Raw genomic sequence first — 72089 nt, 5'->3', positions numbered from 1 at the left:
TTATCGAACTAATTGAATTCGATTTAGCATTGACTTCATATAGATATAATTGTTGGTGTATTAAAATAATTGCATGGATTAGATTTATGCTATAGAATTCACGTTCAACTAATATTTATAATTTTTTTTATATTTTTATAGTATATTTTTTTATATTATATAATGTTTTTTTCTAATATTTTTTTAAATATTTTTGGTAAATATTCCATAATTCGAATCAGCATGCTTCGAATTACTATGAGCCAATATACCGGGTACTAGTTCGAATCAGTCTAATTCGAACTAGTATGTGAGTTTGTGTGTAGTTCGAATCACTCTTATTCGAATTAGTGTGTGTAATTTGAATGAGGTTGATTCGAATTAGTGCTTGTGTGCGTGTGTAATTCGAATTAGGATGAAAATGTGCTTATGGTTGATTCGTGTATCGATTTTATTTATGAAATTTTATTTTGGCTTTGGCTTATTAACGTGTTTTACCCTATTTATTATAGCAATCACTCAAAATATTAACTCAAGTGAGTAAGATCAACCTAGGTCTATTGTTAGGATCCTAAATCATAATTGAGTTCATTATCTTAAAATCCAATGCAGATAGAATTCACGTGTCCTATGGGCACGACGGATCCCTTTTTCCGTCTTTCACTCCTATTTAAAAAAAATATCTCCCGTTCAAACTCTCCATCCTTGTCGCCTGTCCCCCTATTTAATTATTCACTTGGCGAATACATATACACACGATTATCTATGGATATTCTTTGAAAATTTTTAAAAAAATAACAAAAAAACTATAATATAATAATCAATTCAATATAATTTAACACAACTCATAATATATTCATTATAAAAAATAACATTTCAAAAAAATATAAAAACAACTTCCAACATAATAACATAATATAATATTTTAGGACAAGACTGAGCAACATAATGACGAACTTAAGAGGCAGAGAAAGTGAGTAATCAAGGCTAAGGATGAGTCTAAAAGAAAAAAAAAGTTTAAATTAAAGACAGGAATTAGGATTACTAAATTTAAAAAATGAATATATATATATATATATATATATATATATATAAAAAGATAAATCAGTAATTTTATATTTGCATGGATTTAACAGATCCCTTGAAGAAAATATCTATGTCCTCATCCAAGTCTATTTCACATGGACATGTCTCCACCCGTAAAAATTTCACAGATCCCCAATTAGTCCCAAATTGCAAGTAATCCGGCGAATATCCATTTGGCTAGTCTTTTTTATCATTCTTATTGCTAGCAATTGTTGGTTCATGACGTAAAACTACTCTAGCCACTTATTAAATTCCTAGATAACCAAAGTTCAAGCTATATCATTCTCAAAGTTACATGTATCTTTATTATAACAATATTAATCGAAAATAAGTGGTTAAACACTAAATAATTTACATTTTTCATATATAAAACAATGGCTAATATCACATATTATAACTTATGAAATCATATTATAAAATATTGATAAGTTTGGACAATTTTTAAAAAAATAAAAAATATTAAAAAATTACTGATTGATTCGTAAGATTTTATTTTTAGAAATTTGTCTATAGTTTATGATTAATAATGGAATTACATATATGTTATTTATCTTATACGTATTTTATTTTACTTGTGTTTTACTCAAATTTTTGTTCCATTGTTAACAACAAATAAATCAACAATTTTCGAGTTTTGTTTCACAATCTTAATTCAAGGAGCGGAAACGACTCCTTTTGTGGGTGTCTCAAAGTCTCAATTGTAGTTTCGAAAGTAAAATTAAAGATAAAAAAGAAAACATACAAGGTGCCGGAGGCAAAGTAAAATGTAGAAATTAAAACAAACAGGAAATTAAAAAGAAGATGAAAGAAGAAACATGAACGTAAAAGAGAAAAAGACGTAAAAGTAAAGAAATTTTATTAATAAAAACTGAAAGAAAGTAAAGTACAAGTGTTTGAGTTCAGAGGAATTATTTAAGATTCCCAATTTTACTCTGTGATGCCAAGGGGCTGAGAGCGTTTTTTGGGTCTCTAAGCGTTTTCTAAGAAGAACTGAACTGATTACAACGTGTTCCTAAAGCTCTATTTATAGACTAGCCTAATCTCAATGGGCAGTTACTCTTTGTACACTACTTGCAGGAAATTTGAATTTCTTGTAGCTGTTCCCGCACTTCTTGCTTGCTGTTAATTTCAAAATTTAAATAAATAACCAACTATCAAATGATCTAATTTAATTTAAAATAGATATAAATATTATATATAGGAACATTTCCAAATAACTAATTATTTCTTTTTATAATTTTCTTATAAAAATTATATTTTATCTAACAACTTGATAGAAACTTATACTCCTTTTTGGTATCGACGATGTTAGTGACTATAGAGAGATTTTTACCATTAAATAAAACTATAGAAAACTTAAAAACAAAATTTGTTGCTATTTTTTAGATAATTCATTTAATTTTTAATTTAAATTAGAATTAAATTATATATTCAATTTATATTTGTTTGTTTATTGTAATAATTGTTTGTAATAAATAATATATTTAAGTATTTTTAAAAGAAATGGCTCAATTTTACACTATTGAAAGATAACCATGAAATTGAATTTAAGACGAAGTAAAATATAATAAACACATTAGGAATAAAAATTAAATAAATAATTAAAAATAAGATTAAAAAAAGCAACTAAAAAAAGTTGAAATGGACAAAAAAGACTGTACATGTAGTCGATAAAAAATACACTGCAAAAAAAAATTAGTATAAATTAATGACTATAAAATATGAAAGACAAAATTTAAGATATGTTCCTATTAAAAAATTTTTAAAAAAAATATTATGAAAAAGAACTTATTAATAAAGTTCAAAAATAATATTATAAAAAATTTAAAACATTAATAAATAAAATAATAACATCCTTAAAAATTATTAATCAAAATACATAAAAAAATATATAAAACAAAATTATAGAAAATTTTAACAAATAAAAAAATTATTAAAATTATAACGGAAATAAAAAAAAAAGAGAGAAAGAAAGTATAATTTTCATCCGAATTTGAATCGGATTTTTACAAATATTACTAATCTGCACGTACATAGGATTTAATATCAAATTCTATACATGTATTTGCGTACCTAATTTGCGGATCCTGATATCCGAATAAATAATTAAAATGATTAAAAATAAATCATAATATATATTAAAATTTAGTTTAATTTTCTATTTGTGTTGCATTCTTGGAAGGTTGGTATGTTAAAACTTGTATTATTATTTGTTTCTTTAAATTTAAAACCAGCTTCTAAATGGCTATAGTTTTATTATCGAATGCAGCTCAGATGTAGGAATCTGCTGTATCGAATTATGTAATTGACATTCTTGACATGTTTTTGGATAATCAATGCAATTTTTTATCATAAATGGTTAGTACACGTAATTGCGATATAATACCTATTTCATTTTCTTTCTAGTCTGATGGGCACCGCATATCCCCTTATGGACTTCGTCCAAAGCATTATTTTGATCATCTTGGCTTAAACATCTCAACAAATTCTATCGATTCCTTTCTTATACAACTCATCAGCCATTAAGACAAAATTTATTGCTTGCAATTTCATCTTTCTATTGACTAGAATATTAAGATCCTTCAAATACTGAGCAATAGACTTCCTCTAATCAGTATCTTCGCATTCGTCTATGCACAAAACTTCTTTTTCACTTGCAGGTACTAAAATTTGATGAACATTGGCCAATTTCTTAAGAGTTTCTGGACCGATTTTATATCTCGAAGCAATTTGAGCTAATTCATTAGCAATTTCGTTATGAATTCTTGGAATGTGAACCAAAGAAACTTTTCAAAAGGATGTTAACAACTCCCAAGCAGTTGTTAAATACTTTTGCAATCTCTCATTATTGCATTTAAACTCCTTCGATAATTGCTTCAAAACCAACTGGGAATCCTCCAATGTCTGGACTTCCAAAACCCCTTTACTAATTAATATTTCGAGACCCAAAATCAAAGCTTTGTACTCTGCCACATTATTCGAGTAAGGATATTTTAATTCGAATAGAAATTCTGATGGAATCCCTTCTGGTGAAATAATAAGGATTCCAACCCCTGCACCATCTTTGTGCTTCGATCCATCAAAATATAACTTCCAGTAATCGACTTCAACATCGATTACATTTGCCCCCTGGTCATTCAGGTCTTTCGAATTGTCTACCAAAAAATCTGCAATGACCTGTCCTTTCACAACTTTGGCCGGGTCATACTGCAAATCAAACTCCGTCAAGGCTAACATCCATTTACCCAAACGTCCTCATAACATTGGGAAACTTAACATATATTTGACGAGATTAATTTGTGCTATAACTTTCACCGATTTAGCCACCATATAACATTTCAACTTCATACAGGCATAGTATAAAGACAGACATAATTTTTCTATCGAGGAATACCTTGTCTCGATATCAATTATAACTCGACTAAGGTAATAAACGGTCCGTTCTTGCCCGTTTTCATCATCTTGGGCTAACATAAACCCAATCGTGTTCTTAGAAGCTGCAATGTATAATTTTAAGGGCTCATGTGGATGAACATTCGCCATAATTGGAGCCTTCGATAAATAAACCTTAATCGAATCGAATGCTAATTAATGTTCATTCGTCCATTCGAACTGTGAATCATTCTTTAGCTTTACTAAAGGAGCAAACACTCGAGTTCGATCAGAGAGATTCGAAATGAACCTCCTAAGATAATTTACCTTACCTAAAAATGATTGCACTTCTTTCTTCGATTTAGGTACAGATAATGCTAATATTGCATCTGCCTTATTTTTATCGATTGCAATCCCCTTTTTGTGAACAACAAAACCCAGGAAATTACTAGCAGATACCCTAAAAGCACATTTTAATGGATTCATTTTTAATCCTTTCTTCCTCATGGTGGTAAATGTTTTTATTAAGTGATCAATGTGTTGATTCACTGAAATCGATTTGACCATAACATCATCGATATAAATCTCCATAAATTTTCCAATAAACTCATGGAAGATGGCATTCATTGCTCGCTGATACGTTGCACCAGTATTTTTCAAGCCGAAGGGCATAACCACCCATTCATAAGTGCCTAATGCCCCAGAACAATGAAAAGTAGTTTTAGACACGTCATCTTCTGCAATGAAGATTTGGTTATATCTTAAATAACCGTCCATAAAACTAAGGATTTTATTTCCCGCTGCAGAATCAATTAACATATCTGCAATAGGCATAAAATATTCATCTTTCGGAGTAGTATTATTCAGATCTCGAAAATCAATACATACTCTTAACTTCCCATTTTTCTTCATTACAGGGACAATATTCGAAACCCACTCAACATAGCGTGCAGTTCGAATAAATTTTGCTTTAATTAAGCGTTCTATTTCCTCTTTGATTTTTTCATTGATTTTCGGAGCAAAACATCTTGGGGTTTGCTTCACGGGTCTAACATTCGGTTTTAATTCCAATCGATGTTCCACAAGGGAACGATCAAGACCAGGCATCTCATGATAATCCCAAGCAAAACAGTCTTTAAACTCATGTAAAAGATTAAAGAGTTCAGTCCGAAAAGGATCAACAAGATCTTTACAAATATATGTAATTCGAACATCTTCAAGAGTCCCTAGATTGATTTCTTCTAAGGGATCTTGAGATTCAAACCCTTTATAATGATCATCATCTTTTACAGAATGTTTCTCAAAACCCAAAAGTTCTAAATCATAGATGCAGTCAAAGGTAAAATCAACAACTTCATTAGAAATAGAATAAACTGAATTAGCCACTTTATTGATATTACTTCGATTTTCAACACAATGTGCTGCTGCTATTAAATCAGCCATCGAATTCGAAGCATCACTTTCATTACATATAGGAGAAATATTTAAATTATGACAAAACTCGACTGCAGACATCGAGCTGATACTATTACTATTATTAAAAGGACTCCTAAACCTACATGATTCCACTTCATCAGAAGAATCATTTTTATTCTTTACAGGAATAAAATTATTTAAATAATTATGCAAGGTTACCAGGTAATCGGAAATTTCCTTGACCTAGTCCATGGAGTAACTTCAGAAAATCTTCAAGACAGACAATCCCAACCAGTTGGAGCAAATCCTAACTTTGGGTAACGCAACTTCACCGAAAGACCTTCAGAAGATAGGTAGCACCCTTCACAATTGTATGAATTCAGTGTTCGATCAACATTCAAAGGTTTCAATTTAGGATTATACATCCTGAAATCAACATGCATTTGTTCGACATAGAGGTTCGAATCTGCCTTGATGACTTCAGGTTTGCCATCCTTTGTCCAAAGAAGAACACTCTGATGCACAGTGGAGGGTACTGCACCCATACCATAGATCCAATCTCGCCCTAACAAAGTATTATAGCTCGCTCTCGATGGAACCACCACAAACACAGTGTTGCGCTCAGATGAGCCAACCTTCACAGTGAGAGTAACCAGCCCTTTTGCTAGAGTTGAAGTCCCACTAAAATCTATCACAGCAATATTTGTGGGCACTAAGTCATCAGGATGCTTTCCCACTTTTATTAACATCCTCTCGGACAACAGACTGATTACCGCTCCACCATCGATCAAGACTTTGTTTACTTTGATTCTACTCAAAGTAGTAGTTATATGAAGCGGGCAGAGATGAGATATTTGTTTTTCGGTAGGCTGAAGGAAATATCCCAGCTCATCCTCAATTTGGATGAAAGAAATGGCTTCCTTATCCTCCATATCATAATCTTCATCTGGGTTACCTTCATATTCCCCTAGATATTCAGTTGGAATGATAGAAATCATTCCAATCATGTCATCATCCCCTTCATCAAAATACTCTTCATCGACATCAACTTCTTTGTTCTTGTCGACCCCTGAGGATTGAGCTATTGCTTTCCCTTTTTCCATCTTTGCAGGAGATGGAATTCCTTTCGGACAAGTCTCTCCATCAGACGGAAAGACAATTCGAGAATGCATAGAGGGCGTTGCCCCCTTGCTTACTTCCACCTGGGGCTTCTTATTCTGATTGAAATTTCTTTTTCCCTCTCGACCTCTTGGATAACCTCTGGCTCTACCACAAAAGTAATGGTATTGATTTTGGGGAGGTCCCCGATGTCCCCATTGTGGATTCCATCGATAGAGAACGTCTCGCTTCTGGAACTCCTGACAGTTCCGAATCCACTGGACACCTATAGCCTGAGATCGGCTTAAGGGTGTAGCCATATTCTGATGAGGTGTCTTAGAACTCTAACCCTCTATGCACCGAATTGGTTGCCTATGGTGCACTTGTTCTTCCCTATGAGCCAGCTCTTTCTTCATTCTCTCTTTTTCGAAGATCGCCGCTGTTTCAGCATCAAAAATGGCATTACACCGCAGACACAGAGATATGTCCCGGTCTTTAATCTTTTGTTGAACTAGAAAGTCCAACAAACCATCTCCCACTCGGGGATACACTGATCGAACCTGTGACTCAAAATCATCAAGAGCCACATCAAAATCATAGGACATTCCAACCATGTTCACTCTGAAACATGGCTCAACAAAGCTGGCATCCGCCTCGAAGGGATCAACATCAACCTTCATCTTCTTCTTGCCATCATCAAATTTCAACCGTCCCTCCGTTATTGCTTCCTGAATTAAGTCCCTGAAACGAACGCAACTATTAGTCGAATGACTTGTTGCTTGGTGAAACTTACAATAAGGCTTTCCTTTCAAATCTTTCACCGAAAGTAAAGTTCTACCCTCAGGCAGAATTAATTGTTTATCTTTAAGCAACACATCAAAAATCTGATCAGATTTTGAAATATCAAAACTATATTTCTTTTCACTTTTCAGTTTTGAATCATTCGACTTTTCATTACTAGGAAGATTTTTGAGTAAAGAACAAACATATGGAGGGCTTTCTTAAGTTCGGCCAAATCGACCTCTGTTTCGAGATCGATTTCTTCCTCTGAGGACTCCACGGTCACGTAAGCAACTTTTTTTTTCGAGTAAAAGGTTTACTCTTCGATTGTTGCTCACTCCTATACTTCTCTTTCTCCTTTTCTATAAGTTCGGTCTGACGAACCTTTTCGGCCAAATGGGCTAAATCAGGGATATGCACATTAAGCAACTTCCTGCGCATATAGAATCCTAACCCCATAGTTGCTATTTTCACCACTTCACTCTCAGGTAATGAAACATAACATCTGCTCCTAGCATTCTTGAAACATATCATGTAATCATCAATGGTTTCACCATCTTCGCATTTCAAGGCTACTAGATCAGTAACTGCCACATTCATTTCCCCTCGATAGAACTGAGCGTGAAAAGCAGTTTCTAACTGATTCCATGTTGTTACCGAATTTGGTATAAGATTCGAAAACTAAGTAAATGCATTATTCGTTAACAAAGAAGGAAAAAACTTCATTTTCAAACTTTCATCATTGGCTAAATTTCCAATCTCAACCAAATATCGAGCAACATATTCAGTAGTTAATTCTCCGACTTCCCCAGCAAATTTTGTGATTATCTTTGGATTTTTCACCCCTCTTGACACTTCAGCCATTTGAACAATTTGGGAGAAAGCAGAAACAAAGTGGGGTCGATTCATAAAACCATCATTCATACCAACTCAATTCAGTACTTCTTCCACAATTCTGGTAACTTGATAACGTTCACCGCCATGATTATTACGTGATCTGGCTAGAAAGTCATCATAATTTTGACCTCGGGAAACTACATGAGGATTTTCTCTACTAACAACATCATTTTTATTTTGAAATATATTTTCGAATCCCTCATTATTTTCCCTGGCATTATGCCTTTCACCATCCTCATAATCTACGATTTGAGTAATCCATTTGACTTGTCTAGCAAGACGTTCGAATTTTGATTCGTGATCAGCCATCATTGGATTTAAGATTGTGGTCATTTATTGAGTCAATAAATTGACTAAGTCATGATGACTTTCCTCTACTTGTTGTCGATATACTGCCATTGAATTTGCAGCATTCGAAGTAGAGCCCACATTATGATCACGAGAATACTCGGAATGTTGTTGTGGGTTTTGAGAGTTATTCTCTCTATTTACACTCCCGAATCGGACAGGAGGAACAAAATTACCCACTGGTGGGGTATAACCAGGAGGAAGACCATAAAGAGGCCAACCAGCGGTTAATGGAGGTTGGAATGGTGACAAGGTACCACGTGGACGAATATTACGTCTAACATTCCTAGTATGAACAGTTGTAACTGCTATACTCTCACTTGCAATTGCACCTTCCGAATGTGAAGTCACGTCCGCTTGTTGCACAATTACTGGTAGGCTATCACTAGTGGATGAACCACCATTCACATTTGACATTTCATCTGCCATATAAATGATTTTTTTCACTTCATAATCACATGCACCAAGTGACACGAAAAATTTATTTGACACACTTCAAATTTTTGAAACTGTCCCACCGGGCATGCCAATTTGTTTTGTCGATTTTTAGCAAATCGATGGTGGTTCGATATCTAGCGGTCTGGGAGTGAAACCTACTCCTCTGTGTAGGTACCAATTTTCTAAAAGTGCATCAAAGTGTCTTCGATTAGACGAATATTGGGAATAAAAATAAATTGGAATTTATAAATTAATGAAAGAAACAAAAAGTAAAGTTTTTGAAAAGAAAATATGCTGAAAACGGAAAGATTGCGTTGAAATTGAAAGAAAGCGATAAAATGCCTTTGACAAGGGCTTTGACATGAAAATCTAAAGTGCAGAAATGTAAATTGGATGACGAAGATAAAGGATACTTGAAAGATAAATTTGCTTGAAAAATAAAGTTTGCAAGAAAATAAATTAAAAGAAAGAAAACATGGAAGGAACCCTACAGAAAAGTTACTCGATCGCAGACTCAGAAATTTACTGGGATGTGAGTGTGCTTGAGTATTTTTTGAGTTAAAGTTCCAACCTTTATTCCCTAAAACTTCTTAGTATTTATAATCTACTTTTAGTAACTGACAACTAATTATAATTAATTACAAAATCACAATCTTGAATGCATACTCCTTGATAATCGTTCCCGCCTTTTGCCTGTACACATTTCCCATGATTTTCTCGCGTGATGAAAGCTACTAACTTCTCCACTACCATAACTGCTCAATCTACTTATTCGAACATCTTGTTCGATTACTTGTCTCGAAAATCTTGTTCAATTTGGCCTATCTGATTTAATAAGGTAAATGTAATCGAATCTGCGTCGATAACCTTTAGCCCACGCTTACGCGTGTATCTTTTCAAAAACCGTATGAACTCTTCGATTTCTTCATCACTTCGAACTACCTTGCCTTAATCGAAAAATAATTTTTCGATCAACACATTCAGATAGGAAAGTGTTCCTTGCTAATTCGTTAAAGTGAAAATATAGATATTGAGCGCCTAGAACCTCAGTAGCAAAAAATTTGCGACCCTTTAACAACTAACACACTTCGTTCGCTAATTTCAAGTCGCTAATTAGCGGGAAAAATACATTTATCGCTAAGTTGTCGCAATTTTAATTTAGCGAGTGACTTCGCAATTGCAATCTTTTCGCAAAGCAAAAATTATATCCTACTCATTTTTGTAGCAAATTACTCACTAATCTCGTTGAAAATCGGTTGTAGAGTTATAACAAATACAAAGTTAATCGTAAAAATTTTAGAAGTAACTTGTCGCAATTGAGTCACTAATCAAAAGCTTATTTAGTGAGGAATTAGTGAACGCTTAACAATTGATAGACTTTTCTTACTTATTTCATGTTGCTAATAATTTGTGAAAAAAATCGTTAGTACTTATTTCGTCCTTATTTCATGTTGCTACTAATCGCTAACCTGTATATAAATTCATGAAAAATTCAGGAAAAGTTTGAAGCAAATTTGGCGAACAAGCTAATGTAATTTGTCACAATTTTATCACTAATCTAAAGTTAAATAAGAGAATAATTAAAGTCTCAAAGTTGTGACTAATTAGCTAGCTAATTTTTAATAAATAATAACTTGTAATATTCTAGCAAGATGTCGATTATCAAAAATCTCACAAACAACTCAAATCAAAAGCTTTTCTTTAAAAAAGCTTTTTGCCGCAATTAGATCTCAAATTTGTTGTTATTTTTAATGGGAAGTTTGTTGTTAAGTTGAATTGAAGTTTAAAATTAATATAATTTAAAGATAAATTTAAAAATTCAATATTTTTAAGAAATGAGAGCATAATGATAATTTTCAATCACAAAATATAATAAAAAATATATATAATAAAAAAGATAATTAAATTATTATATATGAGAATTTATTTGCATATGATCATACGAATTTTATTATTAATTAAAATCATTTAAGAATTCATTCAATAAAGATTAAACTAAGCTAGCTCTTGAATTAATTAGGATAGTCAAAATGGGCTAAATCCGTCGAACTAACTTATTTACCTGACTTAAATAGATGGATATTTCACTTTAAAATCAAACTTGTAAAAATACAAGCCTAAACGACTTAGCTCGATTAACCAGAAAAAATAGCAAATTAAGCAGGTCAATTTTTGGGCCAAATGAATGCCTCTTTTTTCTTTTTCAAAATAAGCTAGTACATTTTTTCTTTTTTTGTGGACCCAATCTAAAATCGAATGTTTTTTTTTAACTGATTTTTTTTTTAAATTGCTTATCCTAAAAAGATTGGAATTCTTTTTAATATTTAATAAAAGACAAAAAAAATTCGATTGGACTCTGACCATAAAATGTTTGGGATAGTTAGAAAATTGAAATTCATAAATTAAGAAATTTCAATAGATTCAGGAATATATATATAATGATTGTATTTACATTTACAATTAAATTTAATAAATAATACTTACAAATATATTAGAGTATACGGGTCAAATATATATGAGCTATTAAATATTTTACATGAATAATTAAAATTAAACTAAAAAGTTATAAAATATTTTAAAGTGATCGTTCATTCATTATATATACAAACTCACTTTTTGTTGGCAAAATAACATATCTCATATATATATTGTTATTATTTTTTATTTTTTATGATATTTTTAACCCAACAAGTCAAGAATCAATTCACTACGAATTAGAGTTCTATTTAACAATTTGTTACTAGCCAATAAATTATTACATACACGATATAAGATTCGAATGCCAAATATTTGTTTACTATTTGTTTATATGATATATATAGTTATATAACTTATACTTTAAATAAATTTTATTGTATACAAAGTATCTAATAATTTATATTTAATTAAACTGATTTGTGAGATTTTAGTTATAGAAACATAAATTATAAAATATAAAAATATTCTTAAATTAAAACAATAATACAAATTATTTTAGTTTATTTATTTTAATATAAGATCATTGACATCTACCCTAAATCTTTTCGTATTTATTTAAAAAAAAAATTATCTATCTTATAAAAGTTTTTTAAAACTTAAATTCTTTTCCAAAATAATCAAAATAAAAACTCAAAAACAAAAGAAAAAAATAATAACTCAAAAAATAAAATAAGTTATATTAATTTAAAAAAGCATTTAATTCTAAAAATTGAAAACACGTATAAGCACCATTTCCAATACTTTAAATAAAAAATTAAAAACCCTTTTGTCTTTAGTAATTTCTTGATCAACGCCTCCCAATCGTGCCTAGCCGCATTACTGCACTACTGTAAGAACTTGATTTTTCTACCTCAAAAATTTTATCTGTTTTCTAAAAATAATAATTTTCATAAATTGATATAAGTATGTGTGATTGAGAAATATTAAGATAGAGGAATATAATTTAATTTATATCGCCAAGTTTAATATTATTTTATTCTGTTTTAATTAACGGCAAAATTCAGTAATTTCAAAAGTTACCATTCCTATTCAATTATTCTGTGGAATAATTATTTCTATAAGATTTTAATCATCTCTTTAATTGTTCTTGAAAAGAATTGATAAGTGAATCATTGAACCATATTATTTTGATGAACCAAGCTTTAAATTGGATTGGTTTCTTTTTCTTTGGTCCAACTAAACCACTTCCCACCCAATTAAACTAAACCTTGATTACTTCTTCTATATGCATAGTTAGGAACTCAGCCACAAACCATGGTTCCACCTCTCTATCAATGTGTTATTGCCATGTTGAAGAGAGGAGAAGCCACGAAGCCTTGTTCAACACCTCAGTCCTTTTTCTCTTCAGTACATGTATAGGTGAGTAATATCATTTGTTCATCATCACATATACCCGAACGAAGAAGAGGAAGGGAGGATCAGTGACGGGAATAGAAAAGAGAGCAAGGAGGAGGACGATCGAAGCTAAGGCAAGAGTTGCAACTTACCCACCCAGCTAATCCGTCAAGTTTTCTGCTAGGTAAGGACAACAGCTTCATCTTCTTCTCTTTTTCTCCAATTCAAATTTCTGACCAATCCCTTGCTCCATTCTTTTAGCTTGTTCGAATTCTGAATAGCCACCACCACAAGCAAAGAAGGGTAAGTGATTTTTCCTGGCTTGTACTTGATTCGGCCAAATGGCCTTATGTGTGACAGAAAAATTCTGGTTATTATTGTTGTTGGGAATAAGGAGTATGACTACAATCCAATCAATCATGTGTCAAATAAATTGTTATTGTTATTATATTAAAATGTCAATATAATAAGGCCCTTGATTAAATTTAGAGATTTATCATTATGATAGTGATCATAATATTAAGAGATAAATCTTTTATAATTTAATCGAAATTGTTCTTGGTCATAGGATTATTAAAAAGGACATTAATAATCTGGAAAGACCAATATATATATAATGGTCTTCATTGGATGAAGATTAATAGATCTCATTTATTAAATTATATATATAGATGGTGCATATAGAGATATGACCATTGAACTGACTCACTTTGAGAATTCCTAATGGTTATAATTACTGTATATTTGTCAATAGGATATTCTCAAGATGAACATGGTAATAGAGTTTCCTTTGACCTGCGACTATCATAGTAATTAACAATGTATTTATTATACTTTGATTCCGAACACCTAATACCCTAGGGTGCTAGTTGAATGGATATTGGGTATGATTTAAATACTTGTAGAATTAATGATTAGTCAATAAGGAACCCGTCAACTCTCGGTAAAAAGTTTGAGCTCTATGATTATAATGACTGAGATGAATAAAACATTGGCCAAGAGGATTGAATGAATGAAGAAATGAGTTTCTTAAGTCATTCACAGTTCATTATAATAATGGTAACAAGTTAGAGTTTGACAATTAAACCATACTCTAAGAGTTAACCAAGAGCTGGAAAGATGGAAGGAATTATACTTTGTTCTTCTGAGGTTCTTAGTAAAAATATATTATTTCATACTATCGGGTCGTTGAGGAGTGTTGCTAGACGCCAACCTTGATTAGTAAATTTAGTATGACTAATTTACTACCCGCTTAGTATTAAACCTATGGGGTTACACACTAACGAGTGTTCTAATCTTTGCTATAGAATTATTTAATTATTATTTTGATTTGATCAAATAAATAATTATATTAATTCAAATGGAATATTATTATATTCTTTGCTAGCACCAAGAATATAATAATAGTATGATGATTGAGAATATTAAATGAGATTTGAGAATAATTAGTTATTCTATTTCTATATTTAGATGAGATCCTAACTAATTATGTTTTCAAATTGAGTTATGATATGATTCATAAATTTGAAGGATTAAGATTTAGAATTTCAAGATATGATTTAAATTTGAATTAAGATTCAAATTTAAAATCAGGAATAAATCCCATACTATATATATGTATGCCAAGAGTAAAGGAATGACGGAGATGAGAATAATAAGAGTTTTATTCCTTTACCTCTACACACATAAACGTATGTGAACCTAATTCTTGGAGAAGAATTTTATGGCGTGCAAAGAATTGCAAGAGGTTTCTCAATTTAGATCAGATGCCCATTGGTCAAGGAGTTGACAGCAAATGTTGGTCTCGGTGTGGATACGCATAGCGCCTTTGTACAATCGAAGGAGAAAAAGATTTTTACTAGCGTACTCAGGTATTTAGATCTGATCTACTATATATTTATTATTGGAATAAAGTTTAAGCACAAAATAGATCTTTAGGATTACTTTCTTTTCTTCCGCTGCGTGTTATGAACACATGGTAATCCTACAATTGTTATTAGGGATCGGGTTCAAGAAGGCAATAGTGACAAGTTCTTATGCTTAATCAACAACAAAAATAAAGGTTAGGATAGTTAGGTATTGATTTGTGGCTGTGTTTGAAGATGTTTGAGGATGCTGATTTCTGTTAGTTATGCAATTTGATGATGACGAGGTATGCTTGAAAATTCTGTTGGAAGTTGATGAACTATTATGAATATGTATGTATAAATTTGTGAATTATTGATTTCAAGTTCTTGGGGATAGCGGATGTACTACTGATTCTAACAACTTTGCTTAATTAAATATAAGTTGGAATTGTGACTTTGGATGAGTCCTAAGCTTAGATACAAAATTTGGGGTGTAAGGTTGTTAAATTGTTTAACGTAGAATTTTTGCATGTTTGGCAGCAACTTGTAATAGATATGGGAACAATTTAGATCACCACTTTGGATGAAACTTTTTTTTTCATGAAACCTTGGTGTGTCTTGAATGTCACATAAAAATTTCAGAATTTATTGTTGATTAGGTTGAGAGAAATGAAGTTTTGAAAATTGTTGGATTCTACAAAAAGTTATGTTATCTTGTTGCAGAAGCATCAACTTTCAACCTACTTAACTTTTAATTATGATAAGTAATTAAGTTGGGACTAGTGAAAATTTAAAGTTTTGTACGTCTATTATACTTAGTTTAAATTTCAAATCTATTCCATGTTTAACAAAATAGTTAAACATGTGGAAAGGTAACTAGTTCACAGCCTTCTACAAACAACTTCTAAAATAGGGTCATATTTCCAGCTACATAACTTTTTGGTGTGATATGGTATTGAACTAAAATTTGATTTGTTTGAAAGCTAGGCGAGTCTTATTTAAGGTCACCAATTTTAAAGGACAATTGGGTATAAATGATTTTTTTACGAATTTACTAAAACTACTACTCTCTGTTGTTTTCTATATGTTCTCAAAGTAATGATAGAATTTTGAAATTTCTTATAAAATTCAATTCTTATTAGAATATCTCAAAATCATTTTTACATTAAAGCTTTGAATCTGCAAAATTACCTTATATAAGTAAAGATTTTGTACTTAAGCTTTTCACAACATATATGTACTTTAGAAGGTCAATAGTTGCTGAGTCAAAAATCTGTATATAGCAGTCACCATTATTTTTTTGAATACTCTTGGGTTCGAGAATTAAAACCATGCTTAAATGGCATTATCATAAACTTCAGCCCGTTGCGGATGCGTGAATATATAATTTGTGTGAATTTGAGTTCATTTGTTATATTAATTATTTAAATAGAAAACTGGTCGCCAAGGAGGTATTAGGCTAAAACAAATTAAGGAAATGAATAACAGTGTAAGTTGTTAGTGAAGTAATTATATTAAAGTACTGGAAGTAAAGATTAACCCCGTGAGGTTAAGGAAGCCTAAGATGCCTTATACCCTAGTAAAAAGAAACGTATTAACCGGACAGAGACCCCAGTTAGAAAAAACGTACTATTTGGACAGAGTTGCTAATTAGGGACACTCACTGGCAAGTGGTATCTGACTGATATGGGTTCACCCATATGGTATCCTGTTTCTCACTGAACGCACATATGCTATAACAATTATATGATGATGATTTTAGCTTGACTGACATGGGTAAGCCTGTGTGGCTTTAGTATCTGACTGACATGGGGACACCCATGTGATACTCGTGCTGACTGATTCAGTGAAAAAACCACATTCAGAATCTGTTCTGGGTAACGTCGGGCTGTAGATAGACAACCGATGCGTGAGTTCATGATCTGTGCTAAGAACAGGCATGCATCATGTTGTTTGCGCATGTGAATTTCTTGTGATTGTTTACTGCAATTTTCTAACTATCTATGACTAATTCTGTTTACCTACTATATATTTATATTCTGTTATTTCTATGTGGCGAGTTTTTATTTAACGAGAATTTAGAGACAAAGATCCTAGAATCCCTTTTTTTTCCTTCCATTTTACCATGCTAGAAACCTTAGGTTCTTACCCCCTTCTTCCCACATCCGCAGATGGAGACAGACTTGGCAGCTAATGACCTAAGTTCAGAGGTTCCCGAAGGAGTTACTGAGGAATCTTCAGAGGATCACTTTTGACTTGATGATAGGCACCTTTTATCTAAATCTATACGACCTTGTTCTTTAGAAATACATTTTCCTCTCTTTTGATAATGTTTTGAGGGATAGATTCTTTTAGTAAGTCGATTTGATTCTAGTTTAGGGACCCGTGTGAAGGTTAGGACTGTTTTCATATCTTGTTATGTATATATTAGATGTAAATACTCTCGACTTATGTATTTGACTTTATCCTTTTATGTCTATCTTGTGATATTACTATAACTTTTATTATGTGTTTGTGAAAAATCTAGTTCTATGCTTTATCTCATCGTAAATATTAAAGGTTTTATTAATCATGCTAATCCGACAAAGGATTTTAGTAATACCTGATAATGAAATTCTGAGTCTAGAGTCAATTAGGTCCGTACGACAAGTAACACCTAAATGTTTGACATTAGTCATTGTTGGAGATAAGTGTGTATGTCTAATAAAATATTATCATGAATTATTATTATTATTATTATTATTATTATTATTATTATTATTATAAGAATAAACTTTTATAATTTATGATAGTATCCTTAATTAAAATTAGAAACAAATAATTATGATAGGGATCGTAATAATGAGATATATGTTTTTTGAGAACTTTTAATTTAAATTGTTCTTAATCGTAGAATCACTAATATATATATATATATATAAAATAGTCTTCATTGGATGAAGATTAATAGATCTCATTTATTAAATTATATATATAAATGTTATATATAGAGATACGACCATTGAATTGACTCACTTTGAAAATTCTTAATTGTTATAGTTAGCGTATATTTGTCAATAGGATATTCTTATGATGAACATAATATTATAAGTTTTCTTTGACCTGTGACTATTATAGTAATTCACAATGTATTTATTATACTTTGATTCCAGACACTTAATACCCTACGGTGCTAGTTGAATGGACATTGTGTATAATTTAAATACTTGTAGAATTAATGATTAGTCAATCTGGAATCCATCAACTATAGTAATGAGTTTGAACTCTACGTTTATAATGAATGAAATAAACAATACCTTGACCAAAGGGTTTGAATGAATTAAGAAATGAGTTTCTTAAGTCATTCATAATTCATTATAATAATGGTAACAAGTTAGAGTTTGACAATCATACCGTATTCTAAAAGTTAGTAAGAGTTGAAAAGATGGAATGAGTTATATTTTTTGTTCATACTGGGTTCTTAGTAAAAATATTATTATTTCATACTATCGGGTCGTCAAGGAGTGTTGCTAGACGCCAACCTTGATTAGTAAATTTAGTATGACTAATTTACTACCTGCTTAGTATTGAATCTATGGGGTCACACACTAACGAGTGTTCTAATCCTTGGTAAATAATTATTTAATTATTATTTTGATTTGATTAAATAAATAATTATATTAATTCAAATAGAATATTATTATATTATTTGTTAGTACTATGAATATAATAATATGATAATTGAGAATATTAAATAATTAATTATTTATTCTATGATGAGTTTTAAATATGGATAAGATCCTAACTGATTCTGTTTCAAATTAAGTTGTAACTTGATTAATAAGATTTGATCCTAAAATCAGTTATTAATCTCATAATATATATAGATGTATGTGATAAAAGAAAAACACACAACTTTTTTCTTCTACCTCCACATACACAAATATAAGAAATTTCTCAGTTAAATCCATTGGTGAAGGAGTTGACAACAAGAATACATATAATATCTTCGTACCATTGAAGGAGACATTATTCACTAGGGTACTCGGGTATTGACATTTAACCTATTTTATTTCAGTCATGACGTATCAAAAGTTGGGTCGTTATTGTTACAATTTACAACTACCCTCACTAAAACCTAACCCTGACACACACACATCACACTCTCCAGCCTCTAAATTTTTCACACTCCTTACGCTCCTACCAGAGGCTCACCACTTTTTGCCGGCTCCCATCAGAGGCTCACCATTTTCTGCCGGCACGCGGATTCCATAATAGTCGCACCTCCATCCAGTCCACAACGCCGTCGTGCATTTTGTTCTGCGTCTCTCCTTTTCTAGTGTCGTCGTAGTCTCCATCTAACATCTTCGCCATCTCTCTAATTTCAGCCTTGTTATTTATGGCATTTTACCGTCTAGCATCTCTCACCTCAACGGCTCAACCAAAAAAATATCATTAATTAGTTTAGAATTTTCTTTAGTAATATTTTTTAATCACTATTACGGGGATTTTTTTTTACCATGTATTTACCAACCCTCTCGAATTATAACATTATGTTCAAAATAAAAATGTATGAACTGAAAACACTCCCGGGGAAAAAAGAAAAATGTATGCGAACATAAAAAACAAAAACTACATATATTAATAATTTTTAATTTGGAGAAATAGCAATCAAAATTATTAGACCATTGTTCTGATATGCTACGTGTACAAAAACATATCTATATAAAAATTATGTTAAAATATAAATAATATATTTATATTTATATATATAATATAATATGATTGATTTTTTATTTGTGGATATATAGTATTTTGAGTAGATAGCTATTTATGATATTTAAATATTTAATTATTAACAAAACTAATTATAAAAAAAATAAATTGACATTATATTCATATAAAATTAATACATTTGACAAAAATATTCAATCATTAAATTTAAAATTAACTCCGTTATAAATTTTGTAAAATTTCTAAAATCACTCATTTGAATTAACTCAAATATACACTTATAAAGCAACTCACCATTTCGCGTCAAACCAATGCCACAACTTTTCATATTCTCCTTTCTATCAAAAAAGTAAATATCTAACTTGATATCCATGAATTTGACTCCATTCTCTCTCGCATCAAAGGCAATAACAGATAGAACGAAGAAGTCCATTGGAATTGGAAGTAATGACTTTTTCTCGTATTCGCAATTAAATAAGACCGTAAAGCAAATAGAAAATAAAATATAAAATAAGATTGGAAAAGAAAAATAAAACTTAAATACTGATACATGAATAACTGCCAAACTTAAAACAATGCTCATAGAGGGACAACTTTCGACCCTAATGAAAGTAGGGTTTTTTTGGTTACAAATGGCGCGAAAAGGTGATAAATTTCCGCAGTAATGGAGACAGACCTCAAGAAACTGGTTGCAAATGGCGTCGGCCATGTCCTTGTCATGTTTCCTCTGCTGGCCTACAATAATAGTGAGATCGGTAATGATGAGGTTCACATTGGAGGTGAGTATGATAACAATAGCCCATACGTCCGAATAATTTCTTTGGTAGAAAAAGCCTTGAGGTAACCTTGATGCGGTTCGTGCGTGATACCATTCGCCATTTGTATTGTAGCTAACGCGTGCAGCAATAGAATTTTAGGTAGCGTTTGGTGGAGAGACAGAGATAGAAAGATTGAGACTGAGAGACTGAGACCGAGAGAAAGAGACTAAGAGACAGAAATTGAAATAAATTTTAGTATTCTGTTTGATACAAAGTGGGAGACAGAAATTAAAACAAGAATGAAACTCTAATTTAATTTGAACAAAGGGTAAAATTGAAATTAATTAATTGAAATGAGGGTATTTTAGGTATAAAATGTTATTAAAGTTTCAGTCTCCACTTTTTGGAGGTACTGAAATACTGAAATTTTGGGGACAGAGACAGAAATTTTAGTACTAGTCTCTGAACTAACATACATGATACTGAGTCTCAGTCTTTCAGTCCCTGTCTCAGTACCTCAAAACAAACGCTACTTTAGAGAACTTTTAACTTTGACAAAAGAGAACTGAAGTTATATCGAATTGAGAGAAGATGAGATGTAAATGTGATTGTGGCTTCTAAATAATTATTTATAGAATTTTAAGTCTTTGTCATTCAATACTCTATGTTGTTGCTGTGCGCGTCAAGTCAGCTTACCTTCGAATCTCCATAAACATTTTCTAAAATAAAAAAAAAAATGAATCCTAAAAAATGAAAATAGATTAATTTTTTTGTAGAGCTAAATTTTTTATTTTATTAAAAAAAAATTAGATGGGGTAATGTAGTGGCCAGTGGGTGAAGTTAGGTATTGAACGTGAGTAGTGAACTGGTGATAGAAGAATGAAATGAAAAAAAATAAAAGAAATGAAATAGAATAAAGATGATGATAAATGATAATAATAGATTAGTATTTTTTTAAAATTTAACTATTAATTGGATAAATAAATTATTGACTAAATCTTTGAATCACTTTATCAAATGAATTATATTTTTAAAATATTTTACCAAAAACAAATATAAAAATTTGTTTTGTCAAAACTCAAAACTTCAAATATTTTAGATGCTTTAATAACTATTTGGTATAGAATCTACATATGGTCATCTAGTGTACAAATCAAATTTTATACAAATTTATAAATATTTTTTTTTGGTTGCATCTTTTTTTTGACGCGTGTTGCGTTCTTTTGCATAATGGTGCAGGAGATTCAGATATCTGACTATAACCCAAACAGAAAAAAGTTATGAAAAATAGAGTATTCTCAGATTGAAGCTTTTTTTGGTTTTGCTTTATGATGTTTTAAAATTTTTTAAAAAAAATCTGATATTTTTTCTATTAATTACTTAAAATACTATTTTATATAAATTATGTGTCTTGTTAATTATATTTTATTTAAAATAATTAATTTATACAAAATATAACATTTTTAAATAAAAATATAAAAAAATTATATTATATCATATATTAATATGTGTATAACTAAATTCTTTAAGAAATATAAAAAAATAAAAAAAAAGTAATTTTACATTTTTCACTCAATTAAAAAGTTTATTTTTGTTATAATATTTATGACATAAAAAACAAACTTATTTTTTTGTCTCCCTTCTTTTAGAAAAATTAACTTTTATTTTTGTTATAATATTGATTTTTTTTTTATTGAGAAGTGTTAGGGGTTAGTAACTTTTATGTTTTATAATTATCAATTGACCATTAATAATATTTTTATGGCCAATGAATAATAACTCAAATGGCATAATCATCCCATACTCAATTAAAAAATTGGAATTCGAGTCTCATATTTTGGTTAAAAAAAAATATTTTTTGGTATAAAATTAAATATAATAATATAGAATCATTCAATTTTTTTATATAATTAAATATTAGCCGACTTTTAAAAAAATTGCCCCAAGAGTCCAAGACTTTCCCTTTCTGATTAACTGCTCATATATATATATATATACACTCCTCCCCCTGTTCCAAATCCTTACGCCCAGACCTTCTCTTTGTCTGCCCAGACGCCCTTCCGCCGCCGTTTGTTTGCCGTTCACGTTCGCCTCTTCGTTCAGCCGTCGTCTTCCTTCGCGTTCTTCGCCGTTCACGTTCGCTCGGCCTTCACCGTTCTCGTTCACTCGCCGTTCACCGTTCGAGTTCGCATTCGCGTTCGTCTGGAAGCCACGTTGCTCTGCTTCAAACTCTGCGACCAACCCGCGCGCTCCACCTAGCCGTCGAACTGCTCTCCTTTGTCGCCGCCGTGAGTTCCCTAAACCCGCCACCAATACTCTACTTCAAACTCTGCAACTTCTGATTTCTATTACAATAAGTAACTATTTGATTTGGTAGTGGTTTGGATTTTTTTTCCATAGATTATACAATTGTTATGTTCTCTTCTCTATCACATTGATATTAAGTTTTGAATTCTCTTATTTCGTTTTAATTTTACCGCACTCAACATGTTTGATGAAATGCTTTTACCATAATTCTGGTTGGTTTTATAATTTCTAGCTTTTAGAAACTTAGTAAGTTGATTGCATTTGAAATTAAGAATAATTGGATCTTAGTAATAAGGAAATTTTAGGTGCACAAATAGCATCTTTGCAGAAAACATATTAGCATGATGATTCACTTGCATTAGTGTTCTTCTGTTAAATTTTAACTGTTATTGTGAACTTGTTAATTTGCTAATTGTTCTTGTGTTGTTGTTCTGTTGTTCTTCTGTTATCTTTAATTTTTTTTTTGTTTTTGTTGTGATTTTCTGTTCTTGGTTTAAGCTGTTCTTTGGTTTGGGTATTCTTCACTTTCCTGTAAGCTTAGCTTTTAATTCTGAGCATACACGTATCAAATCATTGTTTTCAGCAATGGTGATTTTTAGATATTTTTCGGGTTGCTTCGTTTTTAAATGTTCCTGTTGTGTTTTTGCTGTGATTTAAATGTTCTTTTGATTTTTTTTCCTAATTCCCAATCAGTGCTTGGTTGATTGGTTTTGCTCCCTGATTGTATTTGATGATAAATTTTAAATTGATAACTCTATTACTGCTTTACTGTCTGTTTCTATAGTTAAATTTTATTAAAGTTTCTTGGATTTGCACTGCCTATGTTACTGATTCACTGTTCCTTCATTGCTTTTTTTTGTTGTTAATCATTGTCATGAGCTTTGTTAAAATTGGGTTGAAAACTGTTAATCTTTCTTCATTTTTCACTGTTCTAACTTCTATTCTTATTAAAAAATTTGCAATTGGTGATCTTTTGATTTATTATATGCTTTATGTTTTCATTGTTCTGTTCTTATGAAGAAAAAATGTGCGATTAGTGATTGTATGATTCATGTTTTGATTACCGGTCCGGTTTTCAGAACCTTAATAAATAGTTATTTAGAGGCCACAGTCCTGTTTACATCTCATCCAATCTCATCTTCTCTCAATTCAATATAACTCCAGTTCTCCTTCGTCAAGGTTAAAAGTTCTCTAAAATTCTATTGCGCACCCATCAGCTACAATACAAATGGCGAATGGTATCACGCACGAGCCTTCTCCTTCCATGCTCGTGTACCGGTTTAACGCCTTACTTCCAAAGCGCCAAGGCTACCTCAAGGCTTTCTCTACCGAAGAAATTGTTCGGACGTATGGGCTATTGTTGTCAGAACTCACCTCCACTGTGAATCCCATCATTACCGATCTCACTATCATTGCCGGCCAGCAGACGAAACACGCCAAGGGCATCGCCGATGCCATTTGCAACCGGATTCTTGAGGTCTGTCTCCATTGCTGCAGAAAGTTATCACCTTTTCGCGCTATTTGTAACAAAAAAAACTCTACTTTTATCCCTCTATGGGCGTTGTTTCAATTTTGGCAGTTACCCATATATCAGCATTTAAGTTTTATTTTTCTTTTCCAATCTTAATTTATATTTTATTTTTTATTTGCTTTACGGGCTTATTTGTCCCATTTGTCCTTACTTTCAATTCCAACGGGCTTTATCGTTCCATTTGTCCTTGCCTTTGATTATTTGCGTGGGTTTTCCGCGAGAGAGAATGGATTCTAAATCATTAATTATTATTATTATTATTCAACTAAGAACAGAGAATTTTAGGATAACATAACTTCCCGCATAACTAGCAATTGGCACATGAATCCCGTAGAAAGGACGAAACTGAGTTTAAGACCCAAGAATAAAACAATGCATTTCAGGTCTTGACTGAACTGGAACGAAATTCGAAGCATACATGTGAAGTTGGGGCACGCCCTAGCTTTATCTCATATATTGATCTCAGGGGCAGAGTAATTAAGAACATGTGTTAAGGTTTAAGGTTTATCTTGTTAAGGTTGATTTTCAAGGATCACTTTCCCTACCGCCACATAAAAAAAAAAGGCATGATGAGAATTGTCTGTAAAGAAATTGTAAAGAATGGCTTTTTAAATGTTACTTTTGCTCCTGAGTTCTGATTTAGCAAACAACGATGCTGATATTTTTGCAGTAGAAAATTAATAAAGCTAAGCTATAATATTATTTAAGTCTCAGTTGTTTATATGGTTCCTCAATGGTTTAAATCTATCCTCTGCCAGGTGCCTGCTGATAAAAAACTTCCTTCTCTCTATCTTCTGGACAGTATTGTGAAGAATTTTGGCCAGGAATATGTTAAACACTTCTCTTTACGTCTACCTCAAGTAGGTTAATTAGAGCATGCTTATTTCTACTTATATTTCATTTTTATTTTATTCTGTTATTGAAAGATTGAAACAATTCTATTGTGTGCCAAGGTTTACTGCGAAGCATACAGGCAGGTCCAGCCCAATCTGCATTCTGTTCTGCAACGTCTCTTTGGTACCTGGTCAAAGATCTTCCCTCCCTCTGTCCTAAGCAATATTGAAGCTCAATTGCAATCTTCACCAGCAGTTAATAATCAACAACCCTTTGCTAATCACCTTGGGGCATATGATTTTCGTAGACCGATTCTTGGGGCACATGTTATTAAACCACAATCCTTGCAGCAGATGGAACACTCTAGTTCAATTATGGATAATGTAAGCTTTTGTGTGAAATATGTGTTGTATGCAAAAATATCAGTGATTTTGTTGATACATTAAGGCTGTTTGTCATGATTGATGAAAATAAAATATATATTGTGTGTCTCAACCTGAATGATGTGGCCTCCAAATTTTTGATAGAAAGGTGTCTGTTTATACCTGTTAATAGAAAGAGAGATCCTGCAGACAGATAAGCTGCATTCTGACAGTGTGTTGGTTTTCATCCTCACAGGTTGGTGGTGATAGGTTGGACTCAACGGGAACTGTAGGTAATACAAGAGAAGGAGGGTTGGATGAATGGCAGCAAAAGAGATTTTCTAGTGATGGTTGGAACATATTTCAAACTTCTAAGACTTGTAATCTCAATGATGAACAACAACGTCAAAGTCCAAGAGCTCTTATTGAGGCATATGGTTGTGACAAAGGCCATGAAATTCCTAGTACTAAGCTTTTGTTGGTGGAGCAGCATCCTGGCAGAAATGGTTTAGGGAGCAAGTTTCCATTGGCATCATGGCAGGACACTGAAGAAGAGGAGTTTGATTGGAAAGATATGAATCCAGGATTAGTAGACTGTAGTAGAAACAGCAGTTCTATGCAATCAAGTGTTAGATTCTCCAGGAAAAGGAAGTTATCTAATGATCTATCTAATTCTTCACAGTACCCCTTCAATATGGGGGCTGCTCCCCCTGCTTTCAATGCTCATGCTACTCGTCCTTCCGGCTTGAATCCAGCATTTCCATTGCAAAAACGTCCTAGGAGTCTGTTTGAACCAATAAACGTTAATAATAACACCAATGTGGGTCATGGTCCAAATAGAACTCTGTTTATGCATGACCAGTTGCCTAATCAACCTGGACCAATTTCCTCTAACCTGCAAAATCATGGACAAGCACCTCAACTACAGTTTCTTCCACCTCAAGTTCCATCTTCAACACAAATTAGTCATGGGAGCTCTTTGCAAGGACATGGTGCCTCAATAAGTATGCCCATCTCAAATCCATTACCTGATATGCAGGGCCAAAGTTTGCATTTACATGGGGGAACCTTGCCACCTTTACGTCCAAGCCTCCCAACTGCTCCATCACAAATAATGTCTCATCCCCATGGCGATGATTCGGTGACAAGTCAACCACCACCTGCATATCTTGATTTGATTAGTTCACTAGTGAACCACGGTGTGATCTCGGTAACCAATCCACCCACCGGACTGGTAACTATACTTTCATTAGTTTCCCTCCCTTTTTAGTTTGTTGATTTGAGATAGTAATTTAAATGAACTCGTGTTTTAGGATTCCATTGGGACGGAGTTCGATCCAGATATCTTGAAGGTTCGTCATGAAGGTGTAATCAGTGCCTTATACGGTGATCTTCCTAGACAATGCACGAGCTGCGGTCTCCGATTCAAAAGGCAAGATGAACACAGTAGACATATGGATTGGCATGTGACTAGGAACCGAATGTCAAAAAGCCGGAAGCAGAAGGGGTCTCAAAAGTGGTTTGCAAGTGGGAGCCTGTGGCTAAGTGGTGCAGAGGCTTCGGGAAAGGAATCGATTCCGGGGTCGTTGGTTCCCGAGGAGACAGGGGAAATGAAAGACGACGAAGAGTTAGGCGTTCCTGCTGAAGAGGATCAGAGTAGATGTGCACTGTGTGGAGAGGGATTCGATGAGTTTTACAGCCACGAAATGGATGAGTGGATGTATAGAGGAGCCACATACCTTAAGGCACCCATGGGAACAACATTGGCCACCATGGACAGACATCAACTAGGGCCCATTGTTCATTCCAAATGCAGATCTGACTCTGACTCTACTATGCCTTCAACCAACAGGTATTTGCTTCTTATATACCATCTTAGTTACATTATATTAGCTTCCTACTACTATTATTTACTCTTCTTCCTTGTTTCGTTTGTGTATGCAGTGAAGCTACCAAGAGAGTAGTAAGAGAAAAAGAATGCGGGTCGACCAAACATCAGTTTTGTGCACCCTTAATTAGGACTTACTAATACTTTTTAGGGTATAGTTGCGCTAGTAGTGTTCCCAATTTCTTGCCGTCAAATACTGTTAGTTGCTGTTGCTAGTTCTCTATTATTGTTCCGGTGGGAGACCCCGCTGTAGATTTCATTTATCAGTAAAATCACATTCACATTACATTACTGTATCATTTAATTCATTGAATTTAATAAAACCCTGCGTTCCAACAATTTTTATTAGTTTCGCTACTCATTTCGTTCTCAATTTGTATTTTTCTAGTTATCTACGATCCCAGTTCATACAAAATCGTGATTTTGTTTAATAGGTATATATAAAAAATAAAAAATATAGAAAAAACATAGACATTCAATAAAGTAAAAGCATATTATGTGTTGCTATATAAGAAAATGTTTTGATTTAGTAGCTTAACCATTCAAAAGTCTTGTTCGTTTGATTGGATTAAAAAAATAAGGCTACTTAACTGTAATAGAAAATTATGAGTTATGGCTAAAGTCACAGTTTTTATTATGAACATGGAAGATAATAAGAAATTATGGCAGGCATTGGTTCTTTTTATTTGTTTCTATTTTTCATTTCATTAAAAGGGAAGGTAATCTCTGTGTATTTTGGATGGGGTAGCAAAGAAAGGGGATCCAACTTATTTGTTTCTATTTTTCATTTCGTTAAAAGGGAAGGTAATCTTTGTGTATTTTGGATGGGTAGCGAAAAAAGGGGATCCAACGAGTGATAATTTGGAAGAATTTTTTTTATAAAGAAAAGAAAAAAGAAAAAGATGTAACGTACGTGTATTTAACATTTAAGCAATGTTATAATTTATTAATTTTTCAGATATCCAAATATAGGTTATTATTATGAAATAAAAATAGGGAGTGAATTCGATTATTAAGTGTGTGTTTGGATTACGGGAGTTTACATAAAATTAATTTTGTAAACTTAGATTTTGATGAAAAGTAAGTTTGTGTTAAGGTGATTTATTTTTGGCAATCTTTATATCAAAATGAATTATAGTAAAATAAATGTTGTTTGAATTACACTACTCAAAATCACTTTTAGATAAAAAATTACTAAAATAGACATCAACTTAAATAATTTTTGTATATGAATAATATCTAATATATCAATTATTTTTTTTACGGGAATAATGTATACTTTATTGAGTATTGATTTATTGTCCAAGTTTTTTTTATAAACTTTGTAGTATGTAAAAATAGTGATCTTATTTTTTATTATTATTTAAAAATTATTTATAATTTTTATTATATAATTAACTTAATTAATAATTTTTATTATTATTTTTCTACTAAAAAATATTAATTTATATTATTTATATATTTTTTTAATACTAATAAATAAGTAGGTATTTGCATTATTATATTTATTATCCTAGATAATGAGTTAAGTTACTTATTTTATATGTTAAATAATATAAATAATATCTTGTATCTTAAATTCATTAATATTAAGAGAAAAAAATTATTCAATAAATAATATAAATAGTTTTACAAAAAATAAAAAACTATTTATCATATATAATAATATTGATATATGTAGTGTTATGTATATATTAAGATTATTTATTTTACTTATGTGAGTGATTATTGTTATTTTTACTTTTTTTTTCATTATATTAATAAATAATATTTAAAACCAAAAGAGAGAAAAAACTATTAATTTTTTTCTTAATTTAAATTAAAAATATCTTATAAATATATCTAACTTTACATATATTGAATGTTATAATATTTAATAATATAATATTTATTATAACAATAACTCAAAATACTAATCTAAGATATATTTGGGTTTTTTAAGATTTTGAAGCAAGTAAGATTAACCTAGACTCATTGTTAAGGTACCAAATTCGACTTAGGTTCATTACGTTAAGACCCAATACAAATAAAATACATGTATCTCATTTCAAATAGGCTCAGATTGAATTTTTGTTTCTAGTTAGGTATGGTAATAGATACTTAGGAGAATGTGACAGACCCCTTTTCCGTCCGTCAATCCCGTTTAAAAAAAAAAAAGTCCCGTCTCCTCTCCATCTTCGCAAGTCCCTGTTATATTATCCCTTTAGAAAACGTAAATTCTCTCGGATATCTACGAATATTCTTTAAATTTTTTTGAGAACAATTAACAAAAAAATACATAATGTAATAATCATAAAATAATCAATTCAATATAATTCAACATAATTCACAACATATTTATTATGAAAAATAATATTTTTAAAAAAATGTAAAAATATATTCCAACATAATAACATAACATAATTTTTGGGACAATACTGAATAACATAGTGATAAACTTGAGAGAAGAGAAAATGAGTGAGAGACAGAGAGAGAAAAAATTGAGCTTGATAATAAGTTGGGAAGAAAAAGAAAGAATTTGAATTGGAGATAGAAATTAGGGTTACTAAATTTAAGAAATGAATTTATGTATATCTAAATTAGAATAAATCAGTAATCTTATATTCGTGTAGATTTAATGAATCCCATGGAGTGAGTACCTATGTCCTCGTCTCCATCCATTTTATATGGACGGGTTGTAATGATTTCACGAATCATGGGTTCCCATCTAACCCCAAATCGCGAGTAATCCCGGCAAATATCCATTTCAATTGGTTTTTTCATCATCTCTATTGCTAGCATTTGTTGGTTCGTGACATGGAGCTATTCCAGTCACTTAGTAAATTCTCAGATAACCAAAATCTAGGTTATGTCATTCTCGTAAAGTCACATGTATCATTATTACAACAATATTAATCTAAAACAAATGGATAAACACTAAATAAGTCACATTTTTCATATATATAACAATAACTAATATCATATATTATAATTTGTAAAATCATAATACTTTGAGAAGTGACGTATAGATAACTTAAATGTTGATCATTCTAAAAAATTTTAAAAACAATAAAAAATTAAAAAATTGTATATTGATCTATAATATTTTTTTTAGAAATTTATCCATAATCTATGATTAATAACTTTGGACATATATGTTATTTATCTTATATATTTTTTATTTTATAGAGATTTGTAATTTTTTTATCGACGATGATAGTTGCTATAGAGAGACTTTTATCTTTAAATGAATTATAGAAAAATTAAAAACAAAATTGGTTGATATTTTTTTGACAATTCATTCAGTTTTTAGTTTAAATTAAAATTAAATTATATATTTAATTTATATTTGTTTGTTTATCCTAATGATTATATATAATAGATAATATATTTAAGCATGTTTTCAAAGAAACTATTTAATTGTATATAATTAAAAGATAACCATAAAATTGAGACTAAGATAAAGTGAAACACAATAAACATATGAGGAGTAAAAATAAAATAAATAATTAAATATAAGGTAAAAAAATAATTAAAAAATATAGAAGAAGACAAAAAAGATAATACATGTAGTTGATAAAAAATACACTATAAAAAAAATTTAGTATAATCAACAAATATAAAATATGAAAGACAAAAATTAAGTTATGTTTTTATTAAAATTTTTGAAGAAAAACATTATGAAAAAAAATCTATTAATCAAATTTTGTGAAAATATTATAGAAAATTTTAAATATTAGTAAATAAAATAATAACTTCTTTAAGAACTAATAATCAAAATACATAAAAGCACATTCTCATTCATATATATAGAAAATAATAAGAGAATAATTTAAACTAAATTTATTTATTTTATTTTATTTATTTTTTATTTAATATTTATTAAATAATTTAATATTTATATTGGTCAAATAAAATAATTAATATAATTAATTATAATTAATGAATTTATCCTAGTGATATAACTGAAATATATTAAAACATTAAGAGTAAAATTAAAACTAAATGTTAAGAATAAAATTAAAATAAAATAATATTTGCTATTTTATAAAAATTTTTGTAATAAAAATCTCATTTATACACCTTTAAAATACATCACTTATTCATTTTAATAGTTGAATACAATGATATTTTTTATTAAAAATAAAAATTATGGTAAATATCACATATATTTGTTATTAAATTATATATAAATATTTTTTGAAGTATATCATTTTTATTATATAAAAATAACTTAGATACCTTTAAATATGATTATGATAATTAACTAAATATTATATATTTTTTAATAATTTATATTTAATAATTTACTTCTAATAATATATTTAATAATGTAACACTTAGTTTGTTGTATTTGTAAAATTTTTAATTATAATAAAAATATAAGATATGATGCAGAAAAAAATTAAAGTGACATAATTTTTTTATTAAAAAATATTTTTTGTTCATTTTTTATACATCTATCTATTTTTTAAAGTCATAAATTTTAATTGATATAAACTAATGACAGTTAAGTATACCAAAAAATAGTAACAATCAATAAAAAAAAATAAAATTTAAGTAAAACAAACATGTTCTAAAAAAATTGAAATAAAATAAAAGTCTCTAATCATGATCATTAATCATAACCATAATCATATATATTTATTTTAAAATGTATACTTAAAAAATTCAGAGTATTAATATCATGTATCTTTTATTTTTTTAATTTTAGATTATCACAAAGATTAGTTATTCTCTAATAATAACAATCTTTTTAAAAATAAACATAATTCAATGATCCTAAAAATATATAATAATTTTTAAAATAATAAAATAATATACAATTACCTAAAATATAATATTTATGTGACAACTGAAATTTAATTGCTAATATAAAAGTTATATATAATATCTTATCATAATCAAATAAGTGTTTAATAAAAGAATTTAATATTTATATAATATAATAAATAAATTAAAATTTGAACTTAATCGTAGTAAGTTTTCAAGTTTAGATTTTCATAAATTAAATTTTATTCTATTTTGTCAAAGTAAATGATGTAATAAAAAATTTATAAGGACATTATTGATGTTCAAATAATAAAAATAAAATCATATTAATTATATTTATACAATAATCTAAAATTATAAGGTTAAATATTCATCATATATATATATATATATATAAAAGTAGAAAATAATCTATTCATAAATAAAAAAATTTATTATTAAAAGTTAAATATGCAGATAAAAAATCAAATTATAACAATTATCTCTAAAATTTATTACTTAAATAATAAAAGTCATGTATTTATAATTCTATATAAATTAAATTATATTAAATTGTAAAATATTTAAATATCTAATTAATTAATTAATTAATTAATTATAATTAATTTGATTTAATAATTTAAAAATAAATTAAATAACACTTAGAAGTATGTCAATTTAAATAATTTAGATTGAAAATAAAAAAAACTAAATTATATAATATAACATAATATTTCTATAAGTTTTTTATAGATTTAATACCAAGATATTTATCATTATCTGTGGAATAATCTAATCTCACAAGAAAATTTTTTAAACTTAAAACTTTGTTTTTGTGAAAAAAATCACAATATTTATTTTAAAAAAAAAGGCATAAAAAATTTACTCACTATTATAATTTAGGATAAAATATATTTTTTGTCTTTAAAATTTGTCAAAAGTTTCAAAATATCCTTAAGTTTTATTTTGTTTTAATTTTATCCAAAAAATTTTTAATTTGCATAAAATATACTCCCAACAACTAAATTTTAAAAAAATTAATTAATATCAATATAACAATAATGCATGAAAATTATGCTTGATTTGCTTGTGTTGAGGTTGTTTTTATGAAATTGTTGTTAAATTGATCTTAATTTTTTTTTAAAATTAGCCACCATGGGTATATTTGATGCAAATCAAAAAATTTTCAGAAAAAATTTAAAAAAATATAAAATTTAGGAATATTTTTAAAACTTTTGTCAAACTTTAGGAACAAAAAATATACTTTATCCTATACTTTAAATAAAATATAAAATAGATATTAAACTAATTTTTTTAATAATTACTTAGTCACAAATACCCATGAGGCAGATGGAGTTTAAAAGCATACAAAGCAAATATAACATTTACACTTCTTACACTTTAGTATTGAGAAAATTTTAACTATTTATTTTTTTTATTAGCTATCTTTTTATCCATTCTGCACTTCATCTACAAATATGCCAAGTGCCAAATACATGCTTAAGCATTTTAAAATTTCATATATTCTTGTCGATTACAATATTATTCTATGTCCTCCAACAAAAACATCCATAATTTTTTTTATAAAAATTACTGAATAGAAGAACCGTTGATATAAAAAAAAAGATTTTTTTTAGCATATATGACCTTTTATGAAGACAAAATAAAAATGAAAGGTATGGAATAATATTATGTATATTTAAGTTAATTTTAATTTTTTTAATAATCAGATTTATTACGATATAACCAATAAATAATGATAGTTGATACGGATTTAATATGTTTCGAGTATAATATACGTTTTACTATGTTTTATGAAACAATATTAATTTTAATTTATATATTTTTTATTATTGGGTATTAAAAATAAATAATATTTGTATTATTAATATTTTTTTATCTTTCCTCAATTTCAACCATGATTAGGCCCAAAAACTCATCCACCTCGTTAAAAATAAATGTAATATAATTTTTGAAAAAATATAATCTCATAGTGTTATACATTGGCATAATTATAAGAAAATTAACTTTAGCGAGTTAATGATATGGTGTTTGGTCATCATAGAAGTATTTTTACACAGATTTATCAATAAATTATATATGACTTTTGATGAGAATAATATATTCAACATGGATGTTATTTGTTAGGTAAAAGATAACAGATTGACAAAGAAAATTCATTTTAATTGGTGTATATCATTTTAACAAATATTCTTCTATCTAATACTATAAAAATATACATTGATAACAGTAGAATGCTTAAATTGGGATATTTTTGGATTATAGTATTCGTCAAACAACACCATCAATAAAACATTCATCCATGTTTTTTTTATTTTGAGTAGATTTATGCATAAAAGAAATTACACATAAAAAAAAAAAGAGTTAAAATAGTAAGAGTGATAATCATTTTGTTTGGCCATCTATATATAAAAGACTAGAAAATTATGATTATCTAACAAAATTAATTTGTATTTATTGCATTCAATTTGAATAAATAAAAAATCATCTTATTTTATCCTTAATTCACATGATTTGAATTTGACTCAATACATATAATTTGATTTGATTTAATTATTAGTTAAAAATATCTCAGTTGTCTATTTTATTCATAAATCTATTATTTTAATGACTAATAAATTAGTCAAATCAATTAATTAATATACATAATTAGTATAATTAATTTTGTTTAAAAAATTAAAAGAAATAAATTAAATAATACTATCAGAACATTAAAAGAAATAAATTAAAAAATATTACGAAAACAAATTGATATAAATGATAATAAATCATGTGATATTTGAATATATAATTAAATCAATTAATTGATATAATTAATTGATTATAATAAATTGTATTTAACGAACTAAAAGAAATAAATCAAAAAATACTTTTAGAAGCATGTTACGTCAGTTCTATCATTAAGTGTAAAAATATTTATATAGATAAAATAAATATCTATTGAACTAGTGTAAAAATAATCCTAAGAAAAAAATAATAGTAAAAATTAGTTTTCAATGACTTTAAAAAAAAAAATTTAAGTATTAAAATTTTTTTTTTACTTATTTTAAAAATAAAATATTGTTGGTTTTAAAAAAAAAAATATTTTTTAATAAATATACTTTTAGAAAAATATATTTAAACATATTTAAAATTGAATAAATTCACTCAAAAAAGTAAAAAACCATTCCAAAGAAACACGAAGTAATTTGACATGTGTTGAAGAGTTTCATGTAATACAAAATTTTGATGGTAAAAATAAGAGCAAGGTGACTGACCCAAGTTCTTAGATCTAAGCTCCACACTATTCAAACCCCTTTCTCCTTCATTTCTCTTCCCATTTTGGATCTGAACTTGTTCTTCTTCCCTCTTCTCTCCACGCATGCATTAGCCCTAACCTCATCTCAGGTAACTAACTCCTACTCTCCCTTCCCCTCAACTCTTCAATTCTTCAATTTCCACTTTCACTACATACTTCGCTCGATCGATCCATCGCTTCGATTTCATTTGACGGTGTTTCCTCGCAGAGGAGATCGCTAGTTTCCATTGGAGAAGATGCTGACTAAGTTCGAGACGAAGAGTAACAGAGTGAAGGGCCTCAGCTTCCACCCCAAGAGGCCATGGATCCTCGCCAGTCTTCACAGTGGAGTTATCCAGCTATGGGATTACCGCATGGGAACCCTAATTGACAAGTTCGACGAGCACGATGGTCCTGTTCGAGGGGTTCATTTCCACTACTCTCAGCCTCTATTCGTTTCCGGAGGTTGCTCATAACCCTTGATTCATTACGATTTCCTTGTTCTAGATTACTTTCCATGCTCTGTTTTTTCTGCTTTTTCATCTGCATCTGTGTTCCATTGAGTTTTTGTGGATCTGTGATTGTTTAATGCCATATTGTTTGTTCTTTTGTCCTACCGTAGATCCATTTAAATGGGTCGGGAGAGTAAGAGAGGGAGGGTTGTGAAAAAGATTGGCTTTTGATAGAATACTAGTTTCATCCTTTTTTTTTTAATACTGTTTGATGGTTGTTGTGTTTTGTGTGTCGAGGCATGAAGAGGAAGAAGTTTATGTAGTCTATCTCTTTGGATCTGATACTTGGTAATATACTAATATGTTGCACCAATACAAATATGATTATTAAATGATATAAGTTTGTTTAAGTGTAGAACACAAATACAGAGATATAAATTAAATATGTATGTATACATTTCTAAACAACAAAAAATTCAAATAGAGTACAAAAATATTTAAAGATGAAACTTCGTTAGGTATACAAGAGAAAAGGTATCGTCACAATGTTGATGTGTTTTTTGCTTTCAACTATAGAATGTGCTATGATAGTATAGATCGTATCTTGTTCTAATCATTGGGGTTTTCGTGTGATTCTATTTCCGACAGTCTTCTTTCTGTTTTTTTTTTTTTTTTTTAATTTCCCCATTGGGCAGGTGATGATTACAAGATTAAGGTTTGGAATTACAAGCTGCATAGGTGTTTGTTCACTCTTCTAGGACACCTTGATTATATTCGTACGGTGCAATTTCATCATGAGAACCCATGGATTGTGAGTGCGAGTGATGATCAGACCATTCGCGTTTGGAACTGGCAGTCACGTACCTGTATATCTGTTTTAACTGGCCATAATCATTATGTTATGTGTGCCTTGTTCCATCCAAAGGAGGACCTTGTTGTGTCGGCCTCTCTGGATCAGACTGTTCGTGTTTGGGATATTTCTTCTCTCAAGAGAAAAAATGCGTCTCCTGCTGATGACCTACTGCGGCTGAGTCAGATGAACACAGATCTTTTTGGCGGTATTGATGCAGTTGTTAAGTATGTGTTGGAAGGTCATGACCGGGGAGTCAATTGGGCTTCATTTCATCCTACACTGCCTCTTATTGTTTCGGGAGCAGATGATCGGCAAGTAAAGCTTTGGAGGATGAATGGTAAAATATGAAACCACTTGGTCTTAGTTACACTGAGGATATCCCTGTCTTTCCATATCTTATTTTAAATATTGAGCTGATCTGAATTCCTTATAATATCATTGCTTTTCTAATAATTGTGCAGAGGAACATAGATATATTTATTTTGAGCTAAATTTTATGTCTAGCCTCGGTTGATGGATGCTTGAAATATTGTAGACTATGCTGTATAGGGAAAAAGAAACTTGATACCATTTAAATTTATGCTACTTATAAAATATTTCTCTCTTTTCAGACACAAAGGCATGGGAAGTGGACACTTTGAGAGGACACATGAATAATGTTTCATGTGTAATGTTCCATGCAAAACAGGATATTATAGTCTCAAATTCTGAAGATAAAAGTATTCGTATATGGGATGCAACAAAGCGAACGGGAGTTCAAACATTCCGCCGAGAGCATGACCGGTTTTGGATTCTGGCAGCCCATCCTGAAATGAACCTGTTGGCAGCTGGTCATGACAGTGGCATGATTGTTTTCAAGCTGGAGAGAGAAAGGCCAGCATTTGTAGTCAGTGGGGATACGTTGTTCTACACAAAAGAACGGTTCTTGTGTTCTTATGAATTCTCCACTCAAAGAGACACACAAATCCTTCCATTTCGAAGACCAGGCTCCCTAAGCTTGAATCAAAGTCCTAAGACTCTTTCCTACAGCCCAACTGACAATGCATTTCTTCTGTGTTCAGATGTGGATGGTGGATCTTATGAGTTATATTGCATAACAAAGGACAGCTATGGTAGGGGTGATTTGCAGGATGCTAAAAAAGGTCATGGAGGATCAGCAGTCTTTGTGTCCCGGAATCGGTTTGCCGTGCTTGAGAAGAGCAACAATCAAGTCCTTATAAAAAATTCAAAGAATGAGACTGTTAAAAAAAGTGCCCTTCCAATTGCCACTGATGCAATATTCTATGCAGGAACTGGGAACGTACTGTGTAGATCAGAGGATAGGGTTGTAATATTTGATCTTCAGCAGAGGATTGTTCTTGGTGAACTTCAGACCCCATTCATCAAATATGTTGTCTGGTCCAATGACATGGAACATGTTGCTTTGCTCAGCAAACATGCCATTATAATTGCCAGCAAGAAACTTGTGCACCAATGTACACTCCACGAGACAATCCGTGTAAAAAGTGGAGCCTGGGATGATAATGGAGTTTTCATTTATACAACACTGAACCACATTAAATACTGTCTTCCCAATGGAGATAGTGGGATAATAAAAACACTGGACATTCCGATTTATATCACAAAGGTTTCTGGAAACACAATCTTTTGCTTGGATCGTGATGGAAAAAGCAGAGCAATAATTATTGATGCAACCGAGTATATTTTTAAGCTTTCCCTCTTGAAGAAGAGATATGATCATGTCATGAACATGATAAGGAACTCACAGCTCTGTGGACAAGCCGTGATTGCTTATCTCCAACAGAAGGGCTTTCCCGAGGTTGCACTCCATTTTGTGAAAGATGAGAGGATTCGTTTCAATTTGGCTTTAGAGAGTGGGAACATTCAAACTGCAGTTGCATCAGCTACAGCAATTGATGAGAAAGATCACTGGTATCGTTTGGGGGTTGAGGCTCTTCGCCAAGGCAATGCTGGCATAGTAGAGTATGCTTACCAGAGGACAAAAAATTTTGAGCGATTATCTTTCTTGTATCTTGTCACTGGTAACTTGGAGAAACTCTCAAAGATGTTGAAAATAGCTGAAGTTAAGAATGATGTGATGGGCCAGTTTCACAATGCTTTATATTTGGGTGATGTTCGAGAACGTGTTAAGATCTTGGAGAATGTAAGCCATTTGCCCCTTGCTTACATCACTGCATCAGTCCATGGCCTGCATGATGTTGCTGAGCGGCTTGCGGCTGAACTGGGAGATGATGTTCCATCTTTGCCGGAGGGAAAAGTTCCATCTCTCTTGATGCCGCCATCACCTGTCATGTGTGGAAGTGATTGGCCCCTCCTTAGGGTCATGCGAGGCATGTTTGATGGTGCATTTGACAATGCAGGTAGGGGAGTTGCTGATGAAGAAGAGTATGAAGCTGCTGATGCAGATTGGGGCGAGGAGCTTGACATTGTTGATGTGGATGGCGTACAGAATGGAGATGTTGCTGCTATCCTGGAGGATGGAGAAGTAGCTGAAGAAAATGATGAAGAAGGTGGATGGGAGATGGAAGATTTAGGTCTGGGCCCTGAAGAGGACACCCCAAGAGCTGCTAATAGCGCTTCTTCCGTTTTTGTGACTCCGACACCTGGTATGCCAGTAAGCCAGATATGGATTCAGAAATCATCTCTTGCTGCTGATCACGCAGCTGCTGGAAATTTTGAGACTGCAATGAGGTTATTGAACCGGCAGCTTGGAATAAGAAATTTTACCCCCTTGAGATCTATGTTTATTGATCTCCATAGTGGCAGTCATTCGTATCTGCGTGCATTTTCTTCTGCTCCAGTCATATCACTTGCTATTGAAAGAGGCTGGACCGAGTCAGCCAGTGCTAATGTGAGGGGCCCACCAGCACTTCCTTTCAAATTCTCTCAACTTGATGAAAAGCTTAGAGCTGGTTATAAGTTAACTACTGCTGGAAAATTCACCGAGGCTCTTCGGACATTTGTTAATATTCTTCATACAATTCCTTTAGTGGTCGTTGAGTCAAGGAGGGAAGTGGATGAGGTGAAGGAACTGATTATCATAGTCAAAGAATATGTTTTGGGTCTGCAGATGGAACTGAAGAGAAGGGAAATCAGGGACAATCCCGCAAGACAGCAGGAACTTGCAGCTTATTTCACTCACTGCAACCTTCAGACACCTCACTTGAGGTTAGCCTTGCAGAATGCCATGACCGTCTGTGTCAAGGCAAAGAACCTTGCAACAGCTTATAACTTTGCCAGGAGGCTACTTGAAACAAATCCCACTGTTGAAAGCCAAACAAAGGCAGCAAGGCAAGTGATTGCAGTTGCAGAAAGAAGTATGACTGATACAACAGAGTTGAACTATGATTTCAGAAACCCATTCGTAATTTGCGGTGCAACCTATGTGCCAATCTATCGCGGACAGAAGGATGTCTCTTGCCCATATTGTACTTCCCGATTTGTGCCAAGCCAGAAGGGGGAGCTGTGTACTGTTTGTGATCTTGCGGTGGTAGGGGAAGATGCTTCTGGACTGCTTTGTTCGCCTTCCCAGATACGTTGATTTGAGCTGTATGACCAGGAACATTTTTCTCAAATCTCGTTTCAGGTAAATTTACAGCACTAGATAGGTCCTCTTTAATAGATCTATATTTCTCATGGCACTGTTGTAGAAGCTAGAAATTGTCAGGAGGAAGTAATTCACTTTTTTGCATTCCCTTGTGCTTAGTTTAGTTGCCAGTTATTTTCATTGTAATAAATACATTTCGTATCCTGAGGGGTGGTTTTAAGTTTTTTCATACACAAAGTGAAAGGTTGTACTTAGATTAAGATTTGCAATTTGTAGTTCTATCTAGTAAGGTGGTACATATTAATTTGCGCTTTGGGGTTCACTAAGAAAAAAGAAATGTTGTTACCACTTCGTTTGAGCTTTTGTTTGATTGTGTATTGACTTGTGGCTCTGCATATTTTCTTGTGTTGCAGTTAATTCTTTGTGGATTTTGTCAACTAATGTCCTTGTTATTTTTTTTTTCCCTTTCAATAAATAAGTTTTGACAGTAAGCACCCTAACAAGTACGGCGTTTGTCCTAATCCTGTTCTTTAACGTCGTGTGTTTTGACCTATGATGCATGTAGGGGTGGCAATATGTATCCTAACCGCGGGTACCCAATCCGATCCCACCCGTTCGGGTAAGGTTGCCAACTCGATCCGCAACGGGTAGGGTAGAGTGCGGGTAGGATTCTCGTGCGGGTCGGGTAGGGTGCGAGTTGAGCTCAACCCAACCCGACCAACTCGCACTCTATATATGTTTATATTATATACTTATATAAAAATATGTTTTAAGTGAATGTTGAATCAAAGACCTCTTACTAAATGCGAAAGATCCTTAGTCACTAAAAGAAAATCATTAATTGATAATTTAATATTTTTTTTTACATAAAAATCAGTTCTATTTTAAATTATCATCAAGTTATATAATAATGTTGTATATTTTTTGTAATCCGCGGGTAGAATCGGGTACCCGCGGGTTAAGAGCGGATAGGGTTAGGGTTGGGATATTCTCAACCCGCGAGTAGGGTTAGGGGTGGATCCAAATCCTATCCTATCCTATCCTACCCATTGCCACCCTTAGATGCATGGACAGGGATATGCGAACATGTGAATTTAAATTATAATTTAAATTATAAGACACATGAGAACATGTGAATTTAAATTATAATTTAAATTATAAGACACATGAGTACGGTATATATATATAAAATATTTTTTTAGATAAATTGTAATAATATTTTAATATTCTATTGATATTAAAATATAAATTAAATTTTTAATTATTTTTAATATTTTTTAATTATATAAAATATTTAAATATTTTTTGTTTTAATAATATATATTATTTTTAAATTTATTTTATGAATACATATTAAGAATAAGGTTAGATATGTTGACATGTGATGATATTTAGATATGTTCAAATATGTTTGGAGAATAATTTTTACTTTTTTATCAAGACATAGTTTAGACACAGAAGATACGCGTGTCGGACGAGTGTCGATGAATGTTGTGTTTAAAATGTATTCGTGCACACGAATACGATAAATCTGAGAAGGATCCGAACTTCATAGGGACGAGTATTTCTAACTTAATTGTTCTGTTACGGCTTCCTTTGAAATTGTTCTATAGTTCAAATGTAAAGTTAATATATATATATATATATATATATACCATTTTAATTTTGAAGTGAACCATTTTAATTTTGAAGTTATGCACGAAACCTCAATTAGGTAATGATTTATTCGATTCTTCTTGGGCTTTCTATTAACAGAAGATGGTCTTAGTCTCTCTCATGTATGATTCAACACATTAACTAACTTGGGTTGGTCGAACGGTCAGCTCACTCGTCTGTTTAAGCAAGTGTCGAAGGTTCGAATTCAGCTTTGTGCATGCAGCAATTCATTGGCCAGCAGCTGGTCTGGAATTTAAAGTCCACAAACTAACCGGCAAGTGCACCGAGTCGTACTAAATAGTACCTCAAGTGAATGAGGGTCGGTCCCACGAGGATTGATGGACTAAGCAACAATGATTGCGTAATTTACTTAGTTAGACAAAAAAAATGGTGTTATAAGAGTTCAAAAGCATTAACAGTAAATTCAGAATATCAGAAAGCAAACAGTAAATTGGTGTGAATAATATGGGCGAAAATAGTTAAGGTTTCAGAGATATTTATCTTTCGGATTAACTTTTCTTACCAACTATTTTAATCATGCAAGATTCAATTCATGTCAAACTATATGTGACTAAACCCTAATTCCTTAGACCTTTTTAATCTCCTCTATCTTTCCTCAACTGCTAATTCCTTGGTCGCTTGATTTCAATTAGAGGGTTAAGTTGAATTCTAGTTTATATGCCACAGAAATCCTAATTATCCAAATATAAGATGATTATATGTCACGTATCCCGTTAAGTTCGGATAATTAGAAATTTAGGAGAAATTGTTTTCAAGCTGTTGTTCAAGTAAAGAGTTTTTTCAAGTTTTACAAGAACTCAATTAGAACAAGTGTCATACTTCCGTTCCACCCAGATTCATAAGATAAAGAACGAAAACAATTCTTGAAATTGAAATCAATACATGAATTAAAATAGAACAGTAATAGTATTAATCTATAGAATAAACAGAACTCCTAACCTTAACAGTGGAGGTTTAATTGCTCGTGGTTTAGAGAGAAAACTAGGGTTCTAAAAAACTGTAAAGTGCGGAATGAGGTATAAGAGAAGAGAGGAGCTCGAAGGGCTGATTCTTTTTCTTTTTATATCTAATCCTACTTAATGTAAAATATATTTTTTAAAATTAAATAATATCTTTTCCTAATTATAATTAGAATAAATGTTTGAGCTCTTCGTGTAGGCCATGATGAATGAGTGGGGACCATTGCCTTTCATAGGAGTGGCGCCTAACTTGAGATGATAGAGTTGGACTTGGAGGAGGCAGCTAGGATTGGGCGTGCATTGCTTGACCTGGCGCCTAACTTGGGAGGGTGTAGTGCCTAACTTGAGGCTGGCCGAACCCAATTGAATGCTTATGATTGTCCTGGCGCCACCTTGGCAGTGTGCAAGTGAGGCCTTTCTCTTGTTCGCCACCTATACAGCATGCACTTAACGTGTAGAGTTTGTCTTGGTGCCTAACTTGGAGAATCCCAAGTTAGGCGCCACTCTTGCCGAATTGCTGGAGAAGAAGTGTAGACTATTATACATCGTTGGAAAGCTCTGGAAGTTACTTTTTCAATGCCACTGAAATCACGTTAATTGGACTTCTGTAGATCGAGTTATTTGTGTTAGAGTGTATGGAGGTCAGGGTTGACAACATCATTCGTTTCCTTCTCTTTTTCTACAGAAATTTCATCAAATCCATCCGAATGCTTCCTAAAATAAACAAAATTGTACATGAATCAAAATAGCATCCATAGTGGCTAAAAGATATTTAAATCTTGATTAAAATCAACAATTTGAATGCAAATTCACTAGAAAAAGATAGGAAAGATGCTCACGCATCAGTGGCAGACCCTTAAATGGAGCTCAGATCCACGACGGATTAGTCTTTAACTTGTCGGGTTGAGGGATACCGTGGAAAACAAAAAAAAAAAAAACATCGATCATGAAATCTCATGTGTTTTCTCCTTCATCTTAGTTCAACAATTTTGTAGCAACAACAAAATTCTCTACACATCTCAAATTTTTTTTTGTGACTAAGGACAAAAGTAACACACATAAAACAAACTAAGAGAAAAGGGACATATTCTTTGCTACTTAACCAAATCTTGCTGGGACAACAACCACTCCGTATAAAAAATATTGGAACGCACGGCAGTTTTCGCTAAGTAATCCACTGCCGCGTTCACAATTCATTGGATTAGAGCCAAATCCACAGTGCAGGACTTGTTACACAGTTTTTGGATCTTGACGGTGAGATTAAGATGAACACCCAAAGAGCTCTGAACAATAGCATGATACACATTGATGCAATCTGTCTCACAAATGACCTCTTTAAACCCACAATTCTAAGCCAAACAGAGACCACACAATATGGCAAAAAGCTTACTTCTAACAACATTGACCTCAGGAAAAATACCTGAATCATCCTTAATCCAATTATCCAAGTGATCCCTAAGAATGCACCCAAAACCAGCCACATCCCGAGAAACCAAAATACGAGCATCACAATTCAACTTAATCACCGAATTAGGAGGAATCCAAGAAAAGGAAGGAGAATTTGGGTTTGCGTTCCCTACAAAAACAAACATGATACCAAAATCTTTAGCTACATTTTTAATTAGAAGAATTACCTTAAAAGTACTCCAGGCATTATCATCCTTGAAAATATCATTGTTACGATCACATCAAATCCACCAAATTGCCACGAAGAACAAGCACTCGCTAGCATGAAAGTTACGCTTGACCCAACTATGGAAATTCCTGCCAATATCATCTATGTTTCGTCCAATCCCCAAGATATGCCAAACATCTTGGGCTTTAATGCAATCTCTGAAGTAATGCAATACATCTTCTTTCACCAGGTTGCATCGAGGGCAGATCGCAGAGACACTAAGCCTTTGCAGCAACAGAATCGACTGGTTGGCACGACATTTTGAATCTCGAGCCACAGGAGTAGCTTAATCTTTTTCGGAATTTGCATCCATTAAAGCCAGAGTAAATTAATAGCAGGATCCCAAAAAGTCTCATGACTCAGCAACCAATCATATCCGCACCTAACCGAACAAACCTTAGAGTTAGAACTACTCCACAACCAATCAAGATCAAGATCACCATACAAACCTGGTCGAATAGAAGTCAACCTGATTTTAAAGTCATTAGCAATGGAAGTGAACAACACTCTCCAATTCCAGTGATCGTGGGACCAAACATCCTCTACCCTCAAAGCTGTGTTCGTGATATGAACAAAAGGAACAAAAGCAGCAAGACAACAATCCGAGTGCCACTTTTCAAACTAAAAAGATTGAGAAAGGCTACTGGTATTCCAAGAAAACCCCTTGATGAATCCATATTTGATGATATATTTTGGCTATAATTGGATGGATTTCATCACATAAACTCACACTTATTCACCAAAATAGCATACTTTTGTGTTTGATCCCTAAATTGAGCCTAAATGTGAAAACATGCGTTTTTTTGCTTAAATTGAGCAATTTAATCTCACTTTTATTCCATTCGATGTCGTGATATGTTTGTTGAGTGATTTCAGGTCCTAGAGGCAAGAATGATTTGGTAGAAGTGGAAGAAAGCATGCAGAAAGGGAGAACATATGAAGAAAACAAAGAAGAAAAGCATTTCAGCCTGTGCCCACACACAGGGGTCAAAATCAGGACCTGTGCGTCCGCACACCTTCTGTGCCCACGCACAGGGGTCAAAGTTAGGACCTGTGCCCCACACAGGCTGTACCCATACTCAGGGCAGAATGGAAATCAGGACCTGTGCATCCGCACAGGAGGAAAATCAGCAAGTGTGCTTATGCACAGACCTGTGCATCCGCATAGGTACCAGCGCGTGCCTCCATTAAAATTGCATGTGGACTCGCGTTTTAGGGGCTTTTTGGCCCATTTTTGAAGGCTTTGAAGCATATTTGAAGGGGGAAGCAACCATATATCATACCATACACTACCATAGAAGAGTTTTTAGGAGTAGTTTTAAGGTAGTTAGCTTAGGTTTTCTCTCAATTTCATTAGGGTTTTAATTAGGTTTTCAATGTAGAATTTTATAGTTCAAGTTTTGCTTTTGGATTTTGCTATCTCAATGTAAGTATTTCTTTAATTTCCTCTTTTATTATACTCCTTGTTCTACACTTGCTCCTATTTCGATTCCTCTTGTCTATAGATGCATAGTTTTGCAATTTTGAGTTTTGGTTTATGAATTTGATGTTTGATGCTTATTTTATGTTTGTTGAGTTGCTTTTGTTGCTTGTTATCATTTATGCTTCATAGCTTTCATGATTTTTCCAATTTTGCCATATTTTATGTTTATGCCCTCTATGTGTTTGATGAAATGCCAATTTTGATTATGGGGTAGATTTCCATCCCTTGGCTTGGGGAATTGAGTTTATGGATTACTAGAGCCCTAATGTCCAATATTTAGTGATAATTCTTGGGTTGTTGGTTGTTATTATTTCCACTAACACTAGCTTTTCACTAAGCTAATTAGTAAGTTAGCTAGGAATTGTGGATTAATAATAATCATGCTCACTTAACTTATCCTTCGATGTTAAGGGTTGACTTGGTGAGATTAATCTATCATAATTATCGTAGTTGTGGTTATGGCAAGAAAGGGATTCCATGACTCATCCCAAGTCAAGGTTTCATTTATGTTTTAAACCACTTTTTCAATCAATTTTGAATCTTACTTGTTTATATTCCATACATAGTTCTTTTATTCATTTATTAGTTTATTAATTGCAATTTTGGCTTGTTCCTTTATCTCTTTATTTTGTTTGCTTTCATCATTGAAAACACCCCTTGTTTTCCACAACTAAAATTGTGTGCACTCTTTGGCATTAGTTCCTAGGGAGAACGACCCGAGAGTCTAAATACTATCGGTTAATTTGATTTGAAGTGTGACGATCTTTAGAATAATAATTTGATGGATGATCAATTGTTGGGTTTGGACTATACTTGTAACGGACAAATTCTATTTTTAGTGTGAAAATCCAAACCTATACTTTTGGTCATTACCAAATTTTTGGCGCCGTTGCCGGGGAGTTGTCATGGTGCTTGTTATTGGCTATTGTAAATATGTTAATATGTAAATAGTTGGTTTTGATTGATTGCTTGTTTTTGCTAAGTCTTAGGAGTTTATTTTATTGTTCTTATTACCTTTGGTTTTTATTTTCTTTTTATCCTATGAATTCTCACCCATGGCATTGTGAGTTTTGTTGTTATTGTGTTGTAGGAATTGGGAATTTCAAATGCTTGTTACCTAGATGGAATGAAAGGAATTCACAACAAGATTTGGGTACATAAGCTTTGGAATCTCAAAAGCCTTGGAGAAAACAAGCTTGGGTGGGATTTCAAGGAGGTTTGATGAGAGCTCTCCATAAGTCCAACTTAAGGACACTAAACCAAAGTGCTAGGTGGGAGACACCCCACCATGGTAACATTGTTCTTACCCTTTTTCTTGTATATAATTTTGGTTTATTGCATTTTTGCTTATTTTGGTTTGCTTAGGATTAGTTTAATTTTGAGTTTAGTAGGTAAATTTGCATGTGGGTCATGAAATTTTGGATGTTTGAATGTTTTTAGGGTTGAGCTTTTATTGAACTAAGGCTTGGTACCTTAGAATTTTGGAGAAAAATTTTTGCGAAACAGGGCATCTGTGCGTGCGCACCATTCTGTGCGAACGCACAAAACTGCATTTTTTGCCACCTGTGCGGCCGCACAAGCTTGTGCGTTCGCACACTCCTTGACATGCCCTCTGGTCGCAGCACCAGCACAGCCCGTGCGTGCGCGCTGCCCTATTTTTCTTGACCTGTGCGTGCGCACCAAGCTGTGCATTCGCACGCGTCTCCCTTCTTACGTTATCTGTGCGGGCGCACAGACGTGTGTGTCCGCACACAATTTGATAGCCTCTCTGGTGGGAGCGAGGGAACGGCCTGTGCGCATGAACCCTTGCCCTCTTTTGCTTCTATACGCGCGCACAGACCCGTGTGCGCGCGCACATATGATCCTTCATGCCAAAAAAAAGAGTCTTCTGTGCGTGCGCACGATCTTGTGCGTGCGCACGATCTTGTGCGCACGCACACTTCTTCATCCCTCTTCTGCCAGGAGCGCTCGCATAGAGTGTGCGAGCGCACACCTTCCTTTTCCCTCATAGTGTGCATACGCACACGTGTCTGTGCGTACGCACACCCCCTGTTTTCTCACTATTATGCTTCCTTTCCCTTCTTCTTCCTCTACACTTCTTCTCTTCTTTTCTCATCCATCCCTCTCTTCTCTTTCTTTTACCTTATTTTCTACTTGTTTTACTTCGTTTTCATTGCATCTAATTTTTGTTTTAGTAATTATATTTATTTTGCTTTAAGTTGTTTGTTAGGTAAATAAACTGCAAGTGTTTGCTTGTTGATTGATTGGGTTGTTTGTTGATTGAATTTCATCAATGCACTTATACTTTGCCTTCAATTCCTATCACCTAATTGAATTTACACATTTACATTTTGTTGCATATTAGGTGAAACTTTTATGAGTGTACATGGAATTTAGTGAATTGAATTGAGTTGCTTGTTCACCATGGATTTTAAGTCACTATAATCACATCACAAGGTCCTTTTTTCTTGTTAATGTCTTGCATTTGTTTGAGTTGACTTAACTTGATTCTATCAAGTTGGTCACCTTTCTGTAACAAACACCTTAACTATGTGATTATTTGATTATGCCTAAGGATGAATAAGTAGTTCTTCTTCATCATTGAATTGGTTATTGTTTGTTGTGCTATTATATCAAATTTTACTCTTTCACTTACACAACTTCAATATCCAATAATTTCTACATTCAATTCACTTTTGTTGTAGTTGCCTAAGTTTGTATGTGCTTAAATGTTGCTCATCCATTAGTTGCATCTTAGGCCATTTAATTGAGGAACTCATTCTTACTTTTTGATTGTGTGGATACCATTTTAACCGGCCGTATGTGTATTCTATCCTCATGCACACTTGGAATACACACACGGCTAATCATTTTCATCGTACCACACAACTACGCAAAATTTCTCAATTAGATGTGTGTTTACTCTCTCCTTTACCTTTTGTGTTACTTGCCCTATGATTCTAATTATAATTTATTCATTCTTTTGAGGATGAGACATAAAGACAAGGAGCCAGGAGAGGAGGAGGATACCGAAGAGGGAGATGCCGAGCATGCATTGGACTTGGCAATTTCCTCACAACCCAAGCCCCTGCATCCGCCAACTGATGGTGAAGCTCTTGAGAGACATTCTCCCCGGATTTTGTTCGTGCACGGAGGACCGTGCAACGCTTAAGTGTGGGGAGGATTCGTCATTTTGGGGCGTAAACTTTCTTTTCCGAACACTTTGCACTTTATTTTTGTTTCTTTTTACTTGTAGATATTTAGAGTGCTCTTAACTGTTGCATTGCATTCTCTTTTAGTATATATATATATATATATATATCTTAGCTTAGACTATTGCATTTTGCATTTCTAGTTGGTATATATTTTATATGTTGCATTTTTGCATATTTCACTTAGTATATATTTTATAGATAGAAGTTGTGATTGGATGATGTGAATAGTATAGCACCTAGTTCAATTTTGTCCTAATTGTTCATGTTAGTTTTTGCATTGTTTAAAATTAGGAATAGAACTAGGAAAATTTTTGAAAATTGTATCCATCACGTCATACATACATATAGAAAATAATTTTGGTGAAAAACAACAAAAATTTTTCAAGAATTTTATTTTTAGGGCATTCTATAGAATTGATTTGGAAAATTATTTTTAAACTTGCTTGAATGATATTTTATGTAGCATAGAAGCGGAAAGAACAAAATACCTTGTGAGTTTTTGAGCTTTAATGAGTGGTTACACATTACAACCACAATTTTTGTTCATTGTGTGCTACATCTCTTCTATGATTGTGATCTTGGTTTTGCTTGATTCTTTATTTTCGATGTTTGATGTCTTGAATGCATTTAGCATGATTGAGGCCATTTTTGAATTAAACTCACTCACCCATATGGACTTACCATTCCATCTACCTTTGTTAAACCCCTTTTGAGCCTTTTTAATCCCTTTGTTCTAATTGTTAGCACATCACAACCTTAAACGAAAAAACCATGAATAACCTTGAATTACTTCTTTGATTAGCTTAGGTTGAGGAGTGTGTGTCATTTAAGTGTGGGAGAAAATTTTGGGAAGCATTGGTAGAGAAAAATTTTGTTTTGGGTAATTATTGAAAATTTGGAAAAAATGGGTGCACATTCATGTGTCAATTTGCTTTAACCATATGCATTTGTCATAGACAAAAAAAAGAAATAGAAAAAAAATGAAATGAAAAAAAATAATAAAAGGGGACAAAGGTTACCCGAAAGAAAAGAAAAAATGAATAAGGAATGCATATGTATTTTGAATAGAAACTAAGGCATGAATGTGTGTGAAAAGAAGTAATGCGTGGTTAGAATGCATTTTTTGTGGGTTGATTGATATAGGTTAAATTGGGTACTTGAGCTAATCAAAGATTCAATCCTTTAGTCTACTTAGTCATATACTCATCCTACCCTTACCCCAACCCCATTACAACCCTCTAAAGACCTCATGATACTTGCATATATGCATAAAATACTTGTTGATTGTTAGATGAAAAGCAAATCCTTGAAAGCATGATTAGAGGAGACTTGAGTGATTAAACCCTAAACACCGAGCGTTGAGAGTGTATACATACCTAGTGAGGGTTCAATCACTCAATTCTATGTTTCCACCCTTCTTATCATGCATTCTTGCAAGTTGCTTCTTTTTGATGACTGAATCAATTCTTTAGATTTAGATTGCATTGAGCTACTTCTCTGCTTAGCCCTATACGTCTATACTCTTACTTGAAAATTTGATTGTTTGTTTTCACCAAATCAATAGGACATATAGATACATATATATAGATAGTATATAGCATAGTTGCATGCATGAACGTAGTTGCATTGAATAAGTTGCTTGCCCTTTTATCCTTCTTCTTTGTATGTGTTTAGCATGGGGACATGCTATTGTTTAAGTGTGGGGGTATTGATGATATATTTTGGCTATAATTGGATGGATTTCATCACATAAACTCACACTTATTCACCAAAATAGCATACTTTTGTGTTTGATCCCTAAATTGAGCATAAATGTGAAAACATGCGTTTTTGTGCTTAAATTGAGCAATTTAATCTCACTTTTATTCCATTCGATGCTGTGATATGTTTGTTGAGTGATTTCAGGTTCTAGAGGCAAGAATGGTTTGGTAGAAGTGGAAGAAAGCATGCAAAAAGGGAGAAAACATGAAGAAAACAAAGGAGAAAAGCATTTCAGCCTGTGTCCACGCACACCTTCTGTGCCCACGCACAGGGGTCAAAGTCAGGACCTGTGCCCACGCACAGGCTGTGCCCATGCTTAGGGCAGAATGGAAATCAGGATCTGTGCGCCCGCACAGGTCTGTGTCCACGCACAGGAGGAAAATCAGCAAGTATATGTGCCCATGCACAGACCTGTGCGTCCGCACAGGTACCAGCGCGTGCCTCCATTAAAATTGCACGTGGACTCGCGTTTTGGGGGATTTTTGGCCCATTTTTGAAGGCTTTGAAGCATATTTGAAGGGGGAAGCAACCATATATCATACCATACACTACCATACTTCATAGAAGAGTTTTTAGGAGTAGTTTTAGGGTAGTTAGCTTAGGTTTTCTCTCAATTTCATTAGGGTTTTAATTAGGTTTTCAATGTAGAATTTTATAGTTCAAGTTTTGCTTTTGGATTTTGCTTTCTCAATGTAAGTATTTCTTTAATTTCCTCTTTTATTATACTCCTTTTTCTACACTTGCTCCTATTTCGATTCCTCTTGTCTATAGATGCATAGTTTTGTAATTTTGAGTTTTGGTTTATGAATTTGATGTTTGATGCTTATTTTATGTTTGTTGAGTTACTTTTGTTGCTTGTTATTATTTATGCTTCATAGCTTTCATGATTTTCCCAATTTTGCCATATTTTATGTTTATGCCCTTTATGTGTTTGATGAAATGCCAATTTTGATTATGGGGTAGATTTCCACCCCTTGGCTTGGGGAATTGAGTTTATGGATTACTAGAGCCATAATGTCCAACATTTAGTGATAATTCTTGGGTTGTTGGTTGTTATTGTTTCCACTAATGCTAGCTTTTTTCTAAGCTAATTAGTAAGTTAGCTAGGAATTATGGAGTAATAATAATCATGCTCACTTAACTTATCCTTCGATGTTAAGGATTGACTTGGTGAGATTAATCCATCATAATTATCATAGTTGTGGTTATGGCAAGAAATGGTTTCCATGACTCAGTCTACCAGCTCTGTTAAGAAGCCTACCTTTTCAGTTTGCAAATCTAGACTTAATACGGGATAAAGTTTCTGCAAAAAAAGGCTCTAGACGAACGTGGGTGTCCAATGTTAACACCCAAATATTTTTTCAAATCGTTCGTCAACCGAATCTGAGAAACTCTCTCAGCACCTCCTTTCGACTATTGGATACATTCTTAGAGAAAAGAACTTTTGACTTCTCAAGATTAACCTTTATACCCAAAATTTTGCAAAAAAGATCCATAGTTCTCATGACATTCTGAACTTGAGACCTGGTCGCCTTACAAAATAGGAGCAAGTCATCAGCGAACATAAGGTGTGACAACCACGGCCCACCTCGAGAGACAGGCACAGCCTCCCAGTTTTCAGAACTGACTTGGGCTTTAATGAAGCCTTTCCATGCAAGACGAAGAGATAGGGCGACAAAGGGTCTCCTTGTCTACGCCCCCTCCGAGGTTGGAAACCTTCCAATTTTGCACCATTCCACAAGATAGACAGGTTGGATGCTTGTATGCAATTCATAATCAGATTCATAGTGCACTGGGGGAAGCCAAAAATACCCAAAGACTCCGCAAGAAAAGTTCAATCCACTCTGTCATATATCTTTTCCAAATCAATTTTGAAAACAATGGCTCTTTTTTTCGACTTAGTCTTCTTGAGAAAATGTAGCATCTCCTGAGCAACAATAATGTTATCCGGAGCACCCTACCATTAATAAAGCCCCCTTGAGTAGGGCTTACTATCTCATTAAGAAAGGGTCGCAACCTCTTAACCAAGACGTTCGTGATGATCTTATAGATGACGTTACAGAGGCTAATAGGCCGAAAATCCTTAAAAGCACCAGGGGTTTCACACTTGGGAATAAGAACTATAAGAGTTTCAACTAAGAACGGACTCAAGGGGCCACCAAGAAAGGCTTGTTGCACAACTTGCTAGACATCCCGACCAACGACCTCCCAATACCCTTTGAAGAAAAACGCTTGAAAACCATCAGAACCAGGAGCTTTAAAAGGACTCAAGATATTAACTGCTTGCTTAACTTCCAAGAAGGACACCGACTGAGTAAGAAAACACAAGCATCCAGCTAAGCTTAGGAGACGGAACCACTCCCAAACACGAAAGATCAACTTGCTTAGTAGAACAAAAAAGCTTTTTGTAGAATTTCAGAGTCTCAAATTTCAAAACATCTTGATCCATAGCCCAAGAACCATCACTAATAAGAAGACCATGGATATTATTGGCTTTCCTCGGTAGATAGTCTGTAAGTGAAAGGATTTAGTGCTACGATCCTCATATCGCACCCACTACTCCCTGGACTTCTGGAACTAGAATAATTCTTCCTGAGCCAAAATAGTATTTAGCGCCGCCCTTAAATCCTCCTCCTTCTCCCTCAGTTCAACATCATCACTAAATTCCGACCGTTTTTGAACAATCTCTAATTGAATTTCAAGATTTTTTTTGTTGGCAAAAATATTTTTAAAAACTTTAGAATTGAACTCTAACGAAGCACTTTGAATCGAGTTAAAACTCCTCTGAATACACCTTGCAGCAGAAATTATGTCCCATGTTTTCTTGATTAATGGTTTATACTCTGGATGAGATGCCCAGGCTGTCTGAAATCTGAAAGGTCTGGCGCCCCTCTTCACTGGGGCTCCGAGGCACCGAACTAAGAGAATGCAATGACCGAGTGAAGGCAACACAGAACCTCAGCATAAGTCTCCGGAAAAAGCAACCTCCAATCACCATTGTTACACACTCTATCAAGCCTTTTAGCAATCTCCCTAAATCCCTTAGTTCTCAAAAACCAAGTAAACATCCGTCCAGAAGTAGCTAAATAAAAAGATAGCAAAAATCTAGAGAATCTAACAAAGAGGCACTGCGAGAAGGATAAAAATTACCACCCTGACCTCATCCGAGCACACAATCTCATTAAAATCCCCTAGCACAAGCTAAGGATCTAACACTGTAGAGAAGATATCTCTAAGATGATACCACAGCAAATTACGATTAGAATATTGGGGACTCCCATAAATAGCACTACAAACATAAAACTTATTAGCTCTGCCAATACGAACATGTAAGCATTGCTCAGAAATCCAGAGAACCGAGCAAGCAAGGAAGAATCTGAAGTTAAAAATCAGATACCATCCCTGTGACCTACAGCTTCCAAGATATCCATAGAAAAATAACTCAAATTGCTCCAAAAATCTTTCATAGAATTAAAGATAACGTGTGTTTCAATAAAAATATAAAAGGACGGTTAAAATTTCCTAACCAAGTCTTTATAATGAATTTAAGACATTCTCTTAAAAGTTCTCCTCACGTTCCAACTAATGATATTTAAAGATGCACAATCCATAAAAATCATTTGAAAAAAAGTTAAAACTTTACCACAAAAGAGTTACACAGTCGGACCTTTGTCTCCAAGCTTTTGGGTATCACCACCACCACAACGATGTTTGACTGCGCCTCATCCACCTTGCTTCCTAAGAAACACTTCAATTGGAGATCTTTGCAAAGACCTTGGTCGTTGTCGCTTGTGGAGGTCCCTGTTCGCACATGATTCAAAGAAGACCTCGCATTGGCGCTACCCTTCTTAGCACCAGCGTTGATTCTTACACTGGGCCTTAAAGGAGTAAAAGAAAACTTATCTCTAAACTCAAGTAAAAGAAGACTTGGTTTTGCTCAAGCAGCGCTCATAGTCTTAGTGTCATTTTATAATGGATCTCTTGTGAAAGATTGGACCAACTTGTCTTTTCCTTTCCTATTCACTTGGATCCTCCCCTCATCACTTGTAGGCTGTATGACTCAAAGATTGTTTTGAATTACATAAAGTTTTTCGCATGGAATCCGGTCCTTCCATAACCAGCACCTCCTTTTCGGAAACAGAACCAAATTCAAAAGTGGGAGCTTTTACATTTTCCAAATTCTTATTTGATATCTTATAGTGTGCTCCAAATAAATATTAGCGGAAGACGAATACGGAATATATCCTAAGATTTTAACAAAACATTAATTATTGTATTATTAATATTGACCCTAAATATTTCGTAATCAATTATCAGGATCACTTTTAGCGAGAAATAATTCATTATTTCTAGACATACCAACAAAAGTTGAGAAAGTTGCATAATTACATAACCAGGTTTTTGGAAAATTTCAATTTATTTAAATTTCTCGTTTTTTTTTTATATCTCCATAAATACCTATACAGCTATACTCACATATTCTTCGGTGTCATTATTCATATTGGCACTGTACTTATAGGTCTTAAATTTTAAGTAATGCAGTAATGCTACACTAACAACTCGTTAGTGTCTACAACTAAAAAAAGCACTATTTCTTCTACTTCAATACACTTCTTCTGAAGAAATACACCTCTGTTTTTTTTTATCTATTTATTTATTTAAGTTTTCAAGTAGTTGTTTAATTGTATTATTGCTTTGTTGGCAAAGCATTATTGTAGATTTGTTTGAAAAGATTTAGATTACCAACCAATTTTTAACTAACCATATGAGTAACAGCTTTATTTTAATTTCACTCTCTTTCTCTCTTCTTTTTTTAAACAAAAAGAAAAGAGCATATTTGATTAGTTTGTTCTCTTATTTTTCTTATGTTAACTACGAATTAACTGCAAAACTATTGATTATTTAGGGTAACTGAATTTTACTATGTCCTCACATTTAGAGTATATTTGATAATTTGTATAGAGAATGAAAGTGAAAGTAAAATTTATTATGAATGATTTGTGATTAATTTTTTGTTTACACGTAGCATGATTAGTACTAAATTCATAACCAAAGTTGATGACATTTAGGATTTTAGGTGGTGAAAGAAGCATTGCTGAAACCTGAAAACAATAAAGAAAAAAGTGGGTACATGATAGTGCAAGTTAGTTCTACAAATTTTGAAAATTTTGTGCGTGTTCTGAGAGTAAATGAATAGTTTTACTCTTATTATTTATTGTGTTAGTTTGATAATAGTTTTGATTTTGTTAATATAAATTAATTAATAAGAGTAAGTAATGATTTGTTCTCAGAGCACCCAAGAATATAACTAAGGAATTTTTTAGATGGTACATGACCTAGTATTTTATCGTAGTAATAATTTTTTTTAATCAAAACTGATAGAAACAAGAGACTGAGAGAATAATATGAAAAGTGTATTATTGAGTTGTCGGTGAGGTATAATATACAAGGGGTATTTATAGGTGCTAAATGAATCAAAATAATAAAGACATAGAATCCTACAATTAATGTACAGATATGCTATATAAATATAGACGATGCTAATTGATCTAAATTGATTCTAACTAATGATTCTCTAACATCCCCCCTCAAACTCAAGTGGGAGCTAAGGATACCAACTTGAGTTTGGATAACAAAATTCGAAAGCGAGTCGGGTGATGAGCTTTCGTGAAGATATCAGCAGTCTGATCCAGTGTCCCAATAGCAATGAGACGAACAGCATCAATAAGGATTCGTTGTCGAACAAAATGACAATCAATCTCAATGTGTTTGGTGCGTTCATGAAACACATCATTATGGGCAATCTGAATAGCACTGCGGTTATCACAAAAAACATCAATAGGGGAAGACTGAGGAGCACCCAGATCTTCGAGAAGCCAACGAACCGAGATAACCTCAGCAGTGGTGTCAGCAAGAGCACGGTACTCAGCTTCTGTGCTTGAGCGAGCAGTGAACGTTTGCTTCTTAGCACGCCAAGAGATGAGAGCGTCGCCAAGAAACAAACAATAACCAGTAGTAGAACGACGATCAGTGGGATCACCAGCCCAATCAGCATCAGAGTATGCCTGAAGGGTCAAAGAGGAATGGGCAGAAAAATAAAGGCCATGAAAAAGAGTGCCTTTGACATACCGAAGAATGCGAAGAACTGCCGCATAGTGAGTAGTACGAGGAGCAGACAAGAACTGGCTGAGAACATGAACTGGATAGGCAATGTCTGGTCTGGTGACAGTCAAGTAGACGAGACCGCCAACTAACTGGCGATAAAGTGTCGGATTATCCAAAACAGTGCCATCCATAGGGGTAAATCGAACATTAGGCTCAAGAGGAGTAGACTCAGTGCGACTATCTGTAATCCCAGCGCGAGCAAGGAGATCTAAAGCATACTTAGCCTGAGAGAGATAAATGCCATCATCTGTGGAGATGACCTCGAGGCCAAGAAAATAGCTGAGAGAACCAAGATCCTTCATCTCAAAGGTATGGTGAAGTGAGGTCTTGAGATCAGAGATACCATCAACATCATCTCCAGTAATGATCATGTCATCAACATACAAAAGTAGAAGAACAACTCCACGGTCGCTTTTACGAATGAAAAGCGCATTCTCATGAGGACTAGAAGTAAAACCAAGACTGCATATGGTAGTGCTGAACTTGTCAAACCATTCACGAGGAGCTTGCTTAAGTCCATAAAGTGCCTTGCGAAGGAGACAAACCTTACTGGAAGGACAAGGAAATCCTGGAGGTGGTTTCATATAGACTCTCTGTTTCAAATCCCCATTAAGAAATGCATTCTTCACATCCATCTGACTAAGAGACCATCTTTTAACCGCAGCAATGGCAAGGAGAGCCCTAACAGACGTAAGGCGAGCAACAGGAGCAAAAGTCTCTTCATAATCAATACCATACTCTTGCGTACAACCTTGAGCAACCAATCGTGCCTTATAACGGTCAATAGAGCCATCAGAGCGAGTCTTGATCTTGTATACCCATCTACTGCCCACAACTTCCTGATCAGAAGGAGGATCAACCAAATCCCAAGTGTGTGCTTTTTCAAGTGCCTGTATTTCTTCCTGCATTGCTTGTTGCCAATTTGGATTTGTGGAGGCTTCTCTGAATGACTTAGGTTCATGTTGATGAAGAATAGTAGAAAAGCAATGATAATCAAGGAGATGAGGAGGGGGATTCCTTACCCTAGAAGAACGAGTGGGAGGAGGAGGCATGACGCTAGGAGCGGGATCGCCGTCCGGACTGGAATCATCGGGAGATGGAGAAGGTGGAGGATCAGGAGCCTCGAGGGGTGGACTGGGGGTAGGCCCTGTAGTATCACCACTGGGAAAGAGATCAACATTTGGGTTAGTAAAAAACGGTGATGGAGTAGAAGGAATGGACTCAAATGAGGAAAAACTAGAGAACATGTGATGCTCCTAGAAGACAACATGACGAGATATACGAATACGGCGAGAGATAGGATCCCAACAACGATAACCCTTATGTTCAGAAGCATACCCAAGAAAACAACACATGCGAGCCCGAGGTTCAAGCTTATTATGTTCATGAGGCTGAAGAAGGACAAAACAGACACAACCAAAAACCCGGAGAGAACTGTAATCGGGAGAAGTACGATAAAGACGCTCAAAGGGAGTAGTGTTACCAAGAACAGAAGAAGGGAGTCTATTGATAGCATGAACAGCAGTGAGGACACCTTCACCCCAAGCACGCTCAGGACAGGAAGAGGAAATAAGCATCGCACGGACAGAGTCAAGAATATGACGGTGTTTACGCTCAGCTCTGCCATTTTGTTGAGAGGTACCAGGACAAGAAAACTCGGACAAAGTACCCTGTTCAGTGAGAAAATTTAAAAGTTTGGAGTCACGATATTCCATAGCATTATCACGTCTGAAAATTTTAATGACCTTTGAAAACTGTGTTCGAACCATAGTGGCAAAATTAATATAAATCTGAGGTAACTCACAACGATTAGTCATCAAATAGACCCAAGTAAAACGGGAATAATCATCAATAAAGAGGACAAAATATCGAGCCCCTCCCATAGAAGCGGTGGGAGCGGGTCCCCAAACATCAGAATGAATAAGATCAAAAGGAGAGCATGCAATAGAGGAATTATTATTAAATGATAAGGCAGGTTGTTTTGCAGTGCGACAAGAAATGCAATCTAAAGACTCATTTTGAACTTGACCTAAAACACCCGTAGATATAAGAGGACGTAATTTGCCTAAGGAGCTATGGGCAAGACGACGGTGCCACAAGTGAAGAGTAGATGGAGAGGAAGCAGCACAGAGATTTGTAGAGGGAACATGAAGGTTCTCGAGCTCAAATAAGCGTCCAACCTTACATCCAGTCCCGATGATCTTTCCCGTCCGACGATCCTGCACACGACATCCAGAATTTGAAAAAATGACATCAAAACCAAGTTCAACAAGCTGACCGACAGAGATAAGATTAAAATTCAATTTTGGAATAAGATAAGCATCAGAAAGATGAATATTGGACTGTGAAATAACCCCGTGATGTGTTGCATGCAAGAGGGAACCATTAGCAGTGTTAACAGAAGGTGCATTTGTAGTGGGAGACAACGACGAAAAAAGATGACGCAAAGGAGACATATGATTGAAACAACCAGAATCAAAATACCATTTTGAATTACCTGGAGGGGTGGAAAGAGTAGCGGGGGTATTACCAGAAAAAGAGAGAAGTTGCCGAAGAAGGGTTTCAACATCTGATGGAGAGACAGAAGGTGTGTTGAGAGATGTGGAAGAGGTGGACTCAGTAGCAGCAGCAGCAGTAGAGGCAGGCACATGCGAAGAGTTGTTGGGACGAGGGTGATACTTGTTCTGATCTGAGCGTGGTGGTCGAGTAGGACAGGTAGCAATCAAGTGACCCGAGAGCTTACAATAATGGCAGAACAGTTTCGGGCAGTTGGAGCCAATGTGGCCTTTTTGTTTGCACTTACGACATTCAATAGAAGGACAGTCGGAGAAGGAATGCCCAGGCCGATTATAATTGCGACAGATTTTTCCCTTTCTGTCGGTGGCAGCAAAGACAGTTTCACTTTTAGAACGAAGCAATCCCAAGCGCGTTTCTTCAGACTTAAGACGAGGAAGAGCATCTTCAAGACTAGGCAAGGGATTCTGATGAAGAAGAGAAGCCCTGACCGGCTCATAGTCATCAGTAAGTGCCATCAGAAATTGGATGAGACGTGTCCGGTTCCGATAATCCTCATATGCCTTAGCATCAGTGGGATCTTTAAGAACAGGCTCACAGGAGGTCAACTGATCCCAAATAATCTCCATCTGAGCAAGAAAATCAAAAACTGCTTGGCCGCGTTCTTGCTTAAGGCTATGAAGTTCCTTAAGCAGTTGGTACTGATGAGAGAGATCAGAGATAGTGTAACGTTTCGCCAAATGATCCCATACCTCTTTAGCAGTTTCAAAACGCCCAAACTGTAAATGAATGCCAGGAGTAGAAGTGTTGCAGAACCAGGTGATAATTTGATGATTTTTACTATCCCAATCTTTCAATTTCTCTGCATAGTCCTTCTCCTTCTCAGCATCCTCCTTGGATTTGGAGGCACCATCTTTGGATACAGTTGGCTTAACAGGACAAGCAATATCACCAGTCACATATCGCCATAATTTTCTCCCTTTAAGAAATCCTCGCATGGCTTCAACCCAATGTGCATAGTTGGAGCCATTAAGAATAACAGGGATAGGCTGAAAGACATCCGGTTTTTCATAGTAATAGAAGAAATAGCAAAAGGAAGAAGAAAACTGCAAATTCGGGGCAGAAAACGAGAAAACAGAGCGTGGAATCGGAAAGAGCTCACCAAAAAACCTTAGGGAGGGTCCACTTGGTGGCCACGTCAGCGCCACGTCAGTGCCACGTCAGCGCCACGTCAGCGGTGCGTCAGTGCCACGTCGGCGAGTGACGACACGTGGCAGAACGTGATACGCGGAAGGAAAGCACGCTGGCGACAGGTGGCACGCGGGTCGAAGGGCGGGTCGGGTCGGGTCGTCGCGGGTCAGGGTTGCCCAACCAGCTTGCGCGTGACACGTGGACGCTCCAGGAACGTCCGATCTGCACGAAGATCCAACGGCTGCTGAAGCTTCTGGAGGAGAAAAGAATGTGGTGGACAGCAACGTTCTGGAGGCGCGTGGAGGCGCGTGCGGCGGTCTCTGGAGGCGATCTTGGCGGCGTTGGAAAGCTGACGGAGAGAAGAACACGATGATGCCGGAGGTGACGAACCAAAGCGTTGGAAACAACTCGAAAATTGCGAGCAAAGTGGCACGGGTGGAAGCTGGAGGGAAATCAACCTGGTCGTGGCAGCGTCTTTCAGCGGCGCGTGGAGGCGCGTCCGGAGGCGGATGGCAACGGTTCTGGTTGCGTTGGAATCACGGCGACGAGACGAACAAGATGGTTATGGGGGTGACGAACCAAAGCGTCAAAAAGAGAACGAAAAAGGAGGCCAAAGAACACTGCCGACAAGGACAAACAAAGGGGCTATGAACTAATATTCATCGGAAAAAAAAAACCTGGCTCTGATACCATGATAGAAATAAGAGACTGAGAGAATAATATGAAAAGTGTATTATTGAGTTGTCGGTGAGGTATAATATACAAGGGGTATTTATAGGTGCTAAATGAATCAAAGTAATAAAGACATAGAATCCTACAATTAATGTACAGATATGCTATATAAATATAGACGATGCTAATTGATCTAAATTGATTCTAACTAATGATTCTCTAACAAAAACACTATCACATTTTGGGTATATCTTTAATGAATTTTGCAACTAGACATACATAACGATGAAAAAATATGTAAATAAAAAATGACGTTGACAAATACAAGAAAACAGAAGTATACAAATCTATGTGGCATCTATTGTGTCACGGTGAAGTGCTTAATATCAAGATAACAAATAAGGCACACTGAACAGGATTATGTTATCACATGGGGGCTGGGGCACTCATTGATGATTCAGTTTCGAATATGTCGTTCAAGATAACTTTATTTACCATGATGTTAGAGAATCATTACTTAGAATCAATTTAGATCAATTAGTATCGTCTATATTTATATAGCATATCTGTACATTAATTGTAGGATTCTATGTCTTTATTACTTTGATTCATTTAGCACCTATAAATACCCCTTGTATATTATACCTCACCGACAACTCAATAATACATTTTTCATATTATTCTCTCAGTCTCTTGTTTCTATCACATGAATTGTGATTTGTGCAACTTCAATAATATTAGTATATTACCTAGTATGATATGTGTGTTTGGATTAAAATTTATAAACTGAAATTTGTATTAAATTGATTTTTAAAGTTGATTTTAATAAAAAATAAATTTTATAAATGTGATTTATGTTTGATAATTTTAATATAAAAATGAATATGATAATAAATATTGTTTGAATTATATTATTTAAAATAATCAATGTTATATGGTCAGTAAATATTATCATCTTTTGTCAGTACTTGGTCAGTAATAATTTGCATCTATATTTACAGAAATTTTATACACAAAAAGCATATAATTTACACCTATATTTACCAGAATTTTGCTTATATGAATCAATACAATTTGCATCTTCATTTTTCAGAGTTTGCACACATGAATTAATAAAATTTATTTGTTAAAGACAATTTAGTATTTGTACTAGATAAATGATGGACAAAATTACTAAAAATTGTTAGTCCCAAAAGTTTCTCATTTAAAATTACTTTTACATAAAAAATTATTAAAAAGAACATAAATTTGAATAACTTCTTTATATTATCTTATCATTTTATTTTGGGTTAAGTACGATTTTGGTCCTTAAGGTATATATCGAAAAATTTTTTTTGTTCCCAACCTTTTTTTGCATTTAAAATCGTCTCTAAAATTCTACATAGTTTTAAAATCATTTTTCGGACAATTATACCCCCTGTGGTCGTTGGTGTTTGTTACTGATTTTTTAACAAATAATAATAATAATAATAATAATAATAATAATAATAATAATAATAATAATAATAATAATAAACAAACAAATAAATAGATAAATGAGCGTCGTGTGAAGAAGATAATATCATCGTCCTCCTCTTCGAATGCTCAGAGGGGAGAAGAAGTTCTAAGGTTCAATAGCACTGCGTCCATGGCGTCACAGTTCAATATCTTCGCGATTTGTTCTTCTGCGCATAGTAAAGTGTTGCTACGCGAATATGGAGAAAGGCCAGTTTTGCGAACTTCCGCAATGTAGGAGAACCCAGACCAAAAATTTTGGAGTTACATCTACTATGAGGTATGTTATTATTATTTTATGTGAATTAGAGTTTGGGGATGTGGATTTTTCCTCTTATGGTAATGGGTTGTTACAGGTTCAGGATGGATGTGATTTTTTTCGTTGGACAGACCCGAAATCTGAAGGAGCACAGCAGGATATTGAAATTGCAAGGACTAGGAGAAAAATTATAAGTTTGAAAGCAAGATTGAAGGATGTTGAATGTAAGCTTTAGGGTTGTCACTACTTTAGGGATGGTTGGGTGGATTAGTTTTATATTTTTGTTGCTGCAGAATCTATATAAGTTAAAGCAACCATATGGAATGCACCTAAATTTCTGATTATTAGTTAGTCTATTTTGAGGAGATTGTTGTGTTGGATTGGTAAGATTTTAGGTAAATTTGGGATGTTACAATAGTTTAATGATGTATTGTTTGTGTCCCTATTTGAAGTTATGAATGAAATTGATGTTAACATTTCCAAGCTTGACTGTTGAATCAGAATTTCAATATAACAATATAGCAATAAGTAATGAAGTATTGGCCAATTTCAATTCAATTAAAGACAACTTCAAGTTTCACAATTCAACACATAGCTTAAAGAAATCTAAACCCAAATCACATACAGTAACCAAATCTTAGAGCTATGGTCCATGCCACTTAAACAACATACATAATTCAACAGTACTATGGTCCATGCCACTTAAACAAAATAGACAATTCAACACAACCAGAGATAATTAAAGACACTTAAACACCTAAATCCAAAAAACAGTAACCTAAATCTTGCACAAAATACTGTTTTCTATTGAGTAACCCAATGGTAAGCAAAATAACATTACAAGCAAATTCTAGAGTTGTCTCAAAGTTCTAGGAGGTAATTTTGTCATTTTCTTGAACTTTTGTGGAGAAACATAGGATGCAACTAATTGCATGAGAACATAGAAATCAACTCATTTGTCACTTCCTGCAAGAACACTTAGAGGCAGCAAGATCCACAACAAATTTTTGTATTTCACACCTGACCTCATACTTGTTTACAGCTGACTAGTATAGCCTCCACTCCCTAGCTAACCTTGCCCTTTTCTCCCGCTTCTTCCTAATGATAGGCATTATATTTCCCTGATAATGCTAGATTCTATCCCTATTGGCAGCCCATCTAGTCATGAGATACACCCTAATATCCTCTAACATGGTTTCAATAGGATTCTCTCTAGCCTCTACTATCACAGCATTAAAACTTTCACTCATGTTATTCACAAGGATGTCACATTTTGAATAAGATTTAAATCTAGATCGTGACCAAAATTTGGGTGGAATGCGTTTAGATGTCGAAATGCTCCCTCGTTCATAGCTCTCAGTGATTTCATTTCGTTCTCCCACCCCTTCCAATGTGTTGTCTTTGTACATTTTCACATTCTATTCTTCAGCTTCAAACCAGAGAACTTCTTCCTGAAATTTCTATACAAATGTCTCACGTAGAATTTGTTGTCGACCCCTGGTATGACCTCTTCAAACGCTGGTAACAAACCCTATCAAACATATAAAATATATATATATATATATATATATATATATATATATATATATATATATATATAAGCATTTGTTAGCACAATAAGCATAGCATCATAATTAGAAGCCTTTGACCCTGTTATTAAAAATGCTTTTCCATTACCTTCTGCTAATCAGACATGAAGGTACATTTTGCAATTTTCTTAGGTCTCAAATTGTCGGCTAGATGGCGCAAAAACCAAACCCAAGAATTCTTTGTCTCAACTTCAACCACTGCATAAGTAATTGGAAGCATCTGGTCATTCGGGTCTCTTCCGATTGCAGTCAGTAACTGTCCACCTTGAGGAGTCTTCAAGAAGCATCCATCCAAACCCCACAAATGGTCTACAATGTTGAAAACTTTTTTTGCATGCATCAAAGCATACATACATTCTCTGGAATATACAACAATTCATCAAGCTTGAGTTCTGGACCTCCTGAGCAAAATCCGGGGACCTTACCACTTTCAAGTAAACCGATGATCCTAGATTTGCTCGTAGAAGTTCGACACAGTAGTTGTTAATCCTCTTATACTGCTCCCTAAATGCACCTTGAATCTGGCTTAATGCCTCTTGCTTGGTTTTTGTTGCCATTGATTTAGTTACGGTTAGATTCCACTTTTTGTGTACCTTTGCCACCAATTCTTTTATCTTTGATCATAGGATTAGACTCCACCTTCTTCTTAAATTGGTTCCCTAGTCATTTGGAATGCATTATGCCAACCTTGTGTGTTTGCATGCAAGTATGTTGTAAATTCTTTCTTCTTAGTTGCCATGTTGACTCCTTCCTAGAAAGGACACTCTTTCTGATAAATAGCCCTCACCCTTTCTAAATCACACTTCTTGAACTTGATGTTTCTTGCTGTCTGAACTGCATAAGCTGTCACAGTATCCTTCAATTCCTGCTTAAACATAAAGTGTCCCCACTTTCCACTTGTAGTTAGTCATGTCTTTTTGAGGTTTATGGATTGGAAACTGAAGAACTGAAGATTGATGGTTTAGAAATTATAGTAAACTCTCGTTGCAAGTATAGTTACTAAACCAAGCAATCAACCTTTCTTACAAACGTTTTGGTTGTCACAAGTAACAAACCCCTTTAAAATTGATAACCGAAGTATTCAAACCTCGGGTCGTCTTCTCAAGGAACTGCAGGGAAGTATGTTCTTATTATTGGTTATGAAGATTGTAAATCGGGGCTTTGAAGATGAGGAACAAGTGAATTGAATTGCAATTAAAATAAGTAAAAGACTGTAAAATAAATAAATAACTGTAAAATAAACTTTTGGCAAGGTATGAGAAATTGGAAGTCCTATCCTAGTTATCCTTATCAATGATGATGAAAATTGAACCTTAGTTCCACTTAGTTAACCTTTGCTAGAGCAAGGGAAAGTCAAGTGACTAATTAGTTAGATCCTCAAATCCTAGTTAATCCCTAAGGAAAGATTGGGATTATTGAAGTTCAATTCAATTAGCAAAGATAACAATTATCAATCATGTTGAGTTTGATAACTCCTGAGTTACTGATTTCTTAACCAAGACCAAAAAAGAAAAGTAAATCTACTGGAATAAAAATGTCTTCAGATTGGAAGCAACATTAATATAAATAAAAGAAACAATTGTAAACCGAAATACCTCAAATAACATTAATTCAAAAAAGTAATCTGTAACGTAGAAGAATTCATAAATTAAATTGAAAAGATAAATAAAAAGGAATGTTAAACATGATAAAAAGAGATAATCCTGAAAGCGAATAAAATCCTAAATCTAAATCCTAAAAGAGAGAGGAGAGAACCTCTCCCTCAAAACTACATCTAAATCATGAATAATAACTAATTGGAGACTCTCTTTTGAATGGATGCATTTCCCCACTTCATAATCTCTGATCTGTGCCTTCTGGACTTGGATTTGGGCCAAAAGGGCTTCAGAAATCGCTGGGAGCATTTTCTGTAATTTCTGGTACGTGGCCTCTGTCACGCGTCCGCGTGGGTCACGCGGTCGCGTCGTTTGGAGTTTTCCTTGTCATGCGATCGCGTCAGTCATGCGTTTGCGTCATATGCGTTTCGCTCAAGGTGCGCGATCGCGTCAAGCACGCGGTCGCGTCGCTATTAATTCGCGCTGGCATGCGGCCGCGTCGTCCATGTGATCGCGTCGTTGCCAGTTTCTTCAAAAACTCCATTTTGTGCTTTCCTTCCATTTTTGTATGTTTCCTTTTCATCATTTAAGTCATTCTTGCCTTAGAAGATCTGAAACTACTCAACACACGAATCACGGCATCGAATGGAAGTAAAGGGTAATTAAAATAATTACTTTTAAAGCATAGGAAACATGTTTTTCACATACATCACATAATAAGGAAGGGAAAGTAAAATCATGCAATTAACATGAATAAGTGAGTGAAGGATTAAATAAATCACTTAAATTAGGCACAAAATATATCATAAAATATGGGTTTATCAGAAACCTTTGACCCTGACAATCTTATCCACCATCATCATCCTCCTCCTCAGGATCATCAGCCTCCACCTCATATCCACCAACCATATGGTCTACCTCTAGTTCATCACTGTCTGCACTTTCTTCATTACTTAACGCACTTGTTACAACATCCTTGTCCTTGGTAACAGTAGACACCTTTGGCACAGAATTCATTTCTCCGAATCGACTATCATATTCATACTCTTTTTCACTGTCAGTGAAGTGGATGTCATGTGCACTGTCCCCTTCTTCATTGGATGGCACATATTCCATATCATCACTGTCTTCATCACTATCGCCTTCACTCTGTCCTTCATCAACTGTCACAGCCTCAGTCACAGTTTCATCGTCAACTGCGACAACCTTAGTCACAGTCTCATCATCTTGCTAATTCACACTCATTTGTTGCTCTCTTTCATAAAGCGCCATCTCAAAAGCAGCACCATTATCCTCCTCACCTTCAACACCCTCATTAACTCCCCCAACATCGACATAACTAACTTCAGGGAACCCCTCCTTATCCCTAATTTCATGGACCACAAACAAATCCACTAAGTGCTTCATCTGAGCTATTCTGCACATCCCAATTGCATCTAAGTCACCTTTCAACATTTTCTCACAATTCTCCACTATGGGATCTTTATACCATAATGCTGATATGTTAGACTCCAAGTAACCAAACTGTCTTAACTCTTCATAGACCTCAAACGCAGACCACTGATCACCATCAATTTCTTCAATAATTATAGTTTGCCCCTTCAGATACTTAAATACCCTATTATCATAACCAAATGAACCCCATGATGCACCCTCATGTTAAAGTACCCCATCTTCTACTCTGACAACACCCTATTATTCAACGCAATACATTACTAAAACAAACAAAAAAGAAAAGAAATGCATCATCATCAAACCTTAGTTTTATACACAGTCAATCAGCCCTACACTGAACCCTAAAACCACTCAGATGCATCAATAGTATAACCATGCTCAAACCACCCAAATGTAAGAAATAGTTGAGGTAAAGAGGCAACACATGGAAACTAAACATATATCAACAACGACTCTCTACAACGATGAAGATAAGTGACTTCTGTGACACCACACCCTGGGTGGAGCTCCCAACAACGAAATCTCTTCAACAACCAGCGTGGCTCGTCTTCGCAGAAATGCGTTCTTAGGGTATCACACAAACATGACAAAGAATCAGTGTGTTCTCAAACGTTATAAGTTAATTGAGGAAGAAGAAATGATTTTACGGGAATGAAAGAAAGGAAACGACACCATAAGGAGTAAAATCGTCTTTAAAAAATATATTTCCTCGCTAAGGACAATTTTAAGACTACGTGAAACCTTAAGGACGATTTTATATACAAAATAGGCTGGAAACGAAAAAAATTTTCGGCTCATATCTTAGGGACCAAAATCGTACTTAACCCTTTATTTTAGACATTTAAATAAATAATTTTATTAATCAATTTTATAAAAAAATTAATATTTAATTATTAAACTAAAAATAATATATAAAAAATAACAAAATATGTTGTATATCAAAAATAAAAAATAATATACAAATAAATTTTATCAAAAATAAAAAATAATATACAAATAAACCAATAGTTTAACAGGTTAACATAAATGAGTATTAAATTAAATTATAAAACTCTAATAAAGTATATAAAAGATATTATAATACATTATACAAAATCAGTACATAAAGACACTATTTTTATTAAAAAATATATAAATTTTAGTTATATTCAAACATGTTATTTTTCTAAGCATGTTCAATTCTTTTCAATACTTTTTGCTAGTATTCTTTTTATACTATTTTTTTTGGTCTAGTACTCTTTATACTCTTTTAGTGCACTATAATTTTCCACTATTATTATTGCTTATGATTAAATTTTTAGTTAATTTGCTCTACTAAATGAGATCAATAATCTATATTATAAAATAATAATAATAATAGTAAATATAATACACAAAAATTACAATTATAGAATTATACGATATCAAATAAAATTAAAAAAAAGATAAATAATAAAAAAAAAGTTTATACGACATTCCATAAACAAAATAATATGTACGGAGTAGGACTGGTAAAAAGGAAATAAATTTTTCTAATTCATGATTCAACGCTAATAAGTGAATTTACAAAAAAATAAAGTAGCCAAATAAAAAGTTTCAAACGTATTTTTCATATTTCAAACGCTAAATCATAGGCACCCTATGTCATGAGTTAAACGTTTAGAGCAATCAGCAACTTTAAAATGCTACTTCAAGTTTTAGTACTTTAAATGGTTCAATATCGTAAATAAAATCTTTAAATACTTCTTGCTAAATCTTTTTTTCCTCCCATCATTGTGTAATAGTAAAACTGATTGGCTTACAGTTTGAGAGCAATTGAGAAGAGAAAACAACTGAGTTTGACACAAGGCCAATATGTAGTACCTACTTACAATTTACAATTACTGGAGCCATAATAATAATAATAACAATCACCAGTTCCCTTATATATTATTATTTCTTTTCTCTTTTCTGTTTTTTACCGGTAGGAGTAGGAGTGGGATTCTATGTCTATGTATGCGAGATGAATTTATTCAAAAATAAAATAAAACAAGAAAGATTTAGAAAGAATAACTATTTTATTTACGCAAGAATGATGAATCAACAGAGCCATTTGCTATTCCAATTATACAATTCAAGGAGTTCCACATATAATCAGAAAAACAAAGGCAACCCTACTCAACACTATAAATAAGAACCCCGGGAAAGAACTGAGACTCAAAACACCCTCAGATCGTTTTTACAACGCCTTTTCTTTTTTTCTCTGTCTTTTTTAAACTTTTTTCCCAATGCCCTTTTAACTTCCTTTTTTTACAGTATGGAATATGCTCGGACCACCTCAACAATCGGTGCTCGGCATAAAGGACACTTACCTCCGCCGCGAACTAACTCATTGGCACATTTTGAGCAAGTGCACATGTGCCCGCATCTGCAACAAATTTCAATATGGAGAAACAAACAAATCAATAGACGAAACCACTATCTGGAAAACAAATTGTTAAGAACCGAGTAAATATGGGAAATTCTTTGCTGAAGAGTAGGATTGGATAGAGTGAAGATTTTTACTAGTTTTAGTATAAACATGATCAATTTTTATTGGTGGATTTTTTCTATTCTAAAAAAGACAATCTTTCACTCTTTACCAAAACTTCACCTTAGCATTACCCAGTAAATATACCTATACAGAAGTGAATCGATATGGTTATCGCAACAAACGCAGCAAGTTCCCTTTTTCACATGCCCCCACTTGGACCCATCATCAGATGTCTCAGCAACCATGCCTACGTTGAGTTAATAAATTACATGAATGAAGAGAAAAGTAAAGAGACATTTATCTAACAATCAAATGAGTTCCACCAACAAAGCTTCACTATCCTTAATGAATTCCTTCAAGGCAATGAGGGAAAACTAAAATATACTATAATTAGGAAAAGAGCGCACACCATTTTCACCAGCTGAGCGGTTCAGAGCTGCAGAAACTTCCTGTCTGACAGAGCGCTGCAACTCGAGCTGCATATCCATGCACGCTTCCAACATCCTCTGCATGTGATTCATGCCTTGCTGAAGTCTTGCCATATCTGATCTTAGATCATTCATTATCTCCCATTCCTGTTCCCAATCAGATGAGAGATTATTTGGGATTTGACAAATAAAAAGATAATTCAAAATTTGGCATGAAACATCACAAATCAGTGGATTACTTGCCATGGTAAATGGTATTATATAAATGAGGGTGATGGGAAGGGATGCGTAAATATATGGGCAACAATATTTTTGGTTAAAAATTCAGAATTTTTATAATAGAAAAAACCACCAAAATATGTGTACACAAGTCTTTAGAAGAAGCTCACGATTTCAGAACGATGCATGCTATGGCGAGACCATCCAGTTTGATGCAGATCCTGGTGCCACAGTGGTTGTGGTGGAGGTACTGGAGGTGATGGCATCACCAGTGTAGGTCTGTTGATACCTTCATGCCGACCCTCATTGCGTTCATCCCCTTGCTGATCAGTGTCCTGCTCGGTTGAGGCAGGAGTTGGTATGGGCAAGTTCCTATGCAAATCCCAGTCAACTGGTGCACGACCTTGCCTTTCCACATATGACTGAATTAATTGGTCAAGACTTTCACGGAAGCCACTGCGAAGAAGATTAGAAACACTTCTCCTGAAACACAAATATACAAACCCATAACTATACTCTTGAAGAGTAGAAGAAATAGAAGTGCCAATACATGAAGTATCAGAACATAATCAGTATACTTTTCAACATATAAAATGGTTCATTTGTTTTAGATTTTGGAAAGGATTAAGCACGCGCTAGCACATATAAATGATACACCGTTAGAGAGCTCCTTCTGTGAGGAAGAAAACTGAAAAGGGGAGCATTACCTGCTTAGCAGCTCTCTAAGCTCCATACTGTACACATTATCATCATCGGGTGGATGAAATCTATTGAATCTTCTAATAGGAACACCACGGCGATTCCTTGGAGCTACAGAAGGTCCTTCAGACCAATTACCAACAGTTTCCCTTGTACTATCCTCATGCCAAACTCTCTGT

At 33.5% G+C, this 72089-nt stretch overlaps 3 protein-coding genes across 3 annotated transcripts in view; 2 read left to right on the top strand and 1 right to left on the bottom strand.

The window, feature by feature from the left end:
• The first annotated feature begins 22561 nt into the window (after nucleotides 1-22561).
• On the top strand, nucleotides 22562-27806 carry LOC112779252 (polyadenylation and cleavage factor homolog 4). The gene is made up of 7 exons (XM_025823502.2): nucleotides 22562-22833; nucleotides 24070-24329; nucleotides 25142-25243; nucleotides 25337-25600; nucleotides 25836-26813; nucleotides 26893-27431; nucleotides 27524-27806. The coding sequence occupies exons 2-7, from the start codon at nucleotides 24081-24083 to the stop codon at nucleotides 27606-27608; spliced, it is 2217 nt and encodes a 738-aa protein (XP_025679287.1). The 5' UTR covers nucleotides 22562-22833; nucleotides 24070-24080; the 3' UTR covers nucleotides 27609-27806.
• Nucleotides 27807-35384: 7578 nt separating this feature from the next.
• LOC112779251 (coatomer subunit alpha-1) lies at nucleotides 35385-40717 on the top strand. The gene is made up of 4 exons (XM_025823499.3): nucleotides 35385-35606; nucleotides 35726-35961; nucleotides 36644-37138; nucleotides 37413-40717. The coding sequence occupies exons 2-4, from the start codon at nucleotides 35754-35756 to the stop codon at nucleotides 40361-40363; spliced, it is 3654 nt and encodes a 1217-aa protein (XP_025679284.1). The 5' UTR covers nucleotides 35385-35606; nucleotides 35726-35753; the 3' UTR covers nucleotides 40364-40717.
• A 29373-nt stretch (nucleotides 40718-70090) lies between these two features.
• The window catches only part of LOC112776803 (uncharacterized), a 5578-nt gene continuing 3579 nt past the window's right edge, over nucleotides 70091-72089 (bottom strand). Inside the window, exons 4-8 of the mRNA XM_025821050.3 lie at nucleotides 71919-72089; nucleotides 71382-71694; nucleotides 70974-71139; nucleotides 70709-70811; nucleotides 70091-70459 (exon numbers count right to left, since the gene is read on the bottom strand). The exon at nucleotides 71919-72089 is cut by the window's right edge and continues 375 nt beyond it. Of these exons, the coding sequence (XP_025676835.1) occupies nucleotides 70342-70459; nucleotides 70709-70811; nucleotides 70974-71139; nucleotides 71382-71694; nucleotides 71919-72089 (871 nt within the window). The 3' untranslated portion in view covers nucleotides 70091-70341. The remainder of the gene's footprint in view (nucleotides 70460-70708; nucleotides 70812-70973; nucleotides 71140-71381; nucleotides 71695-71918) is intronic.

The sequence above is a fragment of the Arachis hypogaea genome, chromosome 19 (assembly GCF_003086295.3).
Source record: "Arachis hypogaea cultivar Tifrunner chromosome 19, arahy.Tifrunner.gnm2.J5K5, whole genome shotgun sequence".
NCBI classification, from domain to species: Eukaryota; Viridiplantae; Streptophyta; class Magnoliopsida; order Fabales; family Fabaceae; genus Arachis; species Arachis hypogaea.
Note: the sequence above shows the minus strand (reverse complement) of the source record. Positions and strands in the feature narration are given on the sequence as shown.

Excerpts from the sequence above, each read along its gene's own strand:
- LOC112779252 (XM_025823502.2), top strand. The coding sequence starts at position 24,081 with ATGGCGAATGGTATCACGCACGAGCCTTCTCCTTCCATGCTCGTGTAC. Across the intron at positions 26,814-26,892 it reads CCAATCCACCCACCGGACTG|GATTCCATTGGGACGGAGTT; the intron begins GTAACTATACTT and ends CTCGTGTTTTAG. Across the intron at positions 27,432-27,523 it reads ACTATGCCTTCAACCAACAG|TGAAGCTACCAAGAGAGTAG; the intron begins GTATTTGCTTCT and ends TTGTGTATGCAG.
- LOC112779251 (XM_025823499.3), top strand. The coding sequence starts at position 35,754 with ATGCTGACTAAGTTCGAGACGAAGAGTAACAGAGTGAAGGGCCTCAGC. Across the intron at positions 35,962-36,643 it reads GCCTCTATTCGTTTCCGGAG|GTGATGATTACAAGATTAAG; the intron begins GTTGCTCATAAC and ends CCCATTGGGCAG. Across the intron at positions 37,139-37,412 it reads AAAGCTTTGGAGGATGAATG|ACACAAAGGCATGGGAAGTG; the intron begins GTAAAATATGAA and ends CTCTCTTTTCAG.